Here is a 72,089-nt window from a genome sequence, read left to right on the forward strand (position 1 = left end):
GAGAGACTTCAACACGCTCACATACACTGGCACACACAATTTAAACAAATCTTTAAACAAATTTAAACCAAACCAAGTTTTGTTTTTTTTTAAATGACGGAACACTGTTGTTACAGTGGAATTGTGAGGTCAGAGGCAGAGCAAATGTGTTCCACTAACCTTCCTGGCCCTTTAAGTGCACTACTGCAGATAGACTGAAAACAAATTTCACCTAAATAAAATCACACTGCAACACTGAAAACATAAACACAGACAAGCACTGAATGAGTGGTAAAGGGCATTAAAGCCTAAGTATTACATGGAGATCACCGCTCACATTTTCAATTCTTTCCTTTGACAAAACAACTCACATCAGCAGCCAAGGCACTGCACTGCCTTTCTAAAAGGAGATGGCAGATGGCACTATCAATTAGCTTCACTCAAAAATGGGAGAAAACAAGGAATGCGGCATGTTATGCGCTCGTGCACATAGTTCGGTCACACGTCTCTGCTATGGTCTTCCAACGTACACTGCCCTTGATATGAGGCAATATGGCCACCTACTGTAAGCTCAACCTTGGGTCACGATATCATGCAGAGCCTTCATAATACCCTATGCTTCTGTGCATGTGCTAGTCAGATTCAAGCTCAAATATCGTCTCTCTCAGCTAGCACAGCCCGGCCTCATCTGTCTACAAAACTTCCAAGAGGTCTCCGGTACACTAGACAAATGTTGCTGTTTTGTATTCACAGAGAACATTTATCCAAGTATGTGTACTGGTCAAAAAGTTGGGATGCGGCTGGGAGACAGGAATCCATCTGCCTCTGAGATTGATGTGTGAGTTGGGGAGGGGAGTGCAGTGGCTAGAACACTAAACTTGGCGAGGTTTTACCACAGGCACACAGAGGAGCATGCAGCATACAGTGGGAGGTGCTGCGCTGCGGCGGCGGACATTAGCTGCTGGTGGGCAGGATGAGAGAGCAAACTGGGGGTGGAGGAGGGTGGGGGGAGCCAGGCAGAGACTGTGGGGGCAGGATGCGTGCAGACGCATGTCACATGCTGCAGGAATCTGGACCATGTTGCTGACAAGTTCATTGAATGTTTTGAAGCCAACTACAGCACATGCATGTCTGTGTTGTATCTGGGCTTGGTGGATTAGGGTCAAGGAAGACTTATTTTTAGCTGAAGATGTCTATCAATAGCAACACACTTAACTGCAGATAACCATATTTACTGCTAAACTTTGGCTGACATCTCAAGTGAGGCGCACTTCATACAGAATGAATACAAGTGTTAATTTACTGTCTTGTGCAGTTTAATATAACAAGCTCATGGTTCATTGCAGGTGGAGCCACCGTCCTTGTTGATTGAAAACCTTAAGAAGCAGAAGCAACAGTCCTATTCCAAGCTAGAGAAAAAAGGCACAGGACTCTCACACAGCAGACTCTGAAATGGAGGCTCTCTCACATTAAGGTATGGCTATGCAGCCTTGACTTTTTACCTCCAGACATTCTTGTGTGGTTCCTAGATTTTTGCCACATTCCATTCATTTTCTCAAGTACACTTTAAATAGAAAATAAAGATATAGATGCAGTAATTAATTGAAGAGAATAGCTGGTGCCATCTTTATTCTGAGCTCAATGTTGCATACAGACGAGGTATTGTCCACAGAATGTCTAACAGTCTCAGGTGGGTTCATTCTCACTTCCTGCTTACTTCAAAAGCCTAATTTGGTCTTTGAGGCGCACTTCATACAGAATGCCAGGAAAATAATCTCCTCCTAAACGTCAGTAAGACAAAGGAGCTGATCGTGGATTGCAGCAAGAAGCAGGAGCGGCACTACCAACCTGTGACGATCAGTGGAACCACGGTGGAGAGAGTAGATAGTTTCAGGTACCTTGGTGTTCACATCTCGCAGGACCTGTCCTGGTCCCGCCATACCAGCTCCCTGGCAAAGAAGGCTCGTCAGCGTCTTTACCACCTCAGACGCCTAAGGGACTTCAGACTGCCCTCCAAGGTACTGCGGAACTTCTACACCTGCACTATCGAGAGCATCCTCACGGGGAACATCACAGTCTGGTTTGGAAATAGCACCAAGCAGGACAGACAAGCACTACAAAGGGTAGTGCGTTCAGCAGAGCGCATCACTCACTCGGAACTTCCTGACCTGCAGACCACCTACTACAAGCGGTGCCAAACCAAGGCCAGGAAAATTGTGAAGGACCCCACCCATCCCAACAATAGACTCTTCTCTCTGTTGAGGTCAGGGAGGCGCTTCCGCTCCCTGAAGGCCAAGACAGAGAGGCTGAAGAGGAGCTTCTTCCCACAGGCCATTCGGGCCCTGAATCAGGGAAACTGATAAACTGTGGGGACCACCACCACGTAACATGACTGTATATCTGTACATCTGTATATATAGATTTAGATTTATACTCAATTAACCTGTTACAACAACTGTAGATATGGTACTATACAATGGATCTGTACATTCTGTAGATTGTGTACATATATACTCAACCATATACATTGTACATTGTGTATATAATCATAATATACATATATTGTACATACATTGTTAATATATTTTTGTACATACATAGAATATATATTTATCTGTATATATATTTTTTTCTCTATGCACCCCTGGTTCTCTTCCTCAGTTTGGACAGAGCACTCTCCACCATTTCACTGCGTGTTGTACTGTGTATGTGACAAATAAACCAAACTTGAAACTTGAAACTTGAAACTTGAGAATGAATACAAGAGTTAATTTAGTGTCTTGTGCAAGTCAATATAACAAGCTCATGGTTCATTGCAGGTGGAGCCACCGTCCTTGTTGATTGAAAACCTTAAGAAGCAGAAGCAACAGTCCTATTCCAAGCTAGAGAAAAAAGGCACAGGACTATCACACAGTAGACTCTGAAATGGAGGATCTCTCACATTAAGGTATGGCTATGCCGCCTTGACTTTTTACCTCCAGACATTCTTGTGTGGTTACTAGATTTTTCCCACATTCCATTAATTTTCTCAAGTAAATAAAGATATAGATGCAGTAATTAATTGAAGAGAATAGCTGGTGCCATCTTTATTCTGAGCTCAATGTTGCATACAGACGAGGTATTGTCCACAGAATGTCTAACAGTCTCAGGTGGGTTCAATCTTTATACATTTTCATCAAGTTACAAAACCATTTTTTTATTAAAATTGTATCTTTAGGTGGTATCCTGGCCTCAATGCGGGACTTGCCACAGAGGCCATATTTGGTCATTCTCACTTCCTGCTTACTTCAAAAGCCTAATTTGGTCTTTTACAATTCCTGCCATCATATTATTACATTAATAATTTCATTTTATTACCTCACTTGAGTACACCTCTGGCTGGATATTGAACCACTTGGTTGTAATCCTAAATGAATCATGAATGATGCAATCAAAAGATCACTGCTTGAAGCCAAGCAAAAAAGTTTGATTTTTCACATTCACAGACATGAAGAACCAGCAGGACGAACCAAGACTGATGTGAACTGTGTGGGAAAGTAGACTTTGCACATACTGTAGAACAAAACCGCTTTGATGAAGTTGTAAGCAAAGAGCTATTAAGAACATAAGCCTGTGTAAATCCTGATAAGCAATTGTAGTTCAGAAGTGTTTGAATATGTGTATTGTTTGTTTGTATTTTCACAGGCCAAAAACAAGTACTGATTAGCAAGATTTACTACCTCCCAGTACACCATTTCTTTTTACTGCCTGAGTAGATGTTGATGGAAGTCAAAAGGGCAACAGAAGCAACAGCCATCTGGTGGTTGCTTCCAGACTACCAGATCAGCTTGATATTCTCTATTGCCTCTCTCTGGCAGAAGACCCACCAGGTCATTCCACATTTGCATAGTTTTGGTGATGCTCTTTGCTTTGGCTTCAATGTCACTTTGGTGGGCTTCTTTGGGTGGGATGATTCCCCCGCTGAGAGTGTGCGGGCTGTTGTGGAGAGAGGATGTGTCTCCAGAGTCACATCCAGACCCACATATGGCCACCGCAACCAGAAAAGCACAGGTGAGGAAGGTAAGGCTTCTGAGAGCTACCAGCCAAGCAGGTGTGGACAGAAAAGAGGTGCTCTGTAGCAAAGAGAAAGGAAGCTGATTGCTTGGTATGTAAAAGGACAGAAACCTGGAAGCTGGTGTGGATAGTATGAAACCCACCAAAAATGAAAACAACAGCTTCATTTGGAAAAAAACAAAACAAAACAAAACAAAAAAAAACAAAAAACCCACAAAATGCAGCAAGAGAGAACAGGTCTTTGCTTATCTTAGATAAATCAATGTTTGAGATAATCAATGCTTAAAAAAGCATGGTAGCCAGGAACAAAAAAGTAACCAAAAGTATTCAAGGTGAAATGTGCAGTGTATTGGCTCAGTCATTTCAACTGCTCCCCATTTGTTTTATATCAATTTTCATCTCTGACAAGGAAGATGTGGAGGGGAACCTGGGAGGCTGTTGGACAGGGTAATGAAATGGATTGCAGGCTCAAACACTGTATGCACTTATATGCACTTGAAGGACAGTATTCACTGCAGTTCTGTGTACGCCTTTTTTTCTATCGTGACTTTGTATCAACCGGGAAGGAGCAACTGTCATTCACACCCAACAGGAATGCAGCTAGTTGTGACCTTGAGAATTCTTGGCTATGGAATCGCCAAAAAGTATCTTAAGCACTTCAGCACCATTCTAAGACAACCATTGACAATAATTACTCACCTTAATGAATGCTTTGTCTGCATCTTGGCTGCATCTGAGCTGGTGGTTGAAAAGCAGGGCCCGCAGCTGTCGGTTCTGGTGCTGGATGTCATACTGCTTAGCTGTCTGACAGGCCCGCACAACTCGTAGGTCTGTTCAAGGTGGCACTTGTACACCTCAATTTCCATCGTAATTGTCCTGTACAACCATTAAAAATTTGACAGAAGTTAAAAAACAGCAGAACGGTTTGTTACAACTGGAAAAAAATAAATAAGAAAATATTGTTTGTTGTTGTACATGAAAGTCAGAGAGCCATGAGGATAAGCCCTCTTGTCCAAAGTTCTGATCAGCAGTTATGACCTCCTAACACTGCAATCAAAATGCACGGGCAAAAGATGCATTACTAAAAAAATCCTCTGCAGATCTGGAATTCATGTCACCACAGTCAAAGTTGAAGGCTTTGTTCGGTGAAAAGAAAACAAATGCATCAAAGTTGGCGTTATACTCAGTAAGAACTCAGTACAGTAAGAAACTGCAAAATACTCAGAGAACTCTGTGCATGAGTCAGTGGCTCAATAGTCCAACTAAAATCAGCCAGGACCACAGTTTAGTTGGGCTAAACATGAGTCAACTAAATCCTTAGTCAGAGAATGATATTCTGTCTTTGCTGCTTACATGATCAGCTTCTTTCAAATAGCCATGTAAACTTAGTCAACTTAGTTATTTAGGAATAATATCAAACTACATGTGGGCCATCAGATCGTGTTTGCCCTTGAAGACCCACTCACAATCTCTGCCCAAGTCAGAGACTATTTAGAGCTATGATCTTAATTCCAGCACTGGACATGCATTACCTTGCACAGTTTCACAACTCTGGCCCTGCAATGAACCCTGCATACGTCTTAACTAAGAAGGCAACAGTTCAAATGGAAAACCTACTTCCTTTCTGGGAGTGAAGGAAGCCAGCTGCTTGATCTTCAGTGTCTGGTTGAGTCTTGGGTGCATCAAGCACAGGGACACCAGCTGATACCCCATGGTTGAGGTGCTCCATATATTGTGCAAGGATCGGTTCGTTATAATCACCATTCTGCATTTTTTAACAGCAGGAACAGCATAAAATGGTTCAGTTAAGGGTGCATCATTGGAAGACTTTCACTAAAATATGTCCTCACCATGTCTCAAATACAGCAATACCTCTTAGAAGCCATTGTACTGCACACAGAATGGACAGTCCCAGCAGTTTCTGTTCCGATATGGAACCTCAGTGTTTTGATTACAGAAAAAGCAATTCACAATGGCATGAACTGGTTTCTTCCCATTGAATAGGGAGTTTATATATATAACTGAATTTGATCAAACTGTAGCAATGATTGTGAGCAAGGATCTTTCATTCTACAGCCTAAAAATGAAAGTGACAAATAAATGTATGTTACAAATAAACCAAACTTGAAAATTTATATGAATAGCTTCATGTTGAATATACACAGTTAATCAGTCATTAAAAACTACATTCTATTAATACAGAGTGTTTATGAAAGTTAATTTAATCTAATTAACAATAAATTAACAGTCGAATATTGTAGTTCAAACAGTCCAATATCTGTAGTAATGGCTTAACTCATTTTGCTTATTTAGAGAGAACGATCAATTTGAAAACCCACAGGTTTGTGAATTTGGGTCTCTAAATCATACAAAAGTAGGTTTTCTATTGCTGAACAGTTAGCTAGCTAACAAACTACCAGCACCTAAACGATCAAAGTTGAAAGCTGAACAATGAAATGGTTCCACAAGGAATGGTTTATAGCCCCGAGTTTGACACTCGCTGACCTCAACTATTAGCTAGCTAACTAGCTTATCGCTGTGATAAAGCGATACAATCTTTAGCAATGAGGACATGAATAAAGTATCCTTTACAATTTTCACAATATTGTGAAAATTTAATTTGCTGGCATTGGAAGTTATTAAATATTCACAATATCAATAATACTTCCTTGGCTCACAGAATCAGACATTACATTTTTGCTGTTATGGCAGCTGTTATAAAGATCATATTTATACAGAACGCTGTTCAGTTAGTGCTAGTATTGACGAAACATTGCATAACTAATAGCGGTACAGAGACAGAAACATCATGTGTTCAGATGAATAACTGGATGTGTGTGAGACAGTCTGTGAGAGGTTTGCATTTGTGTGTGTTGCATGACTATGAGTGGAAAAACCATATAAAGGTAAAAACATTACCTCTGCAACAAGGATCTCTTCTATTTGAAGGAAAGGTTTAAGTTAGACACAGTCTCCACAGAGTAAGTTAAATCTGTCTGTGTTAAGACCAGTTGACATATCAGTGGTTTATCACTGATTATGCCTGCCACTGAGATACCACAAATTAAGGACTCCAGATTCCAAGACATAGAGTTGTGCAGTGTGAGCCATACATCAATTTGAAAACTTCAAGTCACGTAATGTGTGCATGGCCACTGAAATACCACAAATTAAGCACTCCAGATTCCAAGACATAGAGTTGTGCAGTGTGAGCGATACATCAATTTGAAAATTTGAAAGTTACGTAATGTGTGCATGGCATAAGCATATCAGCAGATCCCAAAAACATTTGCTATCAGAAATGATTTCATCATAGAAAAAAACTACAAATTCTAGACTTGAGAATGTGAGCATCAATCCCAGTAACACTCACATACTAAAAGAGCACTCTACCACTTGAGCTAGTTCTCCTAGAGTGGGACTTGTTTGCAGATCGGACAAAAGCTGAAGACACAGTGGAATGGCAATTCTCTAGGAGATCATACCAAATTCTGATATGCTATGCAAACACTATAAAATGTGAGCTATGTTCGATCTGGCAGCCGATGCCTAGGTCCCGCAGGAGTCTGCCTATGTTCAGTTAGAACAGGCATCAGTAAGACAATACTCGCTGTACTCACTCATTATCTTAATACTGTTCATTAAATTAAGTCAGCGGTTTATATTGAGTTTACGTCATTTGGTACGACGACTCTACAGTCTTGAATTGATTTCTGCAGTGTAATATGGATATAAATGTTAAAATGTTCTATTACAGAACACGACACCTATTGCGTTTTATATTTTATATTATATCTCTGATATGACCACTGTAACATAAAGTTGCGGTTCTAAGTACGTGAAACATTTTGATCGACTGAAATGTAGATGTATGTACATGCAATATATTTGTGAGAATGTAAATCAAACAGCTATTCTTATTCTTATGGCTAGCTAAATAGATTGCAATTTCGTCGTCTTCAAGGCATGGCATAGTGTTTATTCATTCTTTGGCATACAAAATGACGCCTTTTCACGTTGTGGAACTACAAATATGGCGGCCTTTTTTCTTTAGCGTTTTAATGACGTAAAAGCAGAGTCGCACCGTACAGTCGGGCAGGAGGATCTGGACTCATTTATTTCTTCGTATCTTCCGCCATCTAGCGGTCAATAACGGGTAGTCGACTTGATTTCTATCGCGTAATACTTTGGATATAAATGTTTCAATTTCCTGTTGCAGAACAGACAAAGTATAGTCAACCAGTTCTAACCTTTAGATCAAAACTTGAACTTCAAAGTAGGTGAATCTATTCCCTTAAACCAATCAGATCACAGTTAATTTACATAACATCAATGCTTTGAGTGCTTTAGATATGAGAACATCACAGTGATCTTTCTGCTCACACATCAGTCAGTCTATAATTCTGTATTATGTGTTTCTATAGCTTCCAACTTTCATGAGTTCCTTGAATCTGTGGAGAAAAGTGCAGATCAATGTAGTTTCTTATTTGTGAACATTTATACATTCATTGTAATTTATTTATCATTTAAATGTTTTATTACTTTTAATTTATAGACATAAGGACACAGAAAACAGTTCATATACTGAATGAATTGTTACAAGGTAATATTTTCTAGACTGTGTTTACCATATGTTTTTATTTCTAAACGTTAATGCAGTGTGTTAATCTGTCACACCGAGGCAGAAGGGGTGAATCTGATATACCCCTCTTCCATTGTCAACTATTCAGAGTCCTCCAGTGGAGCTCATACAACTAAAGAAACACATACAGAGGTCACTGGAGGTTCTAAGTTACATCTAAAGTGGTCTAGTTGTGACGTTGCGAGGATAAGCAGGATGCGGGGACGAGGCACGATGAAACGCACTTTTGTTTTTGCAAACATGCAAAACATACAACAAAGCTCAAACACTATGCACATCTCAAACACCAACACACGTACTATGACACACGAGACATATATACACCCAAGCCGATTACACATAACAGAGAACAGGCGAACGACACGAGAGGGTGTGGCAACACAGACGAACACACACACACCAAGATCTTTGAGGAGGGGGCGGGGCTACAACATGACACTAAGCCTGTACACACTGTTCCAACACTACCCTGTAGGGCACCATCTCCATGGAAGTATATTTTTAAAAGCATGTTTGATAACCATATTTATACTGGAACAATTTAATCAAATGAGTTGTGTTTTTTGGTCCTCTCTAAGACGGTTCGGATGCCGATATTCAGATTTGAGTCTGAGCAAGTTGAGAAAGCCACTGTGAGTGTTTCTGGGTGCTCTGGAGGAACACCCAGAAGTTGTACACCTGCACCATGCCTGAGACCCCTCTGCCCCTGACACAACTGCCCAGGAATGTGGGCATGTACCTAGACTATGAGGATGGACAGCTGTCTTTCTGTTACATACTAATATATCTACATATTTATCGGAAACCTCTGGGAGAAGAAGCTGTATCCCCTCTTTGCGCTGCTGGACAGACACACTTATGACACTGTACTCATCAAAAGCAGCACCAGAGATGCACTGAGTCATATCCCACTACACACCTCTCAGACCAGCTTGTTTGCACATTTTGTCATAAAACTTAAGATGTCATTTGTTGCTGTTATATATAAAATTACCAAATTAAAAAATAAATAAATCAAAAAGTACTTGTGGCTAGAGAAGCACAGCCAATCACATAAACAAGATATAATGTCAGTAATGTTTGCGGCAGGTGTTTCAAATGTGCCCAGACTCATATTCAAAAATATCCATGTTTCAACAGTTTGAAGGTGGCCATGACACTAACAGTCTGGTGGAAATTCCACAAGATATCAAACTCCACACTCACACGAACTATTCATTCTCCCATTTGGAACAATCCAGGCTTTACCATGAACAAAAATATTAAACTTTACATCTTGGATAGAAAAAGGCATTACAAACCTTAAACATATTTATCCTAAGACTTGTTTCATGTCACGCCCACAACTAGCCCCAAAATATGCTATAGAAAGCCCCCAGTTCCTACAATACCATCAGCTAAGATCACCTATGTGTTCAAAAATCAATTCTGATACCTACATCCATATCAGAATTTATAAACAAGCATTCTTAATACAAAAAATCTATTATCTAAGATATACAAAATAATAGTGAAATCAAATCTCACAGTTACTCTCCCATCGAGACAATAGGAGGAACATTTATTACTATGCCCCCGACGCTGCAGTTTGGATTAAAATGTGTAATAATAATTACCACATGACAGCAACACTAACCTACAATGCATTCAGTACAAAATAATACAGAGTACATTATACTACACATTGGATGTTTAAAATTGGTTTCACAAGCTCAGCAATCTGTACATACTTTACTCAAATCACAGTTGACGATTACATTCACGCCACGTGGCAGAGCACACCTATCAAGCAATTTTGGCAAGTCGTCATCAAGTTCGAGTTCAAGTTCAAGTGGTTTTATTGTCATTTCAGGTATATATACACAAGTACACAACAAAAACGAGACAACGTTCCTCCAGGGCCATGGTGCAACATAAAAACAACAGTGCAACAGACAACATGCTACACAAGTGCAAACAGTCCAATATAGTGCATCACCAACATATCCCATGCTTTAAATAACCATATCCATCCAACACCATCTTTATGTCTCCTAGGAGACATATCATCAACCAATATGACAGGATACTATGTATAACATTATTATATTGATATAATAAAAATATTCTTGCAAAAAAACAACAAACAAAAAAACATATTCATGAACTGGAAAACAAAAAATAATATTAGTGTCACCCAATAGAAAAATCTATTGATAGAGTATATATATCAATCGAATAATTCTCAGAATTAATAAATAACAGAACCAATAATCCAGACTGGACACCTTTGATAAAATCCATACAGAGCCAATCCATAAACGCTAAATATCACACTCTAATACGTGTACATATACAATCCAACATACATGTACTCACACATAACCATATACATAGATACATACATACATACATACACACACACACACACACACACACACACACACACACATCATTCCTGTAATGGTGCAGATGGCGAATACTTAAAAATATTATATATACATTTTGCGTTTGTCTGTTCATCTGTCTGTCTTATTTTTAATAATAAAGCTCTAAAGGTCCACTGATGGGGGGTAATAAATTCATATATTTATTTCTTCAGATTTCTAACTCTGAGAGAAAAAAAACGTCCTTTTACAAATTGCACCTCGTTGTGGACCTCGGCTAGGTTTACATTCCAGGTGATTATTTTTAAGTTATAAATAAAAATAAAGTGTAACAGTTCCCGATGAGGCGGTGTGGTGGTAGCGGGCCAAAAAATCAAAATCTTCAAAATGTCGCATGTAATTTACTCTAAATAAAAATATTTAGATATGATTTACATACGAGTTCTATTTTTTGGCCTACTAAATGTATACTTTAAATACATTCATTAATTAGCACAGATAATATATCTGCTCTTTATACTTGGATTTCTAACCTACATATTTAAACATTTAACTGATGTATTTATTTCTGCAGATTTCTAACTCTGAGAGAAAAAGACGTCATTTTACAAATTGCACCTCGTTGTGGAACTCTACTAGGTTTAATTCCAGGCGAGTGTTTTTAAGAGGCTAGATTTGTACTCACAAGCTGCGATGGTGGTTTTTGCATAGCTTCTAAAAGAACAGGCTGTGGTCAGGGTGGAGTGAATCTTTGATAACCAAGATTGTTGTTGTTTTGGCCTTCGAATAGACAATGGCATTACCCAGTGTCAGGTCTTTCTCAGTAAACTGCAGAGAATGATATAGAGGGCAAGAAATGGTCAAGCACAGTTTAATTGGGTGTGTGTCTGTGAAAAACACTACAGCTCTCTGATACATTTTTGGTTCAAGATTTAATCATCATGCAAATGATTGTGATTAATGCTTTGTCTGTTTGATTCAAATATTATACTATAAACCTAATATTTGAATAGGGTTGGCAACTTTCTAGATCCGATTACTACATGTGTGTGAAGTACAGGTGCTGTAGCTATACGGTATACAATTGTCCACAGTAGCCTAATTATAATATATACAACCAAAAATGCATCTAAAATAAACACCAGAAACCTGGACTAAGGGTGATGTACATAAGTGCATTAATTCTAGGTAGGACTGCTCAATAGGTAGGATAACAGCAGAACAATTGTCCCACCATATAAGCAAAATGAGAGCCTGCTAAGGCCGCCAAGAGGGTGCCAAAGACCATGTATTTATTTCTATTTGTTTTTTACCAATGTTATGTCAGTGGCAGCTCAGATTTCTGCATAGGGGCCCACACAGGCTTGGGCCAGCCCTGGTATCACGGTGTCGTGCACTGGAAAACCATCAAGCCTGTTGACTATGCTATCAGTGTTGTTCATGTAACTGTGCAAATAAACTGCAAACACAATTACTTTTAGAAGTATCATCCAGTTTGTTTTCACAATTGCCAAAATGTAATGAATCACAGCCAGTGTTCTAAAACAGAGCTGGAATGTATTCCTGGCTGATGTGCCCTGTTTCTGGTTATATAAAAAAAAATAAATAAAAAAAAAAAAAATTGGTGGATGAATTTTCAATGAAAGTGCTTCACTCAGCAGCCATTAATGATTCTTATATCCAGTATGAATAAATTGAAATTCCTATCCTCGTATCAGGTGCAGCAATTATGTGTAACAATTGTGAAGCAAAAAAGCAAAAGCAAAATTGTAATATAACAATATAGGTAATATAGAACTTGATCTAATGATATTAATTAGACTATGCAAATAACACAACTACTTCGGTAGCACATCATTTATGCCTGTTGAATAGGCAGTTTTCTGCTTTGCAGATACTTGAAATCTTTTACAAATCTTTCCCCAAATCCAGTAGGAGCTGCCTTTTACATTAACATGCCAGGATACACACTCACTGGATGTTTAATCTTTCTAGTGGTTAAGCTATATTCTTATAGTCAAGAAAGATATTTTTTAATTATTAATCAGTTAAAAGGATTTCTTACTGTAGGCCTATTATAAACAACATGGAGGAAATAAAAATAAAAATACTTGAGTTAGACAGTGGACACAGGTTGCTAATAAATCAAGTAAATGAAACTGGATGGACTGCTTAATTATGTAACAACACAACATTTATGGCGACGAAGATGTTTCACACATATACATTCTTACGTGATGCTGACCTCGATATCCATATTTCACATTGATACTGTAACACTATAGATGAACCTAAACCTCACATTCTCGTCACGTTGATAAGCTTTTTGAAAGTTTGATCATGATCAAAGATCATGATCTTTGTTTTCTAAGTGTGTTTCCAAATTGCCTTTGACTGCTGTATGCCTAATTGCGGCATTTAGCACCTCATTTCGTCTCTAATTTTTGACATGTACTCTTGACATAAGTCTTGCATAAATGGAAAGTCGATCAGCCCCCATTTAAAAATGGTAAGCTTTTACTGTCACGTTAATAACATCACGCACACGCACACATAATGCTTCGACTGTCCAACACTTTAAATATCTTTTGCACATTATGGAGTGTGAGCATAGTTACCAGTTCCCTTCATGCAAAAGGGTTGTCTTAGGTTACTGTAAAGTCTAATGCACATTTGGAATTATTAAAAGTAGTTTATAATCAATACGAAATTTTACTGGGAGACAAAGTAAAGTAGCTAAGATATGATTGATGTGATCAAATTTTCTAGCTCTATTAAGAACTATGGCTGCTGCATTTTGAACTCGCTAGGCACTTTAGGCACTTAATAGCACAGCTAGATAGTAAGGGATTACAGTAGTCCAATATTGAAGCAATAAATGCATGGACTACCTTTTCTGCATTATGTGTGGAGAACATGCTCCTAATCTTTGAAATGTTTCTAAGGTGGAGAAAGGGGGTCCTAGAAACATTATTTATTTACGTGAGCTTCGAACGAGAGACTGGGATCCATAACTCCAAGATCTTTAACTGTTAGAGAAGATGTGATTGGGAGACCATTGAGGTTCATTGAGTAATTAGAGAGTGGAGACGTAGCTGACTCTGGGCTTAATAGAAATACCTCTGAATGTCTCTGAATGTTAGAAATTAATTAAAAATACTAATGTCAATGTATTTACAACGCATGTATTTAGGACGTAATTTTTTCAATCACAACAAAATATGTTGTTGTATTTTTTGCATTATGCTTACTACAGAATTAACAGTCAACTGTTCAGTGACTTTGCATGCAGAGTTGTAACACTGCTTATTACTAGAACTGTGGCTAGAATCAAAATCAACGCTAGTGTCGTTCCTAAATCCCCAATCAGCTAGTCGTAAAGTTAACATTCAAATAGAAAATAAAGATGCAGACTTCAGAATTAGTTAAAGAGAATAGCTGAGAGAATAGAATAAATTATCCGTTACTACCCCTGTCTTTTATCATCCCTCCATCCCTCCATCCCATGCCATCTTCCTCTATTATTTGCTTTTCTATTTTGTTCTGGTATCTCCTTATCTCTTTTTAAAAAAAACATTGGCCAAAAGACTAACGAAAACACTGACATACTTAAGACCTTTAATATTTTTTTAAAATATAACATTAAAAGGAGAATGTTACTTATTTCACCCTGACTGTCCACTTATATATCTGTTTTGAGTATGATTTTCCTTGTTCAAGTGAAAACAGTAACAAATGTAGCATGCTTTGATAAAATCCATCCTCATGTAAAAGATGTATTGTCCCAATCATAGTAAGTGAAAACTATGACATAAAAAACTTTCTTTACCTAATATAAGCAGGCAATTATCTTTTAATTTGACCTACCCCAGTAAATCACGGTATCTAAGTTGATGAATAACAGGAATAATCACAAACTTCTAATGAAGCAAAGTAATATATAATTACAATTATAAAGGACTAATTTGGTTTGTCTCCCCCAAAGCCATTAGAATGTTCTTTATATAACAAGTGAAAATGACCTACACCAATGTGATATACAAACCAATCCTGCTTTTATTACACAGAAGAGCTGAGCAATTATGGGGAGGCACCCTAAAAAGTTGAGGGTGGAATTACCTGTCAATAAACAAAGTACAGAATAGAAAAGCAAAACTATTCTGTTGCATCGTCTTTGAAATGACTCTGCAAGGAAAATGTTGATATGAATAAATGCTTGCATTCCTTTCTGATACAAGTCAAAAAATATCTTTAAAGTGGCTCAAACATAAGAACTATGTGCATTCCTTCAAAAACATATACAAACCAATGAAAAAATCTCCCCTAATATGTTTATATACACAAGTGTCTGTGGGAGCCCCAAAGCTATATTATGCATTCAAATAACAAAATATATATCACAGTCCCTACAAAAAATGAAAGTAAAAAAGCTAACAAACAACAAAAAGGGGAAAATCATAAATGAAAATATCCCAAAAATAATTTACTAATGTCATGTTTGTAAGCAGCCCTGCTTTCCTGCTTCCTAAAATGGTGACATATTTTAGGTACTCAGGCCACTGGAAACAAAAATATACACAGCAGTTCTTCCACACATTTAGAGGAACCTGATTTTTTGTTAGATAAATATGTGTCGGTTATGACCGTTAAAAAGACCTGAACAAAAAAAAATGTTTGGATTTTTATTCGCTGTCACCTTTCATCACGGGCAACATAAAAATTCACACTACTGCAATATCGCTAACATGTTACTGGCATGCGAATAAGACACCTGAGCACAGAGAGAAACCCAGTGTTATGACTACAGTTGACATTGGAACTAGCTAGATAGCTCATATTAAGACACTTCTTTGGAGAACACGTGCTAAAGTGTTTTCCCCACAATCTATATGCATAATTTATTTGCCAACTGTGACCAGAGAGAGAACATACCTTACTCACAGCCTAGGACATGCATGGATTTTGATGAGGACTGCATATGCCTGGGATCAATTCAAACACGTCATGACGATGATATAAAACCTGATGAAACAAGCTTGACAAGCAGCAGTTCCGTTTTTCCGTGAAAGTATCAAGCACAGATGAAGACGTTTCTATGGTTATCTCGGTTTTATAAATATTAGCCTATAGAGTTGGGCTTAGTACGTGAATAAAAGATGGAATTAAACATGCATAAATTACGGTGTCCTGGAAAACCCATCGTGCTGCAAATACACAAAGCATATTCATCAAAGTGGTAACACACTTTAGAAATGCGGTGCAAATTTAGAAAACGCATACAACTTCAGGAACAAATCCTGTCACAACACAACGGAAGTGCAGTTTCCGGAGGACACGGAAAGGGGCGGACTTCTATGAGATTAGCGTGAAGTCTATTGGAAGTAGTGACAACTGAGTAAAAAGGGTTGTTGTTTTTTCCAGTTACCACGGTGTTATCAAGGGTAGGTATGTGATACAGAATGGAAGACTGACCTATTCATGCTCTGCATTCTTGCATATTTATTTATACATAAGGCAGCCTTAAAAACATGGGATGGAAATCCCATTTAACAAAATATGCACTGTTTTACAGTCAGAGTGAAATAAGTAACATTCTCCTTTTAATATATATATTTTAAATGTTAAAATTCTTAACTATGTCAGTTAAGCTGCCAAAAATGCCCCTTTTGAAATTTGTATTTCTAATGTCACAAGAACACTTTATTGACCTATCTCTGCCTATTCAGCCTATAGAGGTTTAGCACACCCACTTAAATTGCCTTTCTCAGGCATTTCAGCTCTGAGTACCTTTTGAATGAAGCACAATACAGGGCAGCCAATCATAAAGGAGCTCATTTATCTTACATCCGTCTCAAAGGTGCAGTAGCAACAGGTGCCTGTTGAATTCCAAGCGATATCTATAGAGGTTGGAAATTGGTTGTGTAAAAAAAAAAAAAAACAGGCTGAAAACGAGTCGTTTCCGCTCTGTGAATTGGGAGAAAGGGACAGTGTGTGGAAGCCCAACCCCAGTCATATAGGTTTGCTTCTAACAGTACCATTACCATCACCCACTCTGGTGCACTAGTTTGAGTGTATTAGAACTAGTAGCAATGCTGAAGCATTACATGTATCTATAACAAATATTCTGACCATGATGAAGTGATAGGTTTGTTAAGGCAAACTGTGTATGCAATACATGTTGCTTAGGTCACTTGCTCTAATTGTACACAACTCTAAAGCTACACAACTGTACATTAGTTAAAGTCTACACAGTGTCAGTCATGTGAAGTACAACTGAAAGTTCCCCTGTTGTATTCTTCCAACAATCAAGTTCTGCGTAAGTGGGGGCAAAATAATATGAGCTTCACATCAAAGAACATTTTAAACAAATGGACTGTATGTACATCTTTTTTTCTAATGTTACAATTGGAGTCTAAAGTTATATCTCTTATCAGTGGAGGATGCACTTGCTCAAACCTTTCCTTTAGATTCCTTTTGTACACACTACAGACTGTGACCTCGAGATGCTTGAATGAATGTTGAACATTCACACTTGTGTATGAGTGCCGATTGTTAGCTAATGCATCATGATGAGCCTATCCTTTTTGAGTTACTTACTGAGATCATTCTCATAGCAAGTTCATTACACCTTGTGTACTCGATGTAGTGCGGTGAGCAGTTTCAATCTTAGTTACAATCTTAGTTATCAAAGACTCACTCCACCGACCAAAGCCTCTTCTCTTAGACAACATGACAAAACCATCGCAGCTTGAGAGCAAAAATCGAGCCTCGTAAGAGGTGTTATGTTCCATAGGCAGATTGACATCTTAATGCGATACACATGAATTTTCTTTGCATACATGTACATTGCACTTGTAATGTTTCTGATATTGCTTCTCTCCTGAATAGCTCAGTCAGTAGAGCATCAGACTTTTAATCTGTGGTCCCTGTTCAAGTGAAAATATTGTTCTTTGCCACTAAAGTGCGCTTGAGAAGTTTCTTGAAATACCTCTAGATCAACCTAAGTCAAGGGACAGGACCCTGTTGCCTTGAGCCTTGCCGATTAAACTGACATTTCACATCCGTTTCCCCCAGCTGTGATGCTGTGCATTGGCTGTCATCCCAGGTTAGGCTAGCTAGTTCTGCTGGCAAGCTTGAAATATCAAAATCCTCCTACTTAAAAAAAAAAAAAATCACTTCTGAGCCTATCCTTTTTGAGTTAATTACTGAGATCATTCTCACAGCAAGTTCATTAGACCTTGTTCACTCATTGTAGTTCGGTGAGCAATTTCTATATTGGATGAGAGAAGGAGCAGACTTGTTCAAGTCACAGAATCCATTCACACTTAAACAACAGGAGCTTGTCAGTGGAGGGTATACTTGCTCACACCTTTCTTTTCAATTCCTGTTGCATAAGGGAATAAGGGACAAGGGAAGTCATTTTGGAACAAACCTGTGAGGCAACTGTCTTTGAGGCAAAGTGTCTGTATCCAGGGAAGAACATGTGCATGTTCAAGTGCTTGCCCTGTACTTCATTCTCTGAAGTTTACTGAGAAAGACCTGACAGCAGTTGAACACGTTTGGTTGTTGTCTGCTACCTTGTCTCTGTCTCTCTCTGTGTTCGCATGATAGGCACCACTGCATGCCATGCACCAGGCCTCCTTTCTTGTGAGGCTGTCCCTCATGACATCTATGGAGTGCATAATTGAAGACTAAGTGAAAGGATTCCCTTAAGATCTGAATACCTTTGGTTGTTGTCGTACATCGTCTCTGTCTCTCTCTCTATGTGTTAAATGCAAACTGCTCAGGTCATGGTTTTGACAGCTTCTAGTATTTTCACTAGATCCAAAGCAGTGTCAAACCTGTTTTTACATTTAAATGTTTTCACTTGGTTTTACATTTTAATGTTAACAAAATAAGAAACAATACACATTATAAATGTTAGATAGCTACATATTTGTACTTCTTGTACAAACTAAGAAAATAATAGAACACTAATTTAGTTCTGTGACATATTGACACCTGAGCAAGACATGGGTGAGGGATAAAAAGGCAGGATATTAGTCACACAAAGCACTGCCAAAAAGTTTTAAAAACACAGATGTGGGGAAGCTCATGAAGACAGGCTCAGCTTTAGTCCACAGTATGCTAAATGGGAAACACTGGAGGATGGTACATGAGGGGTTTAAATAGGGAGAGAGTTAATTAGAAGCAGGTGATCGTGATGGTTGATAAGTGTGTGATTGTGAACCGAGCAGTGGTCGTGGTAGGTGATTTGTGCGGATATGTGTGTACGTGTCTGTGTCTGCGTTCCTGGTTCGGTGCGGACCAGAACCTGACAACTTGTTTCCACTTGATATCAGAATTAGTTGAAGAGAATAGCTGGTCCTGTCCTTTATTGCAACTTAAATATAAACATGCTTTTGAGGGACCCTCTGGAGAATGTCTGAGGGGTACACAAGAGTTTAATTCTTATAAACTTTTTCAAGGGCAATTATGTAAACAACCCTCCTTTTTTTCCATATTGTTCTTTGAAGTTTCCACCATTATGCTCAAATTACACATGACATTATAAAAGCTAGTCACCTATGAACCTGCGGGCTTATATAGAAGGGAAAATAAACTATGGACTATTTGTGCTCTGCATTCTTGCGTATTTATTTATGCTAGGCTGTACATAATGCAGCCTTAAAAACATAGGATAAAAATCCCCATGTAACACAATTCAGGTTCTGTCTAAATACATGGCTAGCTAGCTAGTTATTTTACAATCCCATTTAGAACATATATCGTCGTGAATGTCCTGAACAAAACACGCTGTACCTAATCCCCATAAATGACATATCTCTCACTGAATAAAAACTTGTATGCTTCAACAGTATACAGTGGTAGAAATGGTGATCACCTTTAAAAGGATTTCTTACTGTAGGCCTATTATAAACAACATGGAGGAAATTAAAATAAAAATACTCGAGTCAGGTGTCTGTTGAATTCCGAGCGATATATATATAGAGGTTGGAAATTGGTTGTCTAAAAATGAATTGTGATTGTTAAGTCACATAGATGTAAGTGGACATGAAGGGAAAAAATAGTGTGGGTGCCAAGTATGGTGATTGTATTTTTAAAGCTGTAGGAAATGTTACATTCAGAATGTTTGTGAGACAAAAAAAAAAAAAAAAGATATAATTACTATCCATGGTATAATTGACTGTGTTGCAGACAACATAGGCAGGGATTAGACTGAAAAATGTCAGAGTATTTTTAATGCTCTTTATTGCTGTCATCAGAGGTTATGCAGCCATATCCTCCCGAGCAAGTACGGCTTCTAATCCTAACAGTTTGGCCGCCTGCAGACACAAATAAAGTGTTGAGCAATATTTAATTACATCTACTTGAAATGCATATTTAATTGCATTGTTAGTATTTATGGAAAACAAGTGTTAGGATTGCTCTGCTCCATTGCAGACTTTCTCACTCTAGCAACTGTGGATTCCATCTCCTCAATCAGTTGGCCCATATCATATTCACAGGAACCATATTCCATCTTTATAAAAGAATTCAGTTTCACCTCCAACTATGAAGAGAAACAGTGTTAAGCAATATTTAATTACATCTACTTGAAATGCATAGTTCATAGCATTGTGAGAATTTATGGAAAACAAGCGTTAGGATTGCTCTGCTCCACTGCAGACTTTCTCACTTTAGCAAACACGGCTTCCAGGTCCTCAATACACTTATCCCTCTCATTGATATTCAAATCTTTAGGTTCCACCTGTAGATATGAGTAGAAATATTGTTGAACAGTATTTAAATACATTTAATTGAAATATGACTTTAATTACATTTTGATACATTTGTAATTTATAATTTGTATTGGACTGGAAAGGAAACAAATACAATTTTTATCGCATAGCCATAATCACATAGCCTGCAGGCCTAATGATGTAAAAATGTGCCCCCAAACATCAAATGTTCAGCAGAAATAACAGGACCTGACACACTAAGGTACCGTAGACCCATTCAAATTGTGCTATTGGAATAATAAATTCCAATGCATTCAGTCATTTTAGCTAGTGTTGATTTTGATTCTTGCCACAATTATACTAATAATCAGTGTTACAACTCAGCATGCAAAGTCACCGAACAGTCGACTGTTAATTCTATAGTAAGGAGAATGTAAAACAAACAAACAAAAAACCCACCAACAGTATTTTTTTTTTCCTGTAACTGACAAAGATTGCATATGCTAAATGTATGTGTCCTAAATATATTCTAAATACATTTACATTAGTGTTTTTAATTAATTTCTCGAACATTTGTTGAAATGCATTTGTAATTTATATTCAGAGACATTCAGTGTACTTAAGTACAAGCATTCAATTAGCATCACTGTTCACCATAGCTGTTTTTCCATTTTTTGTGGCTTTTGTCCATTGCCACAGTATGGCTTTAAATCATTTGTCTTGGTTCTACTTTACTTACTATGGCTGATTGAGTTCTCTCGGTAGTGAAGTCCTTCTTCATTAAACGCTTTGGTCTAGTAACTGTTTAAAAAGTAACAGAAAATGTCTTATTAGCGTTGTATAGATACTTAGAACACTGCTACGTAGATCTCTCTCTCTCAGACAGACACACACACACACACAGTTCATCCAAGAAGTCATCCTCTATTCTGGAAGGGTTCTGGGCTCGTGTTTTTTCGTTTTTCTTTTTCCCATATTTACCAAATATCCCGTGCTTTTCCTTTTCATATTTCTCAGAAGGAACATGTTCCTTGCGTCTTGGATTGCAATTGTAACTACCGCACTGACCCATAATAAATTTAGTGTACCCGTTATCTGTGATCTGTAGTCTAAAAATGGGTCACAGAAATTGTTCATTTGAAAAATCTGTTCTTTGACTACATCATATTCGCTTAATTGATGCGGCTGCATTATGACATCACACGCCACCCACTGAAATAAAAGCTGAGGATGTCATTGCAGAGGTAGGAGGAGCCAGAGTAGAATATTACAGAATATTACATTGCTTGAATAGTGGCTCTGTCTGCCCTGGGGGTATTATTGAAACCCAAAGGCTGAAAGGATGGGGAGAGAGAGAGAGAGAGAGCGAGCGAGCGAGCATGTGTGAACATATTCTTGTCACGGTACGCCCCCCCCCCCCCAAACGTCTCCCCGTGTGTGTTTGCTTGTGTGTGTGTGTGTGTGTTCATCCGTGTGGCCATGCTCCCTTGTGTTTCACGGCTGCCCTTCATTGTGTTGTTATTGTTTGCGTATATAAGTCCTTTGTGTAAACGTTAACGTTGTCAGTGTTTGATCCCACGATAGCCTTAGTGCTACGTTGTCTTCCATGTCTCTAAATAAACATCGTTATATGCATCATTGCTCCTCTTTTGTATCCTGCCAAGCCTCCCTGTGTTACAATGATGGTAAAATTGGATAAAATACTAGATCATAGATTGCAGTCTGAAGTACTTTTGACCTGCTGAGAGTTAGCCTGATTTGACTTAGCCTGTTCCTAACCTTTGTTTAGTATGTTGCATAAAAGCTCATGGAAATATTTCAGATGTAATATACATGTAACTGACCTAGTAGAGCAAAATTACAGAATTGTAAGGAGGAAGTGACGTTCTTGGGGCATATCATTAAAGGGGAAAATACACACAAGCTGTCTCAAAACCGACCACAAGCCATAATTTCGCTACCTAAACCATAGTGGCATACTCCCCTCTTACTGTTTTAGTCCCACACGCATTACATCGAATACTGCAGGACCAAAGAGTGTCACACTTATCAGCCCAGTGGTAGCTGAGATACCACACCACCCTCTTAGATATGCCTAATATAACTGTCAAAAGGTGTATAACACTGAACCCAGCTACACTCCTTCCTAGGGAGGAGGATGGAGATCCACAAGACTGCACAGCAGTCTTAGCTGAAGTATATATACCGCGGGTTGATCTCTTTGAAGAAGCCATAAGTAACCCAGACCTATGCCTCTATGTGGATGGGTCAGCATGCAGGGACGACACAGGGGTCAATAGGGAAGCATACGCGGTAGTAACAGATCATGAAATACTTAAAACAGAAGTATTACCATCCTCCTATTCAGCGCAGGCTGCTGAACTAGTAGCACTGACGGAAGCATGCAAACTAGCTGCAGACAAAACTGTTAATGATTTTGGAGCCATATGGAAACATAGGCAATTCCTGACAAGCTCGGGTAAATATATTAGACATCACCATCTTGCTAGAAGCCATTTCGCTGCCAAAGACAATTGCAGTTGTTAAGTGTGCAGCTCACAGGACTACAGAAGACCAAATCAGCAAGGGGAATACTTTTGCAGATAGAGTAGCAAAGGCAGCTGCAACTAAAACCGCTGTGCAAGCAATACAGGAAACCGCTGCTACCCCGCAGGCCACATTATGGGAAATTCAGTCAGGGGCTACCGCCACTGAAGGCACCAGGTGGAGACAACTAGAACCTCCTGTTAACAACCCACGCTGCTGTCAAAATAGAAGGACGAGGAACCTGGGTACATCACACACACCGTAAGAAGGCTCCGACACCAGCCCCAACTCCAAGCAGCAGCACCCAAACAGACTAGGTCAGAACTGTGTTGAGTAGGGTGTTAAAGGCAAGGCCTACCCTTTCGACACTCGGAACCGTCAAGAGACGGTAGAGAAAATCAGACACAGCTAACGCAGTCAGAACATAGACTGAATATTAATATGGATGAAGAATCCCATGACTTATGAGAAGACTTGTTACCATTTCAGGGTCCCAACGCCACTGAAGCAGAATGATTAGCAGCTAAATGCCAACAAAATACAGCGTGTATGTCAGCCATTGTGCATGCCCAACATATCGAGCAAGAGTACCTGGTGTGCCAGCACACCAGTGTTCCAAGGACTGTAATCCCTCTGAAAAACGCAGACGTAGGAGAAGTGAATATGACAATCTCTATGTGCCAGGTTATTAACCAGACCTCAAACTGTCCCAGTCCCACTAACCCCGCACCACCGAAAATGATGCTGCATGTGGCAGCTAGTAAGGGTGAGATATTTGTATAGCAGATGAAGCAGCAGGTGCCGGAAGTCTGGTCCAGATGCATCGATTATGTGCAGGTGCACAGCAATGGCACTTGCAGTGACTCCAATAGCAGTTCCCTGTGGAATTGCTCCATGACAACCCTGCAGGGGTATTGGAATGTAATGTGGGTCGGTGGTTCGGTGGCCTATGGTGAATTGCCACAGAACTGGACTGGTTGTTGTTATCCAGCTGTAGTGCGCCCAAGGACGCAGGTGTATACACTTCCCCATGCCAAGCAGCACAGGGTGAGGAGAGACATAACCAGCACAGACTATTGTGGTAGAATTCTGAGGGACCCATGGACCACTCCGGGTGAAACCATTGGTTGGTCCCTTTTCCTGGGCGGTGGCACAGTAGCAGCCCTGCAAAAGATCAATGGCTTAGCTTATCAGTTACTGCAAGTAGTTAATGACACCTTAGCAGCAATAGGTGCCTTAAAGATAGAACAACAAGTGATAAGGGCAGCAGTGCTTCAACATAGAATGGTATTAAATCTCCTAACCATGAAGGAAGGAGGAGTGTGCAAAATGATTAACACTTCCTGCTGTTTTTACATTCCAGATCTCAGCGCTAATATTACTGATTATATGAATCTTATGTGATCTGCCTTCACTCCGCAGCCTACAGTTCCAGTAGCGGCTGTAGCGTTGCCCATTCTGCTACTCATTCTTCTTCTTTTTCTTCTTCTTCTGTGTTTACCTCCTTTTTTGTCATTGCGTGTCAGACGTCTTTCTAGTGTGTTCACCATGCCAGCGCTCAGCGGCCATGCCAATGACCAACCCCAGCTCAGTGAAGACATTCTGCTCCCCAAGATGGGCGGTGCTGGTGATCCACATGAAGACATCGTAGTGCTATTTGCTGAATAAATGTGTGATAATGTGTGATATAGAATAAAGGGGGGAAATGTTGTGGGAATTTACCTTACTTCATTTTGTGGAAATTTACTTTGCTTTATTTTACTTTGCTTTATGTTTCTATAGTCACAGCATAACAGTCTGCAGATAAGCATGTGAGTCAGGTACACCAGCTGCTCACATACCGTTCTAACCATAGACATAGAAGAAGCCTTCAGCGCTCAGGCTAACCAAAACATGAATTAGCCGATACTCTGTAGGAGTTGTTTTTCTTTTTTTTCTCTTTCTTCTGTTCTCTGTATAAGGGGAGGGGGACCGTACTGCGCGTCAGTCCTTTTACTCTGTTATACAGGGGACAGAACTCAATAAAATTTTACTCTTTACTAAACAATGCATAAAGCTGTCTGTGTTTGATGTGCTCTCATTTTCCCACCACATCCATTTAGCAGTACTTCTGAATAACCGAAATGGCTTAAAACAGCTGAGGGGATATTTGAAACTGAGTGATAAGATGTTCAGCAATTTATATATCATAATACAAGGCAGGAAATTAAATTTGGCTGAACTGCACAACAGTAGCTGGCATGAAAAGTATGTCGTAGAGAGAGTAACAAAAAACTCAACCTCTCACCTCGCGCTCTGAAATGTCTCCGTCACTGTCTGTAGTGTCCTCTAGGATACTGCTGCCCTCACTAAAGTGTGTCACCCTGAGCGGGTCAAACATCTCTTGAACATAATGGAAAATCAGCTTCAAGTGCTGCACTGAGCAAGAGTGCACTGTAAATGGCCAGATATAAATGGCAATGTCAGTAGTAAATTTATATATGCAGTCATGGAACAGGTCCTATCTGTAGAGCACAGCTTTAAGGTGCATATTATGATGTGCTCTTACCAATCATCCTCCTGGCTGTGTCTTGCTCTTTTGGCCAAATGTTTCTCTTCCAAAGCAGACAGACCAGACTTGCTGCATATTACTCCGTGCACTATAAACAAACCACATGTATAATGCCTTGTAAACAATGGAACAAGGGAAATTTGAATTGTGACTACTCTGTTAAAGGGGCGGATAAGGCAACCCACCCAAACCCCCCCGAAAGCTGTTCTGTTATCTCTAATTGCTATGCAATAGTCCTGTGATTAACTCAAAGGCTGGAGAAGTTTCACCTTTCTCTACTTGAATCCTGAAGGCTGTTCGGTTCTGTCGCCCACAATCCATCCTGTGTAATTAAACATTCACATCATAACTCGACCCCGTGCAATAGGGCAAACTCACTCGGATGGGGGAAAGGATTACAGACTACCTGTACTGCTGACGCAACTCTGCGGCCATTCCAACAACATCCACATCCGCTTTGAAATACAAAAAAAAACATATTTATCTTCCACTCCACTCAAGGATGGCCACACTTGGAATTTCCCTTGGCACATTTAAAACATTGTGTGAGCCAGATAGCTTCTGTTTTCAACCTTCCAATGCTCTGAGTATTAGTGTTCCATGCATATGAGATGCTTCAACACGTCCATGCGTGTTGTAAAGAAACACAGTGTAAGCAGTATTAATGAAAGTGCATCTCTACCTCAAACTCACCAGTGTAACAATTACAGTTTGTGAAATCTAATTTTAAATGGCGATCAGCCTTCTTAACAAATCTCCAATAACAAATAAGCAGAACTCACCTTGTTAAGTGTTTGTGTGTGTGTGTGTGTGTGTGTGTGTGTGTGTGTGTGTAGTTTTAAGCATAGCAAGGCCCTTCAGGGTTGCCAGGTGGAGCCTTCCTGAAGACCCTGATACTGAAACAGCATTAAAAGCTGCAATGGCACTGTAGTTGTATTTATCTGCACTAATACAGCTTTGAACTATTGCACTCTTACATACAGTAAGTTTCTGTGTACCGGTGTACATTTCTGTGTACCTTTAGTAAATAAAGGGATTCTATTCTAATATTACAAGTGTTAGAAGTGCTGAAACTCCAAACAGTGAAGAAACCAGTGGAGCTTAATGACTGGTCAGATGAAGAGAGTGAAGTGAGGAGTTTCCTTCAGTGTCTGCCATGTCCCAGCTGAGGTGAGTGTGAAGCTTTTATTAGTACTATAGGAGTTGTGTTTAACTTTGAAACTGATGGTGTCACAGCCATTTGTGGCCGAGAGTCTAGAAGAGCATAATTGGCTGTACTCTTAGGGAGAGAGGGAGTGGCATACGCTCTCTCCCCTGTCAATTACAGAGACACCGTGCAATCAAGGGCGTCTATAAGTTCACGCGTCAGAAGGGGGAGGAAAAGACTATTTTCTGAGTACTTAGAATAACATTCCGTATTTGTTGGAGAACATTTTCTAGAGTGTTTTCATGTAGAGAGAGAAATGAGTGGCTAAAATGTCAGAAGCTTTAAGGAGACAAATGGGGAATACTATAACAGCTCTTTCCATGTGTTAGTGACACCAGCGTTCCCTCTTTTCCCAGATGGTAAAAAAGAGCCCTGACTCTTGCAAACTTCATTTTTTTGTAGAACAAAGAGAAAGATAAATAACTCGCTTTATGGCCTTTTTCCACTCATGCATACCAAGTCCAGTATGCATCCAAACATTGTCAGAATAGTAGGAGTGCAGACTTTGAAAAATGGTCTTGTCATGTAAACTCAGCAGCTTTGTCCCTGGTTGTCTAGTGGTTAGGATTCGGCGCTTTCACCGCCGCGGCCCGGGTTCGATTCCCGATCAGGGAAAAACCTCTTTTTATGCTCATATAAAACGACAGATTCTGCATTAAAACATAAAGTTTGTGTGAGTTGGAGTTGAGCCGACAGCCTAAGGATGACAGTTTTAACTTCTACTCTACCAACTGAGTTATTGAAAGCGACATGCAAGTAATCCCACATGTCCAAACACCAGTATGTTGGCAAGAAACACAGCCAGTTTTGGATGTTTCAATTGTTAAGTTCATTTGACACAAAGAAGAAAGATCGCATTGTATAAGTTGTTCAGCTACAAACAGATATATCTTTTGATGACATTTGGAATCATACTGGACTTTGTGTACATGAATGGAGAAAGGCCATAAATGGTTAGAATAACATTCAGTGCTTTTGGAGAAAAGTTTCGAGAGTTTTGTCATGTAGTGAGAGAAATGAGTGGCTGAAATATCAGGCATTAAAAGTGCAATTTGCACTCATGGAAAGAAAATTGCTTTCATGTGGACCGCATTGAGATATCGATCTGCCTGTGGAACATAACACCTCTTAAGAGGTTAGATTTGTGCTCTCAAGCTGCGATGGTGGTTTTCTCATGGCTTCTAAAAGAAGAGGCTGTGGTCAGGGTGGAGTGAGTCTTTGATAACCAAGATTGTTGTTGTTTTGGCCTTCGAATAGACAATGGCATTACCCAGTGTCAGGTCTTTCTCAGTAAACTGCAGAGAATGATATAGAGGGCAAGAAATGGTCAAGCAAAGTTTTATTGGGTGTGTGTCTGTAAAAAACACTACAGCTCTCTGATACATTTTTGGTTCAAGATTTAATCATCATGCAAATGATTGTGATTAATGCTTTGTCTGTTTAATTCAAATATTATACTATAAACCTAATATTTTAATAGGGTTGGCAACTTTCTAGATCCGATTACTACATGTGTGTGAAGTACAGGTGCTGTAGCTATACGGTATACAATTGTCCACAGTAGCCTAATTATAATATATACAACAAAAAATGCATCTAAAATAAACACCAGAAACCTGGACTAAGGGTGATGTACATAAGTGCATTAAATCTAGGTAGGACTGCTCAATAGGTAGGATAACAGCAGAACAATTGTCCCACCATATAAGCAAAATGAGAGCCTGCTAAGGCCGCCAAGAGGGTGCCAAAGACCATGTATTTATTTCTATTTGTTTTTTACCGATGTTATGTCAGTGGCAGCTCAGATTTCTGCATAGGGCCCCACACAGGCTTGGGCCAGCCCTGGTATCACGGTGTCGTGCACTGGAAAACCATCAAGCCTGTTGACTATGCTACCAGTGTTGTTGATGTAACTGTGCAAATAAACTGCAAACACAATTACTTTTAGAAGTATCATCCAGTTTGTTTTCACAATTGCCAAAATGTAATGAATCACAGCCAGTGTTCTAAAACAGAGCTGGAATGTATTCCTGGTTGATGCGCCCTGTTTCTGGTTCCAAAAAAAAAAAAAAAAAATTGGTGGATGAATTTTCAATGAAAGTGCTTCACTCAGCAGCCATTAATGATTCTTATATCCAGTATGAATAAATTTAAATTCCTATCCTTGTATCAGGTGCAGCAATTATGTGTAACAATTGTGAAGCAAAAAAGCAAAAGCAAAATTGTAATATAACAATATAGGTAATATAGAACTTGATCTAATGATATTAATTAGGCTATGCAAATAGCACAACTACTTCGTAGGCTTTTTGAAAGTTTGATCATGATCAAAGATCATGATCTTTGTTTTCTAAGTGTGTTTCCAAATTGCCTTTGACTGCTGTATGCCTAATTGCGGCATTTAACACCTCATTTCGTCTCTAATTTTTGACATGTACTCTTGACATAAGTCTTGCATAAGTGGAAAGTCGATCAGCCCCCGTTTAAAAATGATAAGCTTTTACTGTCATGTTAATAACATCACGCACACGCACGCATAATGCTTCGACTGTCCTACACTTTAAATATCTTTTGCACATTATGGAGGGTGAGCATAGTTACCAGTTCCCTTCATGCAAAAGGGTTGTCTTAGGTTACTGTAAAGTCTAATGCACATTTGGAATTATTAAAAGTAGTTTATAATCAATACGAAATTTTACTGGGAGCCAAAGTAAAGTAGCTAAGATATGATTGATGTGATCAAATTTTCTAGCTCTATTAAAAACTATGGCTGCTGCATTTTGAACTCGCTAGGCACTTTAGGCACTTAATAGCACAGCTAGATAGTAAGGGATTACAGTAGTCCAATATTGAAGCAATAAATGCATGGACTACCTTTTCTGTATTATGTGTGGAGAGCATGCTCCTAATCTTTGAAATGTTTCTAAGGTGGAGAAAGGGGGTCCTAGAAACATTATTTATTTACGTGAGCTTCGAACGAGAGACTGGGATCCATAACTCCAAGATCTTTAACTGTTAGAGAAGATGTGATTGGGAAACCATTGAGGTTCATTGAGTAATTAGAGAGTGGAGACCTAGCTGACTCTGGGCTTAATAGAAACACCTCTGAATGTCTCTGAATGTTAGAAATTAATTAAAAATACTAATGTCAATGTATTTACAACGCATGTATTTAGGACGTAATTTTTTCAATCACAACAAAATATGTTGTTGTATTTTTTGCATTATGCTTACTACAGAATTAACAGTCAACTGTTCAGTGACTTTGCATGCAGAGTTGTAACACTGCTTATTACTAGAACTGTGGCTAGAATCAAAATCAACGCTAGTGTCGTTCCTAAATCCCCAATCAGCTAGTCGTAAAGTTAACATTCAAATAGAAAATAAAGATGCAGACTTCAGAATTAGTTAAAGAGAATAGCTGAGAGAATAGAATAAATTATCCGTTACTACCCCTGTCTTTTATCATCCCTCCATCCCTCCATCCCATGCCATCTTCCTCTATTATTTGCTTTTCTATTTTGTTCTGGTATCTCCTTATCTCTTTTTAAAAAAAACATTGGCCAAAAGACTAACGAAAACACTGACATACTTAAGACCTTTAATATTTTTTTAAAATATAACATTAAAAGGAGAATGTTACTTATTTCACCCTGACTGTCCACTTATATATCTGTTTTGAGTATGATTTTCCTTGTTCAAGTGAAAACAGTAACAAATGTAGCATGTCACAAATATATACATGACTATGTATGAAAAATGAAAGACATCAACATGAAACACTGGAGCTGATTTCAGTTAAGCACCTAATTATGGAAACTATAAAGACTAACATTGTCATAAAAATGTTGTGAAAGTTAATGCTTAGAAGATTACAAGTGGCTAAGACATACCTTGTTATAGGCTGTGCTTACTGATGTACACCAGGTGGACATAGTGTCAAAGCAGAGGGTCTGATGGAGCAGGTGGAACATCAACATTTAAAACAAAAATGAACTGCTTGTATTTAGTGAACTAAATAAAGCATAAGCGTCCTATGCATGGCATACAGATCCCTATAAGCTTTGATAAAATCCATCCTCATGTAAAAGATGTATTGTCCCAATCATAGTAAGTGAAAACTATGACATAAAAAACTTTCTTTACCTAATATAAGCAGGCAATTATCTTTTAATTTGACCTACCCCAGTAAATCACGGTACCTAAGTTGATGAATAACAGGAATAATCACAAACTTCTAATGAAGCAAAGTAATATATAATTACAATTATAAAGGACTAATTTGGTTTGTCTCCCCCAAAGCCATTAGAATGTTCTTTATATAACAGGTGAAAATGACCTACACCAATGTGATATACAAACCAATCCTGCTTTTATTACACAGAAGAGCTGAGCAATTATGGGGAGGCACCCTAAAAAGTTGAGGGTGGAATTACCTGTCAATAAACAAAGTACAGAATAGATAAGCAAAACTATTCTGTTGCATCATCTTTGAAATGACTCTGCAAGGAAAATGTTGATATGAATAAATGCTTGTATTCCTTTCTGATACAAGTCAAAAAATATCTTTAAAGTGGGTCAAACATGAGAACTATGTGCATTCCTTCACAAACATATACAAATCAATGAAAAAATCTCCCCTAATATGTTTATATACACAAGTGTCTGTGGGAGCCCCAAAGCTATATTATGCATTCAAATAACAAAATATATATCACAGTCCCTACAAAAAATGAAAGTAAAAAAGCAAACAAACAACAAAAAGGGGAAAATCATAAATGAAAATATCCCAAAAATAATATACTAATGTCATGTTTGTAAGCAGCCCTGCTTTCCTGCTTCCTAAAATGATGACATATTTTAGGTACTCAGGCCACTGGAAACAAAAATATACACAACAGTTCTTCCACACATTTAGAGGAACCTGATTTTTTTGTTAGATAAATATGTGTCAGTTATGACCGTTAAAAAGACCTGAACAAAAAAAATGTTTGGATTTTTATTTCCTGTCACCTTTCATCACGGGCAACATAAAAATTCACACTACTGCAATATCGCTAACATGTTACTGGCATGCGAATAAGACACCTGAGCACAGAGAGAAACCCAGTGTTATGAGTACAGTTGACATTGGAACTAGCTAGATAGCTCATATTAAGACACTTCTTTGGAGAACACGTGCTAAAGTGTTTTCCCCACAATCTATATGCATAATTTATTTGCCAACTGTGACCAGAGAGAGAACATACCTTACTCACAGCCTAGGACATGCATGGATTTTGATGAGGACTGCATATGCCTGGGATCAATTCAAACACGTCATGACGATGATATAAAACCTGATGAAACAAGCTTGACAAGCAGCAGTTCCGTATTTCCGTGAAAGTATCAAGCACAGATGAAGACGTTTCTATGGTTATCTCGGTTTTATAAATATTAGCCTATAGAGTTGGGCTTAGTACGTGAATAAAAGATGGAATTAAACATGCATAAATTACGGTGTCCTGGAAAACCCATCGTGCTGCAAATACACAAAGCATATTCATCAAAGTGGTAACACACTTTAGAAATGCGGTGCAAATTTAGAAAACGCATACAACTTCAGGAACAAATCCTGTCACAACACAACGGAAGTGCAGTTTCCGGAGGACACGGAAAGGGGTGGACTTCTATGAGATTAGCGTGAAGTCTATTGGAAGTAGTGACAACTGAGTAAAAAGGGTTGTTTTTTTTCCAGTTACCACGGTGTTATCAAGGGTAGGTATGTGATACAGAATGGAAGACTGACCTATTCATGCTCTGCATTCTTGCATATTTATTTATACATAAGGCAGCCTTAAAAAACATGGGATGGAAATCCCATTTAACAAAATATGCACTGTTTTACAGTCAGAGTGAAATAAGTAACATTCTCCTTTTAATATATATATTTTAAATGTTAAAATTCTTAACTATGTCAGTTAAGCTGCCAAAAATGCCCCTTTTGAAATTTGTATTTCTAATGTCACAAGAACACTTTATTGACCTATCTCTGCCTATTCAGCCTATAGAGGTTTAGCACACCCACTTAAATTGCCTTTCTCAGGCATTTCAGCTCTGAGTACCTTTTGAATGAAGCACAATACAGGGCAGCCAATCATAAAGGAGCTCATTTATCTTACATCCGTCTCAAAGGTGCAGTAGCAACAGGTGCCTGTTGAATTCCAAGCGATATCTATAGAGGTTGGAAATTGGTTGTGTAAAAAAAAAAAAAAAACAGGCTGAAAACGAGTCGTTTCCGCTCTGTGAATTGGGAGAAAGGGACAGTGTGTGGAAGCCCAACCCCAGTCATATAGGTTTGCTTCTAACAGTACCATTACCATCACCCACTCTGGTGCACTAGTTTGAGTGTATTAGAACTAGTAGCAATGCTGAAGCATTACATGTATCTATAACACATATTCTGACCATGATGAAGTGATAGGTTTGTTAAGGCAAACTGTGTATGCAATACATGTTGCTTAGGTCACTTGCTCCAATTGTACACAACTCTAAAGCTACACAACTGTACATTAGTTAAAGTCTACACAGTGTCAGTCATGTGAAGTACAACTGAAAGTTCCCCTGTTGTATTCTTCCAACAATCAAGTTCTGCGTAAGTGGGGGCAAAATAATATGACCTTCACATCAAAGAACATTTTAAACAAATGGACTGTATGTACATCTTTTTTCTAATGTTACAAATGGAGTCTAAAGTTATATCTCTTGCTCTATAGCACTTGGTCAAACCTTTCCTTTAGATTCCTTTTGTACACACTACAGACTGTGACCTCGAGATGCTTGAATGAATGTTGAACATTCACACTTGTGTATGAGTGCCGATTGTTAGCTAATGCATCATGATGAGCCTATCCTTTTTGAGTTACTTACTGAGATCATTCTCATAGCAAGTTCATTACACCTTGTGTACTCGATGTAGTGCGGTGAGCAGTTTCAATCTTAGTTACAATCTTAGTTATCAAAGACTCACTCCACCGACCAAAGCCTCTTCTCTTAGACAACATGACAAAACCATCGCAGCTTGAGAGCAAAAATCGAGCCTCGTAAGAGGTGTTATGTTCCATAGGCAGATTGACATCTTAATGCGATACACATGAATTTTCTTTGCATACATGTACATTGCACTTGTAATGTTTCTGATATTGCTTCTCTCCTGAATAGCTCAGTCAGTAGAGCATCAGACTTTTAATCTGTGGTCCCTGTTCAAGTGAAAATATTGTTCTTTGCCACTAAAGTGCGCTTGATAAGTTTCTTGAAATACCTCTAGATCAACCTCAGTCAAGGGACAGGACCCTGTTGCCTTGAGCCTTGCCGATTAAACTGACATTTCACATCCGTTTCCCCCAGCTGTGATGCTGTGCATTGGCTGTCATCCCAGGTTAGGCTAGCTAGTTCTGATGGCAAGCTTGAAATATCAAAATCCTTCCTACTTAAAAAAAAAAAAAATCACTTCTGAGCCTATTTTGAGTTAATTACTGAGATCATTCTCACAGCAAGTTCATTAGACCTTGTTCACTCATTGTAGTTCGGTGAGCAATTTCTATATTGGATGAGAGAAGGAGCAGACTTGTTCAAGTCACAGAATCCATTCAAACTTAAACAACAGGAGCTTGTCAGTGGAGGGTATACTTGCTCACACCTTTCTTTTCAATTCCTGTTGCATAAGGGAATAAGGGACAAGGGAAGTCATTTTGGAACAAACCTGTGAGGCAACTGTCTTTGAGGCAAAGTGTCTGTATCCAGGGAAGAACATGTGCATGTTCAAGTGCTTGCCCTGTACTTCATTCTCTGAAGTTTACTGAGAAAGACCTGACAGCAGTTGAACACGTTTGGTTGTTGTCTGCTACCTTGTCTCTGTCTCTCTCTGTGTTCGCATGATAGGCACCACTGCATGCCATGCACCAGGCCTCCTTTCTTGTGAGGCTGTCCCTCATGACATCTATGGAGTGCATAATTGAAGACTAAGTGAAAGGATTCCCTTAAGATCTGAATACCTTTGGTTGTTGTCGTACATCGTCTCTGTCTCTCTCTCTCTATGTGTTAAATGCAGACTGCTCAGGTCATGGTGTTGACAGCTTCTAGTATTTTCACTAGATCCAAAGCAGTGTCAAACCTGTTTTTACATTTAAATGTTTTCACTTGGTTTTACATTTTAATGTTAACAAAATAAGAAACAATACACATTATAAATGTTAGATAGCTACATATTTGTACTTCTTGTACAAACTAAGAAAATAATAGAACACTAATTTAGTTCTGTGACATATTGACACCTGAGCAAGACATGAATGAGGGATAAAAAGGCAGGATATTAGTCACACAAAGCACTGCCAAAAAGTTTTAAAAACACAGATGTGGGGAAGCTCATGAAGACAGGTTCAGCTTTAGTCCACAGTATGCTAAATGGGAAACACTGGAGGATGGTACATGAGGGGTTTAAATAGGGAGAGAGTTAATTAGAAGCAGGTGATCGTGATGGTTGATAAGTGTGTGATTGTGAACCGAGCAGTGGTCGTGGTAGGTGATTTGTGCGGATATGTGTGTACGTGTCTGTGTGTGCGTTCCTGGTTCGGTGCGGACCAGAACCTGACAACTTGTTTCCACTTGATATCAGAATTAGTTGAAGAGAATAGCTGGTCCTGTCCTTTATTGCAACTTAAATATAAACATGCTTTTGAGGGACCCTCTGGAGAATGTCTGAGGGGTACACAAGAGTTTAATTCTTATAAACTTTTTCAAGGGCAATTATGTAAACAACCCTCCTTTTTTTCCATATTGTTCTTTGAAGTTTCCACCATTATGCTCAAATTACACATGACATTATAAAAGCTAGTCACCTATGAACCTGCGGGCTTATATAGAAGGGAAAATAAACTATGGACTATTTGTGCTCTGCATTCTTGCGTATTTATTTATGCTAGGCTGTACATAATGCAGCCTTAAAAACATAGGATAAAAATCCCCATGTAACACAATTCAGGTTCTGTCTAAATACATGGCTAGCTAGCTAGTTATTTAACAATCCCATTTAGAACATATATCGTCGTGAATGTCCTGAACAAAACACGCTGTACCTAATCCCCATAAATGACATATCTCTCACTGAATAAAAACTTGTATGCTTCAACAGTATACAGTGGTAGAAATGGTGATCACCTTTAAAAGGATTTCTTACTGTAGGCCTATTATAAACAACATGGAGGAAATTAAAATAAAAATACTTGAGTCAGGTGTCTGTTGAATTCCGAGCGATATATATATAGAGGTTGGAAATTGGTTGTCTAAAAATGAATTGTGATTGTTAAGTCACATAGATGTAAGTGGACATGAAGGGAAAAAATAGTGTGGGTGCCAAGTATGGTGATTGTATTTTTAAAGCTGTAGGAAATGTTACATTCAGAATGTTTGTGAGACAAAAAAAAAAAAAAGATATAATTACTATCCATGGTATAATTGACTGTGTTGCAGACAACATAGGCAGGGATTAGACTGAAAAATGTCAGAGTATTTTTAATGTTCTTTATTGCTGTCATCAGAGGTTATGCAGCCATATCCTCCCGAGCAAGTACGGCTTCTAATCCTAACAGTTTGGCCGCCTGCAGACACAAATAAAGTGTTGAGCAATATTTAATTACATCTACTTGAAATGCATATTTAATTGCATTGTTAGTATTTATGGAAAACAAGTGTTAGGATTGCTCTGCTCCATTGCAGACTTTCTCACTCTAGCAACTGTGGATTCCATCTCCTCAATCAGTTGGCCCATATCATATTCACAGGAACCATATTCCATCTTTATAAAAGAATTCAGTTTCACCTCCAACTATGAAGAGAAACAGTGTTAAGCAATATTTAATTACATCTACTTGAAATGCATAGTTCATAGCATTGTGAGAATTTATGGAAAACAAGCGTTAGGATTGCTCTGCTCCACTGCAGACTTTCTCACTTTAGCAAACACGGCTTCCAGGTCCTCAATACACTTATCCCTCTCGCTGACATTCATATCTTTAGGTTCCACCTGTAGATATGAGTAGAAATATTGTTGAACAGTATTTAAATACATTTAATTGAAATATGACTTTAATTACATTTTGATACATTTGTAATTTATAATTTGTATTGGACTGGAAAGGAAACAAATACAATTTTTATCGCATAGCCATAATCACATAGCCTGCAGGCCTAATGATGTAAAAATGTGCCCCCAAACATCAAATGTTCAGCAGAAATAACAGGACCTGACACACTAAGGTACCGTAGACCCATTCAAATTGTGCTATTGGAATAATAAATTCCAATGCATTCAGTCATTTTAGCTAGTGTTGATTTTGATTCTCGCCACAATTATACTAATAATCAGTGTTACAACTCAGCATGCAAAGTCACCGAACAGTCGACTGTTAATTCTATAGTAAGGAGAATGTAAAACAAACAAACAAAAAACCCACCAACAGTATTTTTTTTTTTCCTGTAACTGACAAAGATTGCATATGCTAAATGTATGTGTCCTAAATATATTCTAAATACATTTACATTAGTGTTTTTAATTAATTTCTCGAACATTTGTTGAAATGCATTTGTAATTTATATTCAGAGACATTCAGTGTACTTAAGTACAAGCATTCAATTAGCATCACTGTTCACCATAGCTGTTTTTCCATTTTTTGTGGCTTTTGTCCATTGCCACAGTATGGCTTTAAATCATTTGTCTTGGTTCTACTTTACTTACTATGGCTGATTGAGTTCTCTGAGTAGTGAAGTCCTTCTTCATTAAACGCTTTGGTCTAGTATCTGTTTAAAAAGTAACAGAAAATGTCTTATTAGCGTTGTATAGATACTTAGAACACTGCTACGTAGATCTCTCTCTCTCAGACAGACACACACACACACACACACAGTTCATCCAAGAAGTCATCCTCTATTCTGGAAGGGTTCTGGGCTCGTGTTTTTTCGTTTTTCTTTTTCCCATATTTACCAAATATCCCGTGCTTTTCCTTTTCATATTTCTCAGAAGGAACATGTTCCTTGCGTCTTGGATTGCAATTGTAACTACCGCACTGACCCATAATAAATTTAGTGTACCCGTTATCTGTGATCTGTAGTCTAAAAATGGGTCACAGAAATTGTTCATTTGAAAAATCTGTTCTTTGACTACATCATATTCGCTTAATTGATGCGGCTGCATTATGACATCACACGCCACCCACTGAAATAAAAGCTGAGGATGTCATTGCAGAGGTAGGAGGAGCCAGAGTAGAATATTACAGAATATTACATTGCTTGAATAGTGGCTCTGTCTGCCCTGGGGGTATTATTGAAACCCAAAGGCTGAAAGGATGGGGAGAGAGAGAGAGAGAGAGCGAGCGAGCGAGCATGTGTGAACATATTCTTGTCACGGTACGCCCCCCCCCCCCAAACGTCTCCCCGTGTGTGTTTGCTTGTGTGTGTGTGTGTGTGTTCATCCGTGTGGCCATGCTCCCTTGTGTTTCACGGCTGCCCTTCATTGTGTTGTTATTGTTTGCGTATATAAGTCCTTTGTGTAAACGTTAACGTTGTCAGTGTTTGATCCCACGATAGCCTTAGTGCTACGTTGTCTTCCATGTCTCTAAATAAACATCGTTATATGCATCATTGCTCCTCTTTTGTATCCTGCCAAGCCTCCCTGTGTTACAATTATGATAAAATTGGATAAAATACTAGATCATAGATTGCAGTCTGAAGTACTTTTGACCTGCTGAGAGTTAGCCTGATTTGACTTAGCCTGTTCCTAACCTTTGTTTAGTATGTTGCATAAAAGCTCATGGAAATATTTCAGATGTAATATACATGTAACTGACCTAGTAGAGCAAAATTACAGAATTGTAAGGAGGAAGTGACGTTCTTGGGGCATATCATTAAAGGGGGAAATACACACAAGCTGTCTCAAAACCGACCACAAGCCATAATTTCGCTACCTAAACCATAGTGGCATACTCCCCTCTTACTGTTTTAGTCCCACACGCATTACATCGAATACTGCAGGACCAAAGAGTGTCACACTTATCAGCCCAGTGGTAGCTGAGATACCACACCACCCTCTTAGATATGCCTAATATAACTGTCAAAAGGTGTATAACACTGAACCCAGCTACACTCCTTCCTAGGGAGGAGGATGGAGATCCACAAGTATATATACCGCGGGTTGATCTCTTTGAAGAAGCCATAAGTAACCCAGACCTATGCCTCTATGTGGATGGGTCAGCATGCAGGGACGACACAGGGGTCAATAGGGAAGCATACGCGGTAGTAACAGATCATGAAATACTTAAAACAGAAGTATTACCATCCTCCTATTCAGCGCAGGCTGCTGAACTAGTAGCACTGACGGAAGCATGCAAACTAGCTGCAGACAAAACTGTTAATGATTTTGGAGCCATATGGAAACATAGGCAATTCCTGACAAGCTCGGGTAAATATATTAGACATCACCATCTTGCTAGAAGCCATTTCGCTGCCAAAGACAATTGCAGTTGTTAAGTGTGCAGCTCACAGGACTACAGAAGACCAAATCAGCAAGGGGAATACTTTTGCAGATAGAGTAGCAAAGGCAGCTGCAATTAAAACCGCTGTGCAAGCAATACAGGAAACCGCTGCTACCCCGCAGGCCACATAACGGGAAATTCAGTCAGGGGCTACCGCCACTGAAGGCACCAGGTGGAGACAACTAGAACCTCCTGTTAACAACCCACGCTGCTGTCAAAATAGAAGGACGAGGAACCTGGGTACATCACACACACCGTAAGAAGGCTCCGACACCAGCCCCAACTCCAAGCAGCAGCACCCAAACAGACTAGGTCGGAACTGTGTTGAGTAGGGTGTTAAAGGCAAGGCCTACCCTTTCGACACTCGGAACCGTCAAGAGACGGTAGAGAAAATCAGACACAGCTAACACAGTCAGAACATAGACTGAATATTAATATGGATGAAGAATCCCATGACTTATGAGAAGACTTGTTACCATTTCAGGGTCCCAACGCCACTGAAGCAGAATGATTAGCAGCTAAATGCCAACAAAATACAGCGTGTATGTCAGCCATTGTGCATGCCCAACATATCGAGCAAGAGTACCTGGTGTGCCAGCACACCAGTGTTCCAAGGACTGTAATCCCTCTGAAAAACGCAGACGTAGGAGAAGTGAATATGACAATCTCTATGTGCCAGGTTATTAACCAGACCTCAAACTGTCCCAGTCCCACTAACCCCGCACCACCGAAAATGATGCTGCATGTGGCAGCTAGTAAGGGTGAGATATTTGTATAGCAGATGAAGCAGCAGGTGCCGGAAGTCTGGTCCAGATGCATCGATTATGTGCAGGTGCACAGCAATGGCACTTGCAGTGACTCCAATAGCAGTTCCCTGTGGAATTGCTCCATGACAACCCTGCAGGGGTATTGGAATGTAATGTGGGTCGGTGGTTCGGTGGCCTATGGTGAATTGCCACAGAACTGGACTGGTTGTTGTTATCCAGCTGTAGTGCGCCCAAGGACGCAGGTGTATACACTTCCCCATGCCAAGCAGCACAGGGTGAGGAGAGACATAACCAGCACAGACTATTGTGGTAGAATTCTGAGGGACCCATGGACCACTCCGGGTGAAACCATTGGTTGGTCCCTTTTCCTGGGCGGTGGCACAGTAGCAGCCCTGCAAAAGATCAATGGCTTAGCTTATCAGTTACTGCAAGTAGTTAATGACACCTTAGCAGCAATAGGTGCCTTAAAGATAGAACAACAAGTGATAAGGGCAGCAGTGCTTCAACATAGAATGGTATTAAATCTCCTAACCATGAAGGAAGGAGGAGTGTGCAAAATGATTAACACTTCCTGCTGTTTTTACATTCCAGATCTCAGCGCTAATATTACTGATTATATGAATCTTATGTGATCTGCCTTCACTCCGCAGCCTACAGTTCCAGTAGCGGCTGTAGCGTTGCCCATTCTGCTACTCATTCTTCTTCTTTTTCTTCTTCTTCTGTGTTTACCTCCTTTTTTGTCATTGCGTGTCAGACGTCTTTCTAGTGTGTTCACCATGCCAGCGCTCAGCGGCCATGCCAATGACCAACCCCAGCTCTTTGAAGACATTCTGCTCCGCAAGATGGGCGGAGCTGGTGATCCACATGAAGACATCGTAGTGCTATTTGCTGAATAAATGTGTGATAATGTGTGATATAGGGGGGAAATGTTGTGGAAATGTACCTTACTTCATTTTGTGGAAATTTATTTTGCTTTATTTTACTTTGCTTTATGTTTCTATAGTCACAGCATAACAGTCTGCAGATAAGCATGTGAGTCAGGTACACCAGCTGCTCACATACCGTTCTAACCATAGCGATAGAAGAAGCCTTCAGCGCTCAGGCTAACCAAAACATGAATTAGCTGATACTCTGTAGGAGTCGTTTTTCTTTTTTTTCTCTTTCTTCTGTTCTCTGTATAAGGGGAGGGGGACCGTACTGCGCGTCAGTCCTCTTACTCTGTTATACAGGGGACAGAACTCAATAAAATTTTACTCTTTACTACTCAATGCATAAAGCTGTCTGTGTTTGATGTGCTCTCATTTTCCCACCACATCCATTTAGCAGTACTTCTGAATAACCGAAATGGCTTAAAACAGCTGAGGGGATGTTTGAAACTGAGTGATAAGATGTTCAGCAATTTATATATGATAATACAAGGCAGTAAATTAAATTTGGCTGAACTGGACAATAGTACCTGGCATGAAAAGTATGTCGTAGAGAGAGTAACAAAAAACTCAACCTCTCACCTCGCGCTCTGAGATGTCTCCGTCACTGTCTGTAGTGTCCTCTAGGATACTGCTGCCCTCACTAAAGTGTGTCACCCTGACCGGGTCAAACATCTCTTGAACATAATAACTACACAATGGAAAATCAGCTTCAAGTGCTGCACTGAGCAAGAGTGCACTGTAAATGGCCAGATATAAATGGCAATGTCAGTAGTAAATTTATATATGCAGTCATGGAACAGGACCTAGCTGTAGAGCACAGCTTTAAGGTGCATATTATGATGTGCTCTTAGCAATCATCCTCCTGGCTGTGTCTTGCTCTTTTGGCCAAATGTTTCTCTTCCAAAGCAGACAGACCAGACTTGCTGCATATTACTCCGTGCACTATAAATAAACCACATGTATAATGCCTTGTAAACAATGGAACAAGGGAAATTTGAATTGTGACTACTCTGTTAAAGGGGCGGATAAGGCAACCCACCCAAACCCCCCCGAAAGCTGTTCTGTTATCTCTAATTGCTATGCAATAGTCCTGTGATTAACTCAAAGGCTGGAGAAGTTTCACCTTTCTCTACTTGAATCCTGAAGGCTGTTCGGTTCTGTCGCCCACAATCCATCCTGTGTAATTAAACATTCACATCATAACTCGACCCCGTGCAATAGGGCAAACTCACTCGGATGGGGGAAAGGATCACAGACTACCTGTACTGCTGCCGCAACTCTACGGCCATTCCAACAACATCCACATACATTCCAGCAACATCCTATTATAAGACACAGTGGGCTTAAGTACACCCATTTAATAGCATGTTGGACCTTCTTTGGCCTCCAGAACTGCAGCAATTCTTTCTGGCATAGTTTCCACTATGTGCTGAAAATACTCTGCAGGAATCTTGGTCCAATCTTCATAGGATATTTTCTCTCAAATTACATGGAGGGACTGACATGTTCTAAACTGCCTGTTATACTCTTACAGCCGCTTTGAAATACAAAAAAAACATATTTATCTTCCACTCCACTCAAGGATGGCCACACTTGGAATTTCCCTTGGCACATTTAAAACATTGTGTGAGCCAGATAGCTTCTGTTTTCAACCTCTGAGTATTAGTGTTCCATGCTTATGAGATGCTTCAACACGTCCATGCGTGTTGTAAAGAAACAAAGTGTAAGCAGTATTAATGAAAGTGCATCTCTACCTCAAACTCACCAGTGTAACAATTACAGTTTGTGAAACCTAATTTTAAATGGCGATCAGCCTTCATAACAAATCTCCAATAACAAATAAGCAGAACTCACCTTGTTAAGTGTTTGTGTTTGTTTGTGTGTGTGTGTGTGTGTGTGTGTGTGTGTGTGTGTGTGTGTGTGTGTGTGTGTGTGCAGTTTTAAGCATAGCAAGGCACTTCAGGGTTGCCAGGTGGAGCCTTCCTGAAGACCCTGATACTGAAACAGCATTAAAAGCTGCAATGGCACTGTAGTTGTATTTATCTGCACTAATACAGCTTTGAACTATTGCACTCTTACATACAGTAAGTTTCTGTGTACCGGTGTACATTTCTGTGTACCTTTAGTAAATAAAGGGATTCTATTCTAATATTACAAGTGCTAGAAGTGCTGAAACTCCAAACAGTGAAGAAACCAGTGGAGCTTAATGACTGGTCAGATGAAGAGAGTGAAGTGAGGAGTTTCCTTCAGTGTCTGCCATGTCCCAGCTGAGGTGAGTGTGAAGCTTTTATTAGTACTATAGGAGTTTTGTTTAACTTTGAAACTGATGGTGTCACAGCCATTTGTGGCCGGGAGTCTAGAAGAGCATAATTGGCTGTACTCTTAGGGAGAGAGGGAGTGGCATACGCTCTCTCCCCTGTCAATTACAGAGACACCGTGCAATCAAGGGCGTCTATAAGTTCACGCGTCAGAAGGGGGAGGAAAAGACTATTTTCTGAGTACTTAGAATAACATTCCGTATTTTTTGGAGAAAGTTTTCTAGAGTGTTTTCATGTAGAGAGAGAAATGAGTGGCTAAAATGTCAGAAACATTAAGGAGACAAATGGGGAATACTATAACAGCTCTTTCCATGTGTTAGTGACACCAGCGTTCCCTCTTTTCCCAGATGGTAAAAAAGAGCCCTGACTCTTGCAAACTTCATTTTTTTGTAGAACAAAGAGAAAGATAAATAACTCGCTTTATGGCCTTTTTCCACTCATGCATACCAAGTCCACTATGCATCCAAACATTGTCAGAATAGTAGGAGTGCAGACTTTGAAAAATGATCTTGTCATGTAAACTCAGTAGCTTTGTCCCTGGTTGTCTAGTGGTTAGGATTCGACGTGTTCACCCCCGCGGCCCCGGTTCGATGCCTGGTCAGGGAAAAACCTCTTTTTATGCTCATATAAAATGACAGATTCTGCATTAAAACATAAAGTTTGTGTGAGTTGGAGTTGAGCCGACAGCCTAAGGATGACAGTTTTAACTTCTACTCTACCAACTGACTTATTGAAAGCGACATGCAAGTAATCCCACATGTCCAAACACCAGTATGTTGGCAAGAAACACAGCCAGTTTTGGATGTTTCAATTGTTAAGTTCATTTGACACAAAGAAGAAAGATCGCATTGTATAAGTTGTTCAGCTACAAACAGATATATCTTTTGATGACATTTGGAATCATACTGGACTTTGTGTACATGAATGGAGAAAGGCCATAAATGGTTAGAATATCATTCAGTGCTTTTGGAGAAAAGTTTCGAGAGTTTTGTCATGTAGTGAGAGAAATGAGTGGCTGAAATATCAGGCATTAAAAGTGCAATTTGCACTCATGGAAAGAAAATTGCTTTCATGTGGACCGCATTGAGATATCGATCTGCCTGTGGAACATAACACCTCTTAAGAGGCTTGATTTGTGCTCTCAAGCTGCAATGGTGGTTTTCTCATGGCTTCTAAAAGAAGAGGCTGTGGTCAGGGTGGAGTGAGTCTTTGATAACCAAGATTGTTGTTGTTTTGGCCTTCGAATAGACAATGGCATTACCCAGTGTCAGGTCTTTCTCAGTAAACTGCAGAGAATGATATAGAGGGCAAGAAATGGTCAAGCACAGTTTTATTGGGTGTGTGTCTGTAAAAAAAACTAGAGCTCTCTGATACATTTTTGGTTCAAGATTTAATCATCATGCAAATGATTGTGATTAACGCTTTGTCTGTTTAATTCAAATATTATACTATAAACCTAATATTTTAATAGGGTTGGCAACTTTCTAGATCCGATTACTACATGTGTGTGAAGTACAGGTGCTGTAGCTATATGGTATTAAATTGTCCACAGTAGCCTAATTATAATATATACAACCAAAAATGCATCTAAAATAAACACCAGAAACCTGGGCTAACGCTGATGTACATATATGCATTAAATCTAAATAGGACTGCTCTATAGGTAGGATAACAGCAGAACAATTGTCCTGCCATATAAGCAAAACAAGAGCCTGCTAAAGCCACCAAGAGGGTGCCAAAGACCATGTATTTATTTCTATTTGATTTTTTACCTGTGTTATGTCAGTGGCAGCTAAGATTTCTGCATAGGGCCCCACACAGGCTTGGGCCAGCCCTGGTAACACAGTGTCGTGCACTGGAAAACCATCAAGCCAGTTGACTATGCTACCAGTGTTGTTTATGTAACTGTGCAAATAAACTGCAAACACAATTACTTTTAGAAGTATCATCCAGTTTGTTTTCACAATTGCCAAAATGTAATGAATCACAGCCAGTGTTCTAAAACAGAGCTGGAATGTATTCCTGGCTGATGTGGTTACAAAAAATAAAAAAATAAATAAAAATTTTAATTGGTGGATGAATTTTCAATGAAAGTGCTTCACTCAGCAGCCATTAATGATTCTTCTGTCCAGTATGAATAAATTGGAATTCCTATCCTTGTATCGGGTGCAGCAATTATGTGTAACAATTGTGAAGCAAAAAAGCAATAGTGAAATTTTAATATAACAATATAGGTTCTATAGAACATGATCTGCATGCATATTAATTAGGCTATGCAAATAACACAACTACTTCGGTAGCACATCATTCATGCCTGTTGAATAGGCAGTTTTCTGCTTTGCAGATACTTGAAATCTTTTACTAATCTTTCCCCAAATCCAGTAGGAGCTGCCTTTTACATTAACATGCCAGGATACACACTCACTGGATGTTTAATCTGTCTAATGGGTAAGATATATTCTTATAGTCAAGAAAGATATTTTTTAATTATTAATCAGTTAAGGAAGTCAAGCTATTGCATTTTGCTGAGATGAAGGAATATTGCATAACCCTGTACTGGCCAAATAATTAGATTTGATGTGCTATTTTGTGGATTAATCCCATAACTGAATTATTCACATGGTTTTATAGCCATGGTTAATACTCGCTGTCAAAATGGTGAGGTTCATAACAACCTCTTTCCTTCATAAGGAAACTTCCTGTTTTTGAAACTGTTTCAGCATACTAGCTCTTACTGCTCTCTATCTGTTTAACAAATTTTTCGTTGTATTTAATTACTTTCTACCTGGAAACTGGTAAATTCCATGGAAAGCTACTTTATCATCACAAACTATATCTAAGGAACTACCACAAACATAAGTAATGTTAACATTTTGCTTTTCATCATGACTTATGTTCTGTTTCAGAGCACTGAATGCAGCATGTTTATTCTTCGTCATTAGTAGCAGTTTTATCTGTGAGAAGTGTAGATGAATTGTTAGTCTGACAGAGAAGACTCTAGCACTAGAAGTACGCATTCAGACAGCAAGGCGAATGGGTGACGTTACGGCAAAGTAGACGAGCTTCAACCAGCTCATCGGATCACTACACATCCCCAACATTAAGTAGCAAAACCCCAGAGACCTTCTGCCTGTACTGGCCAGACTTCAGATCAGAAGGTGAGAGAATACAGTCATGTGTTGTGTGGCTCAGATTGTTCACACAGTTAGTAACAGTCCAAACACTTTAATTATACTGTACAGTATGAGACCTGGAAATGTGTGTCTGTGTCTGTGTTTTTGTGTGTGTGTGTGTGTGTGTGTGTGTGTGTGTGTGTGTGCCTTCTCCCCAGGCTGAGCTCCAGCTTTGTACTGTCCATCATCAGAGAGATCTATCAGACTGGCTCTGCTCACTGTGTGTCCAGCTTGTTGAATTCAGCAGAGAACTGCATCAACCTGAACAGCAGAGAGCTGGACTCTGTCCACTGTGCTGCCCTGCGCTTCACCCTCCAGCACTGCACAGCAGTCTCTCTCAGCCTGCTTTTCACCTCCATACCAAAGGCGGAGCTGGAGAGCATTGAGCCACTGCTCTAACACGTCTCCCGTCTCAGGCTTGAACTTTTCTCACAATCAGAATTTTAACACAGAACTGCTCTGTTTAGGGAGTGTTATATAAACGTTTATGTACGTTTATGTGTTTTTCACGAGTTTCCTCAAAAGTCATTTTGTGCCAGCATCACTTAGATTTTACTGAGACTCCTGTCAGGTAATCAGCAATATCCATGAATATTTACTTCAGAATAAAATGACTTTCTGGAGGAAATTGTTAAATTTAGGTGAAATATTTATATTAACCTGAAATTAACTGCCCTGCCACTGTCTGTGTGTGTTTTGTTTTCTCCGTGTTGACAGGCTGCTGTTGCTGAGGCTGCTCCACGGCTACAGTGTCTCTGAACTACAGCAGGGGGCAGCAGCAACAGATCTGCTCTTCGCTCTGCAGCACAGACTGGATTTCTCCTGCTGCTCTGCTCTGGACCTCACAGCAGACACACAGAAACACACACTGACTCTGAGCACTGAGGACTGCAGAGTCGTCTCCATGGTCATCCAGAGAGCGAGCTCTCACACACACACACACACACACACACACACACACACACACACACACACACACACACACACACACACACACACACACAGCTCACTCTACACGGCTGTGAGGGCAACTCTTCCCCATTTTACACACAGTCACCCTTCAGTAAGCCACTGACTCAACACCACACAAAGTAGGGAAACATTCTGGAAAAAGGAAAATAATTTTATCATTTGAAACAAAATGTGTGTAAATAGCATTAATGTTAGTAGTTATGTGAGTGTGTTAGTGTTTTGTGACTCTACATGTTGGTGAACGTTGATTGTGTTCAGCTGCAATAAAGCCATGCTGCTCCAGTTCCTGTCTCTTGTCTGTGTGGGGACTGATGTGGAGTGTGTGAGACGCGCTGTGGCTCTCTCCCGGGCTCTGGGTAAGATGGTGATCCTCAGTCAGACCCGGCTGGACCAGGCCTGTAGGTCACTGGCACTGTTTCTGGAACATTCTGAAGGGCTTTCAGAACTGGACCTTAGCCACTGTCAGCTCACTGACCACTGCCTGCAGCTGCTGTTCGCACACCAGCACAAAGCCCACATCCTGCAGTGAGTGGACAAGCGGGAGGAGGGATGTGTAGAGAGTCTTGATTGTTGAGTGCACAGTGAACACTAACATAGATATAACACATTTTACTCTTTTTCTCACAATTTAACACAAAATCCAGCAGGGTGACTGAATGTAGAAGCTGTGTGTGTTCATTGTAAAGCATTGTAAGTTCCTTGAAAGGCTTTATATAAATGTAACTTTGCTCATTCAGTCATATCCTGTGTTCCTTCAAGGACTTTATTTTTCAAAAGCAAACAGCAAAAAGCTTGATTTTCTTGGTGATTTTATTTGGAAATGACGACCTCTCTCACTGGCTGCCTGGATCACTGATCACTGCCTGTACTTGGCAGGATGGATCTCTGTGGTCTACAGAATATCCAGACTGCTTGTAGAAACACATGTTCTCATTAAAAAGAGAAATAAGGCATAACAGACTCTTTATGATTTACAGTTTCATGCCTGATAGATAACAAGTCATGTGTACAAGAACTGAAAGAAATGATATTTTGTTTAAAATGTCAAAATGCATAATTATCTGGCCATTAATGACTCAGGTCCACTGACACAAATATACTATTTATTGCTTTGCTTATTCATTCATTTGCTAATTCAATCATTCGTTTATTAATTCATTCGTTCATTACTTTAATTCATTGATCTATAAATCTACAGGTGTTTGTACTACTACACGGTGATTTAGTAGAGGGAGGTGTGTTTGGGAATCCTGAACAATGTGGTAATTATAATCCATCTAATTTCAACCTCAGTCACAATGACATCACTGATGTGTCAGCAAAGAGGATCTATGATACTTTCTCCACCAACAACAATATTCACACTGTGAGGTAACTGTGTGTGTGTGTGTTTAGGCATTTAAAATAAGGCTGTATTTATTTGAGTTTAAAATTTCAAATTTAAAAGCCTATTTTGATTTTATAGGCTCTTCAACAACAGAATTACAGGCATACAAATCTTCCTCTCAGACAAGTGCTTTGAAGTCTGGTGATGTTGATGTGTTGTTGGCACTGTAATGATGAGATTTCATTTTTCTAGATTATTGGGACTATCCAAATTATATTTTTGTTTTAAGTGAAAAAATGTAATGATTAAAAAACAAATTTTAGTTATCTTATACATTTTAAGATTACATATAAAAATCAAATACTCAAAATTTATTTATAAAGTACTTTTTAAAATTGTATTTTATTTTATTTTATTTACAACAGGTGCTATTACAAAGCAGCTTTTCAATTGTCCAAGTCCAAGCCCCCAGTAAGCAAGCCAAGGGTGACAGTGGCAAGGAAAAGCTCCCTAGAGCATGAGGAAGAAACGTCGAGAGGAACCAAGACTCAAAGGGGGTCCCATCCTCCTCTGGCTGTTTAAAGAGAGACATAAATTAAAAAATGAAATAAGCATTTAATGTTTAGTCCAACTTTCTGGAGGTTCTAGACTTGTGTGCATGTGTCTGAGACCCAAGTCGCAAGAGAACGTCCATTAAGGGCAACAGAGAGTAGCTGGTTGGGGAGGAGGTGGTGTGGGCTACAACAGGGGACATCAGGGGATGATGGGAGTAGCCAAGGCATCTGAGACAGGATGAGGCTCAGTAACATCACAACATCAGGGGTAGGTGTACCTCGGCAGAGTCCACTATCAGTCCAGTGTATTAGAGCAATGATGTTTGATTCCTACTCAAAGAACATGTGATATTTCCAACATTCACTTTAGGTATCAATGAAGTTGTGACATCAAGCAAAGGAGGACAGTGAGACATGAGTAGACAAGCACAAGTTGGACCTATTAGGGACAATGAAACAAAACCTGAAGACAAGAAAACAGAAATGAAAGCCTGAGTGAGCTGAACTGAACTGAATCAAACTCCTACCGCTATATGGACCTAGCTCTGTAATATAGTTGAAACTGTAAGTTGCTATAGATAAGCGTGTCTGCCAGATGTCTGCTCACATTAAGCAGTGCAGTTGTGCAGTGTGAACATGGCATCTGTCTTTTACAGCAAAATCAAATTATTTTATTATTCTTTAAATGTCTTTAAATGTCTTCATGGTCTAGCAACTCATGATGGCATTAGCACTTGAAAGCAAAAAAAACAAACAAAAAAAACCAGCAAAACAAAAACATCTCAAAACACACTTATTGCATTGAGTTCTGTTTAGATGACTTTTGATTTTATATTAACACATCTACTGTTATCTATTTACCTTTTCCTTTTATCATTATATATGTCATTTTATTTTTTATCCTTTGGGCAATTAGTCTCTTCTCAATGCGTTTTATTTTTTGTGTGCAGAGAGAAGGGGTAAGAAGATGCATATACAGAGGTCTGGACTAGCCGTGCTGTCAAAGGTTAGGGGAAATGAAATAAATAAATGTTCCAAAATGTTTTTTAAATAGTTTAGTATCCAACATTTTAAATTCTAACATTTATGGTTACCCCCAGCAGTGATCAGTGGTAGCTCAGTGGTTAAGATACTTGACATGTAGTCAGAAGCTTACCTGTTCCAGCCCTACTGCTGCCAAGTTGCCACTGTTGGTTCTCTGAGCAAGGCCATTAACCCTCAATTGCTCAAGTTATACTCACTCGTAAGTCACTTTGGATATAAGTATCAGGTAAATGTATGATTGTGTTTTTTATAATCTTGTACACATAAATGTCATATTCAACCAGAATATGTAAAACACACTGTCAAATCGTGTTTATAAAAATACGTTTTAGTTTTAATTAATTTCTGTAACTTCATGTCACTTATACTGATATGGTTGTTGGCTAAGACAACCATGGCCACAAGAGGGAGACAAAGAGCTTCCCTAGTAATCAATGAAAACAGGCATACCCTGTAACTGTATGCTATACTATTCTTTTATTTTATATTTTTCCTTGATGTCCACTTACAATGTTTGCATGGCTTTATGTTCCAAAAATAATCATAATCTATTTTACACAAATATTTTCCAACCTGTTTATCTTGTAGAATTAAATAGGACATGTATTACATTACGAATAAAGAATTCTGCGCTGCATACACTTAGACATCGGTAATATAACTTGCAGTTATATAACTTCTAGTGAAAATCCTTGAAGCAGTCAACACCATCATCTGGGTGAGCTCCATTTAACCCTCTGAAGTTAAACAAAGAATTGCAGCTAAATGTGTGAACATTATCACGTGTCAGTTCATAACAAGTTAAGCTTCATAATAGGTCACGAAGTCAAGAAAATTCATACCTAAGCATTACTTTGTTTGATATGTTTATGGATGTATTTGAGTATAACCAGCTCATTTGCCTGTTTTTATGTATTGATCTGTATTGCTCCAAAAAACTACTCACGTCTTCCAATGTTCTTGATCCCCACTTGTAAGAAATAGTAAATGGACTAATCCTAGTTGTGGATAAGTATAAGACTAAACAGCTGTGAACTAATTCCACACGAGGGGAGTCATCACTGGAAAGGTGTTCTGGTGCGAGGCGTGCAGTGGTCCCTGTCCTGTGAACACAGAGAGACACAGAGGCGAGATACCAGTTAAAAAGGTTTGAGAAAGTACATCCTCCACTGACAAGATTCTGTTGTTTAAATGTAAATGGAACAGGTCTGCTCCTTCTCTCAGCCAATATAGAAACAGCAAACTGCACTACAACAAGTACACAAGGTGTAATGAACTTGCTATGAGAATGATCTCAGTATGTAACTCAAAAAGGAAAGGAGCTTCTCCTTCCTGTTTTCTTTGTTCTCTTCTTGTTAGTGTTTGTATTTGCTCTTTCAAAACACTCCTGCACTCATTCCTCACACTAAAACATGAACCTGGTGTTGTTTACACAGTGACTTGGTGTGAGGCATCTGATCCATGATTTCCCCCTGGGGTCACAGGTCTCGTTTGTCGCCCTTTTTTTTCTCCTTAAGACAAAAACAAATTAAAATAAGAGCAGAAAAACTGAGCAGAAATAAACAACTATTAAAATTCTAGATGCACTGTGGAATGTTCAGAGAAAAACAAGACACTCCAGTCTCTATTGTATTTAATATGTGGTATTTAACTGTCAATATGGGGACATTACGACAAGGGAGTGGGCTCAGCTGACCTGTCTATGATTTAATTTTATTTTATTTTTTTAATCCTAGTCTTTGATTAAGTTAAGGCATTTTTCTTTCAAAGAAAAGAAAAGGAATGGAACATCTGAAACACAAACAGAAAAATAGGTATGCATTTATCTAATAAACTGATGACTACGATTAGGTGAGACAAGTTTTAGGATATAATAATAAGTGTATAATTTCCATCACACTTTTCACCTGAGTCTCCTGTGTTTCTGAATAAAAGAAAGTAATATAACACAAGCAGTTATACAATTTCCGAAAGCTATATTATTTAGAAATAAAGAAGAACTTGGTTATTATTTGTTTATTAGGACACATGAGGAAAGCATTTTAGTTGCATTCATTTAGCCAAAGACATCCATGACTGAAACAAGCTTCCTGTCACCACTGACCACCCTCCTAGCGTTCATGTCTCCACGGTTTCCCTGTCTAGTGTCTTTATTTTGATTTACTCCCTTGTTGTGGTTCCATTCCTTCGTTTCGTTTTCTGCACCCCTCATAATTTGCACTTGTGTCTGGTTTAATGCTCATGTGACCATGTTTTTAAGCCCTGTTTTAGTTTAGTCTTGTTGCTATTTATTGTAAGTCCAGCTGCTGTTTGTTAATCGAGGCTTCCGTGCATGTGAATATAAGCCTGAATGTTTATCCTCGCCCCAATGTTATAGCCTGCATCCCTGGTTTGTCTTCGTGCACTTTTCTTTACTTTAGTTTATCATGAATTCTCGGACTTTCCATGTTAATAATTTGACCCTGGACTTTGGATTTGCCCCTAATAAATCTCACTCTTTTCCACACAGTGCGTCCGCCTCCTTACCGCTCATCGTTACACTTCCCCAACCTGCTATATTTACATTAAAACTCCGTCAACAGCAGTCTTTAGCGTTGAGGTTTTTTTTAATCTGCGTAAAATTACATAATTTCTGCTGTTTCAGAAGTGAAGGATTTGCGTGCTCTAAATTTTCATCATGCCAATGCACAGAGGTTTTGGTATGGAGATTTTATCCCGATCTATAGGAGCAGGTGTGATGGACTATAAAGTTGACGAGAAAGAAACCATCCGTTTCGCCGCCGTTCATGTCCATAGATGCTGCTATTACCAAAACTAGTACTGCGCTGATTCTTAGAGGACAGTTGATTTGACCGGATGTCGCAGCAGTACGGCCGACTACTCCTGATCATAACGTATTCATGACAACTCAGCCCTTTTTACGACTGAGGTGCTCACACGACAACGCGTGATCTTGCACCTTTTATGTGTTTTAAGAAAAACGCTCAGTGTTTTAAAGTGCAGCAGCGAATTTTCCTCTAACGCGTTACTAAGCTCTGTGAGCAGAGTAATTTCTCCCATTGTGTTGAAATGAACAGGTGTCTGTTAAACTCATTCATGAGCGTATTTTAACGCGCGTTCAATATCGTCCGAGCTGTAATCTTTTGAATTCTGTAACCATGCGGCGTCATACGTATAACATTCTAGTCGCGTGGTGTGATAGCAACTGCTAGTCAGAATAAACAAGACAAACAGTAGTAGAAACATTTAAAAAAAGATACGATTACAAAAGTGAGATGCATTTTTGGCAGAACAGCGTTCATCCTTTTGAAGTTAGTTGCAGCAATTCTCCCACTTTAGAGCCGACCTACATTGTAAGACATCCTCCTGTTGAGCTGGATATCAGTGTGTTAAGCAGGTTTCTGTTTTGTAGGAGGACGGTAAGCAGCTGGAAGATTCCACCGTGTCAGCGCATCGTAGAGTGAGTTATCAACACAGCTGGCGACTGTTACAACTAACACACCACTTTAAATTTTGATATGAGCCCTTTTTAGATAGAGATTGCCTTTTAGGGATTAGAATGAGGCTCTGCAACATCTCAGATTGAAAAAGAAAGAAAGAACGCAGAGAAGAACAGAATAACTATATATATATATATATATATAATCTTTGTCGGCTGAAGATCTCTAGGGACCGAATACACATTGCTGGGTCATATGTCTCTGTATGTTCCAAATGGGAATCCATAAGGTGGAGGAGGAGTTGAGCAAAGAGACCCTGGGTGAATGTCGGAGAAAGACATTGGAGGACAACCGACGGAAGGCTGCACGTGTAGGGCGGTGTCTTGGAGGTCTAGACCTCGAGCTAGCAGTGCGAGAACTGCAGAGGGAGAATGTGGAGATCAAAGCTGAACTGAGAAGGCTGAGAGCACAGCTTGAGAAAGTAGGAAAAGAGAAACACTTAGTTACACTGCAGTGCACATCCAATGAAGCAATGTTCTGCTATACACAGCAGATGGTTTTAGATTGAAATAAGCAACTATAATTAAAGTCCAGGTAAATAGTGAGCATAAATGTGTTAGGGCATATCAACAAATGGATTGCCTATGGCACTACAATATCACTTACATTATATTTTTGATAGTATATCAAAGTGTGTGCACATGCATGTATTTAATAGTGATGCTAAATTAAATGCTTTTTCACAGTTGGAAAGCCCAAGGCCCAGTTTCCCCCTGGAGTCTCCCAAACCACGAGACAACAGGTTTCCCTCACTCTCCCTCAGACAGCCTACCAGATTTGCACCTGGTGAGCCCCACTGGTTCCAAGAAGCCCCATCATCCAGACCCTACAGGCCTTGCCGTCCACTACTGCCTCACTCAGATGTGAGGCCAGCACCAAATGCACAGGAGAAACAGTTCAAGGAGAAAAAGACACATGGGAAGAAGAAACTGAAACGTCATCAAAAAGACATAGAGCAGACATCGAAAGAAGCGAATGGAGCCTCGGAAGCAAGAACATGTGAGAAGAAGAGATTTCGAATTAGGATTGTATGGAAAGGATTTAAAGGAATTAAGTCTTTCTTTCAAAAATAGCTGTATGGTATAGAATTTCATGTCCTTTCCATATTAACATAACTTTACTCCTTTACTGCATGCAATAAGCCTGCCAAAATAATTTTCCAGGCATTTTTCATAGATATTTAATTGATTTATAATATGAATGTCTAACTTCTCATTTCAAAATGTGCTTATTAGTTCATGTCTGTTTTATAATGTAAATAAAGATATTTTCTTAAATAGGTGCAAAGTCTGGCATCATCTTAATAGGTACAGTTGCATCATTTAAGTCCATTTAAGTTCCAAGTAAGATCATGTCATGATTTATTGACAAAATATTAAAAATGTATAGTTTTGGAAGGATTAACAGCTCAACATTTATTCAGTAAGAGGTTCAGGAGTAGAAAAAATGTTAAGAAGCCCCCTAGTCCCCCAGTCCCAGAGTCACATGCGAGGTTTAACCATCAAATATTAAAACCCTGAGAAATGTTCAGTCTGAGATCTGAGTGAATAGTTTAAGGAAGATATTTGTCCAACCGTCCATGTTCTGTCACAAAAATGGGGTTGCGGTCTGGACCTCCTTGACACCAAGAATCGTACAACCGTTTCCCTTTGTAGATGATGAATCTGCCCAACAACATTCCCAGTGATGTGGACGGTTATCTGTTCCCTCCCAATTCCACCTGTAGTCTGCTACATAATCTTACAGGATTTGTCATGGAACAGTGACAAATCCTGTCTCATCTACATTGTAGATATTCTGGGGTTTTGTTGTGAAATCTGTGAGATAAGCATATCAAAGCAGTGGGTGAATATTCCAGTATCAGCTGAGGTCCTCACTGTAGCCACAGGAAACTGTTCTGATTTGTGAATGGTCTGCTCAGGATGATCTCACATAAAACAATAAAATCATTTTCTCCCATTGGGGAAAGGGCTCTCAATTCCACTAGCCAGATTATAATCCAGAACAAGATGTAAAACATCTGTTTCAGTAAAGCTCCAACCCCAGTCACACATGACCTGCCAGGATTGTAAGAACACATGGACACATTAGCCTAAGCCATTTTATGATCACATCGTAACTTCATATTTGTCATTCATTTATTCCATCAAACAGCATTTATTTTGCATATCATAATTTCTTACTTGCAGCCAGTACAGTGAAAACTGATGCAAGTTTGTACTTGAAGGAACTCCTCATTAAAACACTCTAAGGTCATCTTAAATGGAGTGTAGTGGGCTTAAATGGTTTCAAAGCGACTAATGGTGAAAATAGACAATGTGTTCATTTTTAAATAAAAGATATATTTACATGCATGGAGCCTAAATATTACGTGGACTAAGAATCATATTATTATTTTGCCCACATACAGAAATATTAATTTATTCTAATTCAAGGATTGCTTGTTGCCTATGGTTGGCATGCTTTTTGTAGTGCTGTATCATTTAAACCCACCTTTTAAAGAATCAAATTTTTGAAAATATTCAGATGTCCAGAAACTAGATGTCTGCTTATTTGTTAATATGTTAATGTAATTAGAAAACTGTGTACATACGTGGTAATGTTTAAATATAGGTGTATCTGCCAGTGAAGTTTATGCTTTGACCTTTAGATTAGCTGTAATGCTGAGACAGGCAGGGCAAGACACAAGCGTGTTGTCGAACTTTGTTTATTAGGAGGAGCAGAAACATTATCCAAGAGCAGGTTACCAGAATACATGATAAACAAAAAACAAAGTGAGGCTAACCAGGAAGAAGAAAACATAGAGGTAAAAGTAAGATAACACAGATATTAAGAACACGGGAACGGAGAACAATATGGAAAACGAACAGGCAGAGAAAGAATACATATGGTAGAACTCCAGTGTAGTGATGGGATGTTAGATACTGAGGCATCAAAGCTCACTATTGCAAAGCACATTGATTCAACACTGTATTGAAGATTGTATCAAAGTTACTATTAGCATATGACTAATGAGGTCTAAGCATCAAACGTCGTCTAAACACTGGATGAAGTGGCACTGTTTCACAGGTCTGGCACTGTCCTATAACTTGCAGGCTATAAGAGACTGTAAAATCTCCAGACATCTTTTTCCCACAAAATTTGAAATATGGAAAATATGGAAGCAAATCTTTCCATATGAGGATAAATAACATAAATTGATCAAGTACCATTTCTTAATACACAAAAATTAAAGCATTAAAATCTCATTTGACATAATATAAATGCAGTTACCAAAAAGTGGCTGAAAATAAGCAGGAAACTGGGCGTGTTATAAAAACTTATATACATTTACATACACTTATATATTCATTTATGTGTGTTTTGGAAAGTTTCCAAGATGTCATTTTGTGCCAGCATTGTTTAGGTTTTATTGAGACTCCTGTGTCAGGTAATCAACATATTACAGTCCATGGTAATTGGTAAATTCGGGTGAAATATTTATATTAATCTGAAATTAACTGCCCTGCCACTGTGTGTGTGTTGTGTGTGTGTGTGTGTGTGTGTGTGTGTGTGTGTGTGTGTGTGTGTGTGTGTGTGTGTGTGTTTTGTTTTCTCAGTGTTGACAGGCTGCTGCTGAGGCTGCTCCACTGCTACAGTGTCTCTGACCTCCAGCAGGGGGCAGCAGCAGCAGATCTGCTCTCTGCTCTGCAGCACACTGGACTTCTCCTGCAGCTCTGCTCTGGACCTGACAGCAAACACACAGACACACACTCTGACTCTGAGCACCGAGGACTGCACAGTCGTCTCCATGGTCATCCAGAGAGCTCACACATACATACCTACATACACACACACACACACACACACACACACACACACACAGCTCACTCTGCATGACTGTGAGATAGAGGAGGCTGGAGTGGAGTTACTCTTCCCCATTTTACACACAGTCACCCTGCAGTAAGCCACTGACAAACAATTTAACACAATATCCAGCATGTGACTGAATGTAGAAGCTGTGTGTGTTCATTGGAAAGCATTGTATGTTCTTTGAAAGGCTCTATATAAATGTAACTTTGCTCATTCAGTCATATCTTGTGTTCTGTCAAGGACATTTTTTTGAAAAAAAACAGCAAAAAGCCTGACTTTCTTGGTGATTTTATTTCTCTTACTGGCTGCCTGGTTCACTGATCACTGCCTGTCCTTGGCAGGATGGATATTGTGTGTCTCTGAAAATGTATTAATATTATTAGTATGTGCCTAACGCTCCTCTCTATTCCAAAGCTGACCCGATTTCCATAATTCTCGTATTGCATAAGACCACTGACCACCCTCCTAGCGTTCATGTCTCCACGGTTTCCCTGTCTAGTGTCTTTATTTTGATTTACTCCCTTGTTGTGGTTCCATTCCTTCGTTTCGTTTTCTGCACCCCTCATAATTTGCACTTGTGTCTGGTTTAATGCTCATGTGACCATGTTTTTAAGCCCTGTTTTAGTTTAGTCTTGTTGCTATTTATTGTAAGTCCAGCTGCTGTTTGTTAATCGAGGCTTCCGTGCATGTGAATATAAGCCTGAATGTTTATCCTCGCCCCAATGTTATAGCCTGCATCCCTGGTTTGTCTTCGTGCACTTTTCTTTACTTTAGTTTATCATGAATTCTCGGACTTTCCATGTTAATAATTTGACCCTGGACTTTGGATTTGCCCCTAATAAATCTCACTCTTTTCCACACAATGCGTCCGCCTCCTTACCGCTCATCGTTACACTTCCCCAACCTGCTATATTTACATTAAAACTCCGTCAACAGCAGTCTTTAGCGTTGAGGTTTTTTTTAATCTGCGTAAAATTACATAATTTCTGCTGTTTCAGAAGTGAAGGATTTGCGTGCTCTAAATTTTCATCATGCCAATGCACAGAGGTTTTGGTATGGAGATTTTATCCCGATCTATAGGAGCAGGTGTAATGGACTATAAAGTTGACGAGAAAGAAACCATCCGTTTCGCCGCCGTTTATGTCCATAGATGCTGCTATTACCAAAACTAGTACTGCGCTGATTCTTAGAGGACAGTTGATTTGACCGGATGTCGCAGCAGTACGGCCGACTACTCCTGATCATAACGTATTCATGACAACTCAGCCCTTTTTACGACTGAGGTGCTCACACGACAACGCGTGATCTTGCACCTTTTATGTGTTTTAAGAAAAACGCTCAGTGTTTTAAAGTGCAGCAGCGAATTTTCCTCTAACGCGTTACTAAGCTCTGTGAGCAGAGTAATTTCTCCCATTGTGTTGAAATGAACAGGTGTCTGTTAAACTCATTCATGAGCGTATTTTAACGCGCGTTCAATATCGTCCGAGCTGTAATCTTTTGAATTCTGTAACCATGCGGCGTCATACGTATAACATTCTAGTCGCGTGGTGTGATAGCAACTGCTAGTCAGAATAAACAAGACAAACAGTAGTAGAAACATTTAAAAAAAGATACGATTACAAAAGTGAGATGCATTTTTGGCAGAACAGCGTTCATCCTTTTGAAGTTAGTTGCAGCAATTCTCCCACTTTAGAGCCGACCTACATTGTAAGACATCCTCCTGTTGAGCTGGATATCAGTGTGTTAAGCAGGTTTCTGTTTTGTAGGAGGACGGTAAGCAGCTGGAAGATTCCACCGTGTCAGCGCATCGTAGAGTGAGTTATCAACACAGCTGGCGACTGTTACAACTAACACACCACTTTAAATTTTGATATGAGCCCTTTTTAGATAGAGATTGCCTTTTAGGGATTAGAATGAGGCTCTGCAACATCTCAGATTGAAAAAGAAAGAAAGAACGCAGAGAAGAACAGAATAACTATATATATATATATATATAATCTTTGTCGGCTGAAGATCTCTAGGGACCGAATACACATTGCTGGGTCATATGTCTCTGTATGTTCCAAATGGGAATCCATAAGGTGGAGGAGGAGTACAAGGGTGAATGAACTAGCATGAAAAATTAAACAAATTACAATGATGGATGCAGCTAATTAGCCATTATTGCAGGAGAGAGGATATATATGTAAAAGACAACTAATCTTGAATGTAAATTTGTACCGATAACCTGAGTCTATCAAAGCCAATGCTGACAAAATATGACATGAGCTAGAATTCAGAATGTGACAAACCCCCATCCCAGTTGGCTTTGATGCTCAGAATGGGAACATAGTGAGGGAATTCCTTCTACATGAGAAACAGTAAAATGAGCCTAAGAGGTGATTCTCACATACTGTCTCCCACCGAGCTGTTGCCATCTTAACATTTTCTGGACATAAAATCCTCCCTCCAGCAGTTATGCAGGCAGGCAGAAATGAACCTTTGTATGGGCTCCTGGGTAATGGAGCAGCCATACCATGTCCAAAACAGATTATTAAAAAGCACTGGAGTCCAAAGGAAATAAAGAGAAACAGACTAAAAAAGACTAAACATAAAAGACTAAACATAGGTGCTGGCATCCTCCGAACTGGGGAGCAGAGTGGCGCGCAGGTGCACCACTGAGCTACTGGAATGTCTTTCAATGCATTTTTTGAAGACTGCAAAATTACCTGAATGGATCTCAATCCTCCCTTGAATATTGAAGCAGGAACGAGAGAGAAGCTAGTGGAAGAACGCACTAATGGGTGTGGAGGGTCAGAGAGACTTCAACACGCTCACATACACTGGCACACACAATTTAAACAAATCTTTAAACAAATTTAAACCAAACCAAGTTTTGTTTTTTTTTAAATGACGGAATTGAACACTGTTGTTACAGTGGAATTGTGAGGTCAGAGGCAGAGCAAATGTGTTCCACTAACCTTCCTGGCCCTTTAAGTGCACTACTGCAGATAGACTGAAAACAAATTTCACCTAAATAAAATCACACTGTAACACTGAAAACATAAACACAGACAAGCACTGAATGAGTGGTAAAGGGCATTAAAGCCTAAGTATTACATGGAGATCACCGCTCACATTTTCAATTCTTTCCTTTGACAAAACAACTCACATCAACAGCCAAGGCACTGCACTGGCTTTCTAAAAGGAGATGGCAGATGGCACTATCAATTAGCTTCACTCAAAAATGGGAGAAAACAAGGAATGCGGCATGTTATGCGCTCGTGCACATAGTTCGGTCACACGTCTCTGCTATGGTCTTCCAACGTACACTGCCCTTGATATGAGGCAATATGGCCACCTACTGTAAGCTCAACCTTGGGTCACGATATCATGCAGAGCCTTCATAATACCCTATGCTTCTGTGCATGTGCTAGTCAGGTTCAAGCTCAAATATCGTCTCTCTCAGCTAGCACAGCCCGGCCTCATCTGTCTACAAAACTTCCAAGAGGTCTCCGGTACACTAGACAAATGTTGCTGTTTTGTATTCACAGAGAACATTTATCCAAGTATGTGTACTGGTCAAAAAGTTGGGATGCGGCTGGGAGACAGGAATCCATCTGCCTCTGAGATTGATGTGTGAGTTGGGGCGCCAAAAAGTATCTTAAGCACTTCAGCACCATTCTAAGACAACCATTGACAATAATTACTCACCTTAATGAATGCTTTGTCCGCACCTTGGCTGCATCTGAGCTGGTGGTTGAAAAGCAGGGCCCGCAGCTGCTGGTTCTGGGGCTGGATGTCATACTGCTCAGCGGTCTGACAGGCACGCACAACTCGTAGGTCTGTTCAAGGTGGTGCTTGTACACCTCAATTTCCATCGTAATTGTCCTGTACAACCATTAAAAATTTGACAGAAGTTAAAAAACAGCAGAACGGTTTGTTACAACTGGAAAAAAATAAATAAGAAAAGATTGATTGTTGTTGTACATGAATGTCAGTGAGCCATGAGGATAAGCCCTCTTGTCCAAAGTTCTGATTAGCAGTTATCACCTCCTAACACTGCAATCAAAATGCACGGGCAAAAGATGCATTACTGAAAAAAACACTCTGCAGATCTGGAATTCATGTCACCACAGTCAAAGTTGAAGGCTTTGTTCAGTGAAAAGAAAACAAATGCATCAAAGTTGACGTTATACTCAGTAAGAACTCAGTACAGTAAGAAACTGCAAAATACTCAGAGAACTCTGTGCATGAGTCAGTGGCTCAATAGTCCAACTAAAATCAGCCAGGACCACAGTTTAGTTGGGCTAAACATGAGTCAACTAAATCCTTAGTCAGAGAATGATATTCTGTCTTTGCTGCTTACATGATCAGCTTCTTTCAAATAGCCATGTCAACTCAGTCAACTTAGTTATTTAGGAATAATATCAAAGTACATGTGGGCCATCAGATCCTGTTTGCCCTTGAAGACCCACTCACAATCTCTGCCCAAGTCAGAGACTATTTACAGCTATGATCTTAATTCCAGCACTGGACATGCATTACCTTGCATAGTTTCACAACTCTGGCACTGCAATCAACCCTGCATATGTCTTAACTAAGAAGGCAACAGTTCAAATGGAAAACCTACTTCCTTTCTGGGAGTGAAGGAAGCCAGCTGCTTGATCTTCAGTGTCTGGTTGAGTCTTGGATGCATCAAGCACAGGGACACCAGCTGATACCCCATGGTTGAGGTGCTCCATATATTGTGCAAGGATCGGTTCGTTATAATCACCATTCTGCATTTTTTTAACAGCAGCAACAGCATAAAATGGTTCAGTTAAGGGTGCATCATTGGAAGACTTTCACTAAAATATGTCCTCACCATGTCTCAAATACAGCAATACCTCTTAGAAGCCATTGTACTGCACACAGAATGGACAGTCCCAGCAGTTTCTGTTCCCATATGGAACCTCAGTGTTTTGATTACAGAACCAGCAATTCACAATGACATGAACTGGTTTCTTCCCATTGAATAGGGAGTGTGTGTGTGTAATATATATATATATATATATATATATATATATATATATATATATATATATATATATATATATATATATATATATTGTGAGCAAGGATCTTTCATTTTGCAGCCTAAAAATGAAAGTGACAAATAAATATATGTGACAAATAAACCAAACTTCAAACTTTATATGAATAGCTTCCTGTTAAATATACACAGTTAATCAGTCATTAAAAAAACACATTCTATTAATTAAGAATGTTTATGAAAGTTAATTTAATCTAACTAACAATAAATGAACAGTCGAATATTGTAGTTCAAACAGTCCGATAGCTGTAGTAATGGCTTACCTCATTTTGCTTATTTAGAGAGAACGATAAATTTGAAAACCCACAGGTTTGTGAATTTGGGTCTCTAAATCATACAAAAGTAGGTTTCCTATTTCTGAACAGTTAGCTAGCTAACAAACTACCAGCACCTAAACGATCAAAGTTGAAAGATGAACAATGAAATGGTTCCACAAGGAATGGTTTATAGCCCCGAGTTAGACACTCGCTGACCTCAACTATTAGCTAGCTAACTAGCTTATCGCTGATAAAGCGATACAATTTTTAACAATGAGGACATGAATAAAGTATCCTTTACAATTTTCACAATATTGTTAACGTAACTATAATATCTGAAAACGGACCACACAGGAAGGTGTAAAAATGAACAACTGCAAACACCCCGTTCCTTATCTTACCTCGTTAGGTAGCTAAAATAGCTAACCTAGGTTAGACCCTTTAACCATTTAAAGGTCTGAACTGTCAAACTGCGTTTCCGTTAGGCAGATAAATAGTTTGACGCCGGTTGGTGAAACTTATGCAGCCATATAAATGATTTGATCGCCGATACCTTTAGACATCATGGAATAAAAGAGGCTTATTTTAGCTGATGTGTGTGTGGAGTTGTTTGGGGGCAGCTATGAGCTGGAAGCTAAGCGTTGCTTCAGTGGCTTCTAGCATGGACTAGCTACGATCATAATTCTGCTACAAAATGTATAAATGAGGAAATATACAATTATTTACATTATTACAGCATTTACAGTATTAAAAGCGTGATTTAATGGGATGAATAGTTAACTAGCTAACGTTAGCTATCCTAGCTTGATGGCTATCTTTGCTCACTAACGGTTACTGCATCTTAGGGCCAACTTTATGCTGCACTTCGCCCCCTAGCGGGCCCGCGGGAGAATCCACACTGGCATACTCAAATAAATCACTTTATAACATCCAATATTCTTAAAGTACAGTACATTTTTCGAGATAACATTTCTTAGGAATAAAACAATTACCTGCTTACCGATTTTCAGATGTCTACATGCAGCCTAATTTGGTCTTTTACACTTCCTGCCATCATGTTATTACATAAATAATTTCATTTTGTTACCTCAGTGTCAGGAATTCTCACTGAGCCACAGTTCTGTGAAAACTAAAGCACAACAGTCTCTACACTCGCGTTGGGTGCTATGCTAGAGTTGACCTGTTGACCAGGGAACAGACATTGAAGAGCAGGATGGACAGTACAGCTGGTCTGCTAGGGTTAGCTTTTTTTTTTTCCCCAGTGGTAGCTCAGTGGTTAAGGTATCAGAAGGCTGCTGCTTCAAGCCCCCCCACTGCCAGCTTACCACTGCTGGGCCCCTGAGTAAGGCTCTTAACCCTCAATTGCTCAAGTTGTACTCAGTCATAATTGTAAGTTGCTTTGGATAAAAATGTGTCAGCTAAATGTAAATCCAGCATGAACTCATGCCCTCTATAGTTTGTTTTTATTCAGCAGTGACTCATGTCTCTAGGGTTTCTGTTTTTTCATTTGTTAACTGTTCTATGTCGTATGAATTATGTGAAGCGACCTTGAGTATGACAGAAACATTTTATTTATATATATTACATCTATTGTTATTATTATTATTGTTAGATACTGGAGCCTTTCTGTCTTCAGGCACCCAACACAAGGTCTCTGCCTATCAGCCATGACATGGCGGCTTGACCGCGAGCTGGTCGCCCGAGGTCTTCCACTCCTTCTTCTTGTCTCCTTTACCCCTCCCTTTCTCTTTCTTTCTCTCCCTGTCTCTCTTTAAGCACAGGAGTACCTCATGGCGGGTACGGGAACAGCTCGTGGGTCGTTCATGCCAAGAACATCTAATTTTTAATAACCTTGTCTCTTTCCTTTCTACATAGACCCTCAGAACATGCCTCACTTTTCCCTGTCATCCTGTAGATTTAGATAGTAGATATAGGACACATATATACTCTGTGCTTTCCTCAATAAAGTTGAACTCTCTTCATTCACTACCTTGGTGTCAGTGTCTCTTGACTTCCCCAGATCCGGCTACAGAGGACGGAGGGCAGAGGGTAACTTCGAGGAGATCGAAACTGAAGGACTTGTCACTTTGAACCAGTTCCTAACAAGAAGTACGAAATACATAAGGTCTACCTTAAACATTGATAAGTGCAATAAAGAATAAGTACTAGAGTAGTACTAGACCAGCAAGTAGTAAGTTGCAGTAGTTCAGCTTTAAGATCATAAGAAACCGCACAAGCACCCGAGTAGCTTCCTGCGAGAGAAGGGGCCGAATCCTTCGTATGTTACAAAGGGGAAATCTGAAACATGAGTTGAGAATGACAACTGGTTGTCCAAAGTTATGATCGTGATACCAGGGAGTTCTCAAAGGGAACTGTGAGGTCCTGATAAGGGCTGGGAGTACCCGGGATGTACAGAAGGTTGCATGTTAGCTTGGACAGCTAGCTGGCTCATTCGCTTTCTAGCCATCTTAAAACTGCCAAAGTCTCGAAGTAAACATCACTAGTGAGTTATTCTACACATCTGGCATTAGCAGAGTGTTACAATAATAACAGTTCACCGCAGCAGTAAAGCAATAAACACTTGTCTTATGTAGCCGACAAGCTCGCACAATACACCAAGCCCGTTGTCATAGCAACCAGCACTTAGCTTGCTCGAACTAGCCTAGCTAAGATAGCCTTAATGGGCTAACAGACTCATTTCTACGCCAGGCGCACATACTACAAATGCATATTAGCTACATAACTGTTCCAATAAATGCGTGTATTACCATGCTATTCATTAATTTTCCTGTATGTGCACAACTGTAGACCGGGGGTTCTTTAACGTAATCCTCTTCGCCATTAGCTTAGCTAGCTAATAAAGCAAAGCTAGTTAGCCAGCCTAGCTAACTAACTGATATGTTTCAATGTGGAGACGCAGTAAGAGTGTCTCTAATAATTTGAGTTTGTTTTCAGTCGGTACGTACACTCAAACGGTGTCATACAGTTATTGAATAAATCAGCAGAAGCTGTTATTAAAATAATTTTCTGCGTCCTTTCGAGGTCTTACCTTGACAGTGGTGAAGCTTAGCAGTGGTAACCTACATACGATTCGCATTAAATAAATTAAATACAAAAAAACATGTCCATGTCTTTGTGAAATTTATTCTATGAGAATAATTTAATATTACTTGCTTTGGAAAAAGCAAACACTTCATGCCAAACGTAGTGTGCACGGCACAGTAATCTGCTGTAGAAGACACATACATGTATTTTCACAATACACAGGCTGTTCATGTCTGTTCAGTACATATGGTTATATTACACCTTGGTTATGTGTAATATGGATATAAATGTTAAAATGTTCTATTACAGAACACGACACCTGTTGCGTTTTATATTGGTAAATCTCTGATATGACCACTGTAACAAAGTTGCGGTTATAAATACGTGAAACATTTTGATCGACTGAAATGTAGATGTATGTACATGCAATATATTTGTGATTATGTAAATTAAACAGCTATTCTTATTCTTATGGCTAGCTAAATAAATTGCAATTTCGTCGTCTTCAAGGCATGGCATGGTGTTTATTCATTCTTCGGCATACAAAATGACGCCTTTTCACGTTGTGGAACTACAAATATGGCGGCCTTTTTTCTTTAGCGTTTTAATGACGTAAAAGCAGAGTCTCACCGTAAAGTCGGGCAGGAGGATCTGGACTCATTTATTTCTTCGTATCTCCCGCCCTCTAGCGGTCAATAACGGGTAGTCTTGAATTGATTTCTATCGCGTAATACTTTGGATATAAATGTTTAAATTTCCTGTTGCAGGACAGACAAAGTATAGTCAACCAGTTCTAACCTTTTGATAAAAACTTGAACTTCAAAGTAGGTGAATCTATTTCCTTAAACCAATCAGATCACAGTTCATTTACATAACATCAATGCTTTGAGTGCTTTAGATATGAGAACATCACAGTGATCTTTCTGCTCACACATCAGTCTATAATTCTGTATTATGTGTTTCTATAGCTTCCAACTTTCATGAGTTCCTTGAATCTGTGGAGAAAAGTGCAGACCAATGTAGTTTCTTATTTGTGAACATTTATACATTCATTGTAATTTATTTATCATTTAAATGTTTTATTACTTTTAATTTATAGACATAAGGACACAGAAAACAGTTCATATACTGAATGAATTGTTACAAGGTAATATTTTCTAGACTGTGTTTACCATATGTTTTTATTTCTAAATGTTAATGCAGTGTGTTAATCTGTCATACCGAGGCAGAAGGGGTGAATCTGATATACCCCTCTTCCATTGTCAACTATTCAGAGTCCTCCAGTGGAGCTCATACAACTAAAGAAACACATACAGAGGTCACTGGAGGTTCTAAGTTACATCTAAAGTGGTCTAGTAGTGACGCTGCGAGGATAAGCAGGATGCGGGGACGAGGCACGATGAAACGCACTTTTATTTTTGCAAACATGCAAAACATACAACAAAGCTCAAATACTATGCACATCTCAAACACCAACACACGTACTATGACACACGAGACATATATACACCCAAGCCGATTACACATAACAGAGAACAGGTGAACGGCACGAGAGGGTGTGGCAACACAGACGAACACACACACACCAAGATGTTTGAGGAGGGGGCGGGGCCACAACATGACACTAAGCCTGTACACACTGTTCCAACACTACCCTGTAGGGCACCATCTCCATGGAAGTATATTTTTAAAAGCATGTTTGATAACCATATTTATACTGGAACAATTTAATCAAATGAGTTGTGTTTTTTGTTCCTCTCTAAGACGGTTCGGATGCCGATATTGAGATTTGAGTCTGAGCAAGTTGAGAAACCCACTGTGAGGGTTTCTGGGTGCTCTGGAGGAGCAACCAGAAGTCGTACACCTGCACCATGCCTGAGACCCCTCTGCCCCTGACACAATTGCCCAGGAATGTGGGCATGTACCTAGACTATGAGGATGGACAGCTGTCTTTCTATTACATACTAACATATCTAAATATTTATCGGAAACCTCCGGTAGAAGAAGCTGTATCCCCTTTTTGTGCTGCTGGACAGACACAATCATGACACTGTACTCATCAAAAGCTGCACCAGAGATGCACTGAGTCATATCCCGCTACACACCTCTCAGGCCAGCTTGTTTGCACAGCCAATCACATAAACAAGATATAATGTCAGTAATGTTTGCGGCAGGTGTTTCAAATGTGCCCAGACTCATATTCAAAAATATCCATGTTTCCACAGTTTGAAGGTGGCCATGACACTAACAGTCTGGTGGAAATTCCACAAGATATCAAACTCCACACTCACACGAACTATTCATTCTCCCATTTGGAACAATCCAGGCTTTACCATGAACAAAAATATTAAACTTTACATCTTGGATAGAAAAAGGCATTACAAACCTTAAACATATTTATCCTAAGACTTGTTTCATGTCACGCCCACAACTAGCCCCAAAATATGCTATAGAAAGCCCCCAGTTCCTACAATACCATCAGCTAAGATCACCTATGTGTTCAAAAATCAATTCCGATACCTACATCCATATCAGAATTTATAAACAAGCATTCTTAATACAAAAAACCTATTATCTAAGATATACAAAATAATAGTGAAATCAAATCTCACAGTTACTCTCCCATCGAGACAATAGGAGGAACATTTATTACTAGCCCCCGACGCTGCAGTTTGGATTAAAATGTGTAATAATAATTACCACATGACAGCAACACTAACCTACAATGCATTCAGTACAAAATAATACAGAGTACATTATACTACACATTGGATGTTTAAAATTGGTTTCACAAGCTCAGCAATCTGTACATACTTTACTCAAATCACAGGTGACGATTACATTTACGCCACGTGGCATAGCACACCTATCAAGCAATTTTGGCAAGTCGTCATCAAGTTCGAGTTCAAGTTCAAGTGGTTTTATTGTCATTTCAGGTATACCAATATGACAGGATACTATGTATAACATTATTATATTGATATAATAAAAATATTCTTGCAAAAAAACAACAAACAAAAAAACATACTCATGAACTGGAAAACAAAAAATAATATTAGTGTCACCCAATAGAAAAATCTATTGATAGAGTATATATATCAATAGAATAATTCTCAGAATTAATCAATAACAGAACCAATAATCTAGACTGGACACCTTTGATAAAATCCATACAGAGCCAATCCATAAACGATAAATATCACAGTCTAATACGTGTACATATACAATCCAACATACATGTACTCACACATAACCATATACATAGATACACACACACACACACACACACACACACACACACACACACACACACACACACACACACACACACATTAGTCCCGTAATGGTGCAGATGGCGAATACTTAAAAATATTATATATACATTTTGCGTTTGTCTGTTCATCTGTCTGTCTCATTTTTAATAATAAAGCTCTAAAGGTCCACTGATGGGGGGGTAATAAATTCATATATTTATTTCTCCAGATTTCTAACTCTGAGAGAAAAAAAACGTCCTTTTACAAATTGCACCTCGTTGTGGACCTCGGCTAGGTTTACATTCCAGGTGATTATTTTTAAGTTATAAATAAAAATAAATAAAAAATAAAGTGTAACAGTTCCCGATGAGGCGGTATGGTGGTAGCGGGCCAAAAAAATCAAAATCTTCAATATGTCGCATGTAATTTACTCTAAATAAAAATATTTAGATATGATTTACATATCTGATTTACATTTACAGTTATATTTTTAGGCCTACTAAATGTATACTTTAAATACATTTATTAATTAGCACAGATAATATATCTGTTCTTTATACTTGGATTTCTAACCTACATATTTAAAAATTTAACTGATGTATTTATTTCTGCAGATTTCTAACTCTGAGAGAAAAAGACGTCCTTTTACAAATTGCACCTCGTTGTGGAACTCTACTAGGTTTAATTCCAGGCGAGTATTTTTAAGAGGCTAGATTTGTGCTCACAAGCTGCGATGGTGGTTTTTTCATAGCTTCTAAAAGAAGAGGCTGTGGTCAGGGTGGAGTGAATCTTTGATAACCAAGATTGTTGTTGTTTTGGCCTTCGAATAGACAATGGCATTACCCAGTGTCAGGTCTTTCTCAGTAAACTGCAGAGAATGATATAGAGGGCAAGAAATGGTCACGCACAGTTTAATTGGGTGTGTGTTTGTGAAAAACACTAAAGCTCTCTGATACATTTTTGGTTCAAGATTTAATCATCATGCAAATGATTGTGATTAATGCTTTGTCTGTTTAATTCAAATATTATACTATAAACCTAATATTTTAATAGGGTTGGCAACTTTCTAGATCCGATTACTACATGTGTTCATGTAACTGTGCAAATAAACTGCAAACACAATTACTTTTAGAAGTATCATCCAGTTTGTTTTCACAATTGCCAAAATGTAATGAATCACAGCCAGTGTTCTAAAACAGAGCTGGAATGTATTCCTGGTTGATGTGCCCTGTTTCTGGTTATATATATAAAAAAAAATAAAAATAATAAAAATAATAATAAAAAACAAAAATTGGTGGATGAATTTTCAGTGAAAGTGCTTCACTCAGCAGCCATTAATGATTCTTATATCCAGTATGAATAAATTGAAATTCCTATCCTTGTATCAGGTGCAGCAATTATGTGTAACAATTGTGAAGCAAAAAAGCAAAAGCAAAATTGTAATATAACAATATAGGTAATACAGAACTTGATCTAATGATATTAATTAGGCTATGCAAATAACACAACTACTTCGGTAGCACATCATTTATGCCTGTAGAATAGGCAGTTTTCTGCTTTGCAGATACTTGAAATCTTTTACTAATCTTTCCCCAAATCCAGTAGGAGCTGCCTTTTACATTAACATGCCAGGATACACACTCACTGGATGTTTAATCTTTCTAGTGGTTAAGCTATATTCTTATAGTCAAGAAAGATATTTTTTTAATTATTAATCAGTTAAAAGGATTTCTTACTGTAGGCCTATTATAAACAACATGGAGGAAATTAAAATAAAAATACTTGAGTTAGACAGTGGACACAGGTTGCTAATAAATCAAGTAAATGAAACTGGATGGACTGCTTAATTATGTAACAACACAACATTTATGGCGACGAAGATGTTTCACACATATACATTCTTACGTGATGCTGACCTCGATATCCATATTTCACATTGATACTGTAACACTATAGATGAACCTAAACCTCACATTCTCGTCACGTTGATAAGCTTTTTGAAAGTTTGATCATGATCAAAGATCATGATCTTTGTTTTCTAAGTGTGTTTCCAAATTGCCTTTGACTGCTGTATGCCTAATTGCGGCATTTAGCACCTCATTTCGTCTCTAATTTTTGACATGTACTCTTGACATAAGTCTTGCATAAGTGGAAAGTCGATCAGCCCCCGTTTAAAAATGGTAAGCTTTTACTGTCACGTTAATAACATCACGCACACGCACACATAATGCTTCGACTGTCCTACACTTTAAATATCTTTTGCACATTATGGAGGGTGAGCATAGTTACCAGTTCCCTTCATGCAAAAGGGTTGTCTTAGGTTACTGTAAAGTCTAATGCACATTTGGAATTATTAAAAGTAGTTTATAATCAATACGAAATTTTACTGGGAG

At 39.0% G+C, this 72,089-nt stretch overlaps 1 non-coding gene across 1 annotated transcript; it reads left to right on the plus strand.

The window, feature by feature from the left end:
- Positions 1-27,610: 27,610 nt before the first annotated feature.
- trnae-uuc (transfer RNA glutamic acid (anticodon UUC)) lies at positions 27,611-27,682 on the plus strand. The gene has a single exon. It is a non-coding gene; the product is annotated as a tRNA-Glu (tRNA).
- Positions 27,683-72,089: the final 44,407 nt, after the last annotated feature.

Source organism: Electrophorus electricus, unplaced genomic scaffold, assembly GCF_041902795.1.
Source record: "Electrophorus electricus isolate QZ-2024a unplaced genomic scaffold, ASM4190279v1 Scaffold54, whole genome shotgun sequence".
Classification (NCBI taxonomy): Eukaryota; Metazoa; Chordata; class Actinopteri; order Gymnotiformes; family Gymnotidae; genus Electrophorus; species Electrophorus electricus.